The following is a 71,922-nucleotide window of genomic DNA, read 5'->3' as shown; positions in this document are numbered from 1 at the left end:
GTAAAACCGAGTTGCAGCTAGTACATCCCCTTATATATGTATGGAGTGGAGTTTGCAACTGAAAAGAAACTTTGTGTTGCCAACAATCTATGTGATGGACGGCTTTCACACACACATATCTCTCAGAACTGAGCATGTGGAGAGACTTTCGTTCATCTAGCACAAAGGGAACGGGTTGCAGGAGGAACTTTTACTCTGGTTTCTCAGTCTGTTTCCTAGTGCCGGTTTGAAGTTCCTGCAGTTTTCACTGTAAAACCGAGTTGCAGCTAGTACCTACCCATATATATGTATGGAGTGGAGTTTGCTACTGAAAAGAAACTTTGTGTTCCCAACAAGCTAGGTGAAGGACGGCTTTCACACACACATATCTCTCAGAACCGAGCATGTGGAGAGACGTTCGTTCATCTAGCACAAAGGGAACGGGTTGCAGGAGAAACTTTTACTCTGGTTTCTCAGTCTGTTTCCTAGTGCCGGTTTGAAGTTCCTGCAGTTTTCACTGTAAAATCGAGTTGCAGCTAGTACCTCCCCATATATATGTATGGAGTGGAGTTTGCAACTGAAAAGAAACTTTGTGTTCCCTACAAGCTAGGTGAAGAACGGCTTTCACACACACATATCTCTCCGAACTGAGCATGTGGAGAGACGTTCGTTCATCTAGCACAAAGGGAACGGGTTGCAGGAGAAACTTTTACTCTTGTTTCTCAGTCTTTTTCCTAGTGCCTGTTTGAAGTTCCTGCAGTTTTCACTGTAAAACCGATTTGGAGCTAGTACCTCCCCATATATAAGTATGGAGTGGAGTTTGCAACTGAAAAGAAATTTTGTGTTCCCAACAAGCTAGTTGAAGGACGGCTTTCACACACACATATCTCTCAGAACTGAGCATGTTGAGAGAAGTTCGTTCATCTAGCACAAAGGGAACGCGTTGCAGGGGAAAATTTTACTCTGGTTTCTCAGTCTGTTTCCTAGTGCCGGTTTGAAGTTCCTGCAGTTTTCACTGTAAAACCGAGTTGGAGCTAGTACCTCCCCATATATATGTATGGAGTGGATTTTGCAACTGAAAAGAAACTTTGTGTTCCCAACAAGCTAGATGAAGGACGGCTTTCACACACACTTATCTCTCAGAACTGAGCATGTGGAGAAACGTTCGTTCATCTAGCTCAAAGGGAACGGGGTGCAGGAGAAAATTTTACTCTGGTTTCTCAGTCTGTTTCATAGTGCCGGTTTGAAGTTCCTGCAGTTTTCACTGTAAAACCGAGTTGGAGCTAGTACCTCCCCATATATATGTATGGAGTGGAGTTAGCAACTGAAAAGAATCTTTGTGTTCCCAACAAGCTAGGTTAAGGACGGCTTTCACACACACTTATCTCTCAGAACTGAGCATGTGGAGAGACGTTCTTTCATCTAGCACAAATGGAACGGGTTGCAGGAAAACTTTTACTCTGGATTCCCTGTCTGTTTCCTAGTGCCGTTTTGAAGTTCCTGAAGTTTTCACTGTAAAACCGAGTTGGAGCTAGTACCTCCCCATATATATGTATGGAGTGGAGTTTGCAACTGAAAAGAAACTTTGTGTTCCCAACAATCTTGGTGAAGGACGGCTTTCACACACACATATCTCTCAGAACTGAGCATGTGGAGAGACGTTCGTTCATCTAGCACAATGGGAACGGGTTGCAGGAGAAACTTTTACTCTGGTTTCTCAGTCTGTTTCCTAGTGCCGGTTTGAAGTTCCTGCAGTTTTCACTGTAAAACCGAGTTGCAGCTAGTACCTCCCCATATATATGTATGGAGTGGAGTTTGCAACTGAAAAGAAACTTTGTGTTCCCAACAAGCTAGGTGAAGGACGGCTTTCACACACACATATCTCTCAGAACCGAGCATGTGGAGAGACGTTCGTTCATCTAGCACAAATGGAACGGGTTGCAGGAGAAACTTTTACTCTGGTTTCTCAGTCTGTTTCCTAGTGCCGGTTTGAAGTTCCTGCAGTTTTCACTGTAAAACCGAGTTGGAGCTAGTACCTCCCCATATATATGTATGGAGTGGAGTTTGCAACTGAAAAGAAACTTTGTGTTCCCAACAAGCTAGGTGAAGGACGGCTTTCACACACACTTATCTCTCAGAACTGAGCATGTGGAGAGACGTTCGTTCATCTAGCACAAAGGGAACGGGTTGCAGGAGAAACTTTTTCTCTTGTTTCTCAGTCTGTTTCCTAGTGCCTGTTTGAAGTTCCTGCAGTTTTCACTGTAAAACCGAGTTGCAGCTAGCACCTCCCCATATATATGTATGGAGTGGAGTTTGCAACTGAAAAGAAACTTTGAGTTCCCAACAAGCTACGTGAAGGACGGCTTTCACACACACTTATCTCTCAGAACTGAGCATGTGGAGAGACGTTCGTTCATCTAGCACAAAGGGAACGGGTTGCAGGAGAAACTTTTACTCTGGTTTCTCAGTCTGTTTCCTAGTGCCGGTTTGAAGTTCCTGCAGTTTTCACTGTAAAACCGAGTTGGAGCTAGTACCTCCCCATATATATGTATGGAGTGGAGTTTGCAACTGAAAAGAAACTTTGTGTTCCCAACAAGCTAGGTGAAGGAAGTCTTTCACACACACTTATCTCTCAGAAACGAGCATGTGTAGAGACGTTCGTTCATGTAGCAGAAAAGGAACGGGTTGCAGGAGAAACTTTTACTCTGGTTTCTCAGTCTGTTTCCTAGTGCCGGTTTGAAGTTCCTGCAGTTTTCACTGTAAAACATATTTGGAGCTAGTACCTCCCCATATATATGTATGGAGTGGAGTTTGCAACTGAAAAGAAACTTTGTGTTCCCAACAAGCTAGGTGAAGGACGGCTTTCACACACACACATCTCTCAGAACTGAGCATGTGGAGAGACGTTCGTTCATCTAGCACAAAGGGAACGGGTTGCAGGAGAAACTTTTACTCTGGTTTCTCAGTCTGTTTCCTAGTGCCGGTTTGAAGTTCCTGCAGTTTTCACTGTAAACCCGAGTTGGAGCTAGTACCTCCCCATATATATTTATGGAGTGGAGTTTGCAACTGAAAAGAAACTTTGTGTTCCCAACAAGCTAGGTGAAGGACGGCTTTCACACACACTTATCTCTCAGAACTGAGCATGTGGAGAGACGTTCGTTCATCTAGCACAAAGGGAACGGGTTGCAGGAGATACTTTTACTCTGGTTTCTCAGTCTGTTTCCTAGTGCCGGTTTGAAGTTCCTGCAGTTTTCACTGTAAAACCGAGTTGGAGCTAGTACCTCCCCATATATATGTATGGAGTGGAGTTTGCAACTGAAAAGAAACTTTGTGTTCCCAACCACCTAAGTGAAGTGCGGCTTTCACACACACACTTATCTCTCAGAACTGAGCATGTGGAGAGACGTTCGTTCATCTAGCACAAAGGGAACGGGTTGCAGGAGAAACTTTTACTCTGGTTTCTCAGTCTGTTTCCTAGTGCCGGTTTGAAGTTCCTGCAGTTTTCACTGTAAAACCGAGTTGCAGCTAGTACCTCCCCTTATATATGTATGGAGTGGAGTTTGCAACTGAAAAGAAACTTTGTGTTCCCAACAATCTAGGTGATGGACGGCTTTCACACACACATATCTCTCAGAACTGAGCATGTGGAAAGACTTTCGTTCATCTAGCACAAAGGGAACGGGTTGCAGGAGAAACTTTTACTCTGGTTTCTCAGTCTGTTTCCTAGTGCCGGTTTGAAGTTCCTGCAGTTTTCACTGTAAAACCGAGTTGCAGCTAGTACCTACCCATATATATGTATGGAGTGGAGTTTGCTACTGAAAAGAAACTTTGTGTTCCCAACAAGCTAGGTGAAGGACGGCTTTCACACACACATATCTCTCAGAACCGAGCATGTGGAGAGACGTTCGTTCATCTAGCACAAAGGGAACCGGTTGCAGGAGAAAGTTTTACTCTGGTTTCTCAGTCTGTTTCCTAGTGCCGGTTTAAAGTTCCTGCAGTTTTCACTGTAAAACCGAGTTGCAGCTAGTACCTCCCCTTATATATGTATGGAGTGGAGTTTGCAACTGAAAAGAAACTTTGTGTTCCCTACAAGCTAGGTGAAGGACGGCTTTCACACACACTTATCTCTCCGAACTGAGCATGTGGAGAGACGTTCGTTCATCTAGCACAAAGGGAACGGGTTGCAGGAGAAACATTTACTCTGGATTCCCTGTCTGTTTCCTAGTGCCGTTTTGAAGTTCCTGCAGTTTTCACTGTAAAACCGAGTTGGAGGTAGTACCTCCCCATATATATGTATGGAGTGGAGTTTGCAACTGAAAAGAAACTTTGTGTTCCCAACAATCTAGGTGAAGGACGGCTTTCACACACACATATCTCTCAGAACTGAGCAAGTGGAGAGACGTTCGTTCATCTAGCACAATGGGAACGGGTTGCAGGAGAAACTTTTACTCTGGTTTCTCAGTCTGTTTCCTAGTGCCGGTTTGAAGTTCCTGCAGTTTTCACTGTAAAACCGAGTTGCAGCTAGTACCTCCCCATATATATGTATGGAGTGAAGTTTGCAACTGAAAAGAAACTTTGTGTTCCCAACAAGCTAGGTGAAGGACGGCTTTCACACACACTTATCTCTCAGAACCGAGCATGTGTAGAGACGTTCGTTCATGTAGCAGAAAGGGAACGGGTTGCAGGAGAAACTTTTACTCTGGTTTCTCAGTCTGTTTCCTAGTGCCTGTTTGAAGTTCCTGCAGTTTTCACTGTAAAACATATTTGGAGCTAGTACCTCCCCATATATATGTATGGAGTGGAGTTTGCAACTGAAAAGAAACTTTGTGTTCCCAACAAGCTAGGTGAAGGACGGCTTTCACACACACACATCTCTCAGAACTGAGCATGTGGAGAGACGTTCGTTCATCTAGCACAAAGGGAACGGGTTGCAGGAGAAACTTTTACTCTGGTTTCTCAGTCTGTTTCCTAGTGCCGGTTTGAAGTTCCTGCAGTTTTCACTGTAAAACCGAGTTGCAGCTAGTACCTCCCCTTATATATGTATGGAGTGGAGTTTGCAACTGAAAAGAAACTTTGTGTTCCCAACAATCTAGGTGATGGACGGCTTTCACACACACATATCTCTCAGAACTGAGCATGTGGAAAGACTTTCGTTCATCTAGCACAAAGGGTACGGGTTGAAGGAGAAACTTTTACTCTGGTTTCTCAGTCTGTTTCCTAGTGCCGGTTTGAAGTTCCTGCAGTTTTCACTGTAAAACCGAGTTGCAGCTAGTACCTACCCATATATATGTATGGAGTGGAGTTTGCTACTGAAAAGAAACTTTGTGTTCCCAACAAGCTAGGTGAAGGACGGCTTTCACACACACATATCTCTCAGAACCGAGCATGTGGAGAGACGTTCGTTCATCTAGCACAAAGGGAAAGGGTTGCAGGAGAAAGTTTTACTCTGGTTTCTCAGTCTGTTTCCTAGTGCCGGTTTAAAGTTCCTGCAGTTTTCACTGTAAAACCGAGTTGCAGCTAGTACCTCCCCTTATATATGTATGGAGTGGAGTTTGCAACTGAAAAGAAACTTTGTGTTCCCTACAAGCTAGGTGAAGGACGGCTTTCACACACACTTATCTCTCAGAACTGAGCATGTGGAGAGACGTTCGTTCATCTAGCACAAAGGGAACGGGTTGCAGGAGAAACTTTTACTCTGGATTCCCTGTCTGTTTCCTAGTGCCGTTTTGAAGTTCCTGCAGTTTTCACTGTAAAACCGAGTTGCAGCTAGTACCTCCCCATATATATGTATGGAGTGGAGTTTGCAACTGAAAAGAAACTTTGTGTTCCCAACAAACTAGGTGAAGGACGGCTTTCACACACACTTATCTCTCAGAACCGAGCATGTGTAGAGACGTTCGTTCATGTAGCAGAAAGGGAACGGGTTGCAGGAGAAACTTTTACTCTGGTTTCTCAGTCTGTTTCCTAGTGCCGGTTTGAAGTTCCTGCAGTTTTCACTGTAAAACATATTTGGAGCTAGTACCTCACCATATATATGTATGGAGTGGAGTTTGCAACTGAAAAGAAACTTTGTGTTCCCAACAAGCTAGGTGAAGGGCGGCTTTCACACACACACATCTCTCAGAACTGAGCATGTGGAGAGACGTTCGTTCATCTAGCACAAAGGGAACGGGTTGCAGGAGAAACTTTTACTCTGGTTTCTCAGTCTGTTTCCTAGTGCCGGTTTGAAGTTCCTGCAGTTTTCACTGTAAACCCGAGTTGGAGCTAGTACCTCCCCATATATATTTATGGAGTGGAGTTTGCAACTGAAAAGAAACTTTGTGTTCCCAACAAGCTAGGTGAAGGACGGCTTTCACACACACTTATCTCTCAGAACTGAGCATGTGGAGAGACGTTCGTTCATCTAGCACAAAGGGAACGGGTTGCAGGAGAAACTTTTACTCTGGTTTCTCAGTCTGTTTCCTAGTGCCGGTTTGAAGTTCCTGCAGTTTTCACTGTAAAACCGAGTTGGAGCTAGTACCTCCCCATATATATGTATGGAGTGGAGTTTGCAACTGAAAAGAAACTTTGTGTTCCCAACCACCTAAGTGAAGTGCGGCTTTCACACACACACTTATCTCTCAGAACTGAGCATGTGGAGAGACGTTCGTTCATCTAGCACAAAGGGAACGGGTTGCAGGAGAAACTTTTACTCTGGTTTCTCAGTCTGTTTCCTAGTGCCGGTTTGAAGTTCCTGCAGTTTTCACTGTAAAACCGAGTTGCAGCTAGTACCTCCCCTTATATATGTATGGAGTGGAGTTTGCAACTGAAAAGAAACTTTGTGTTCCCAACAATCTAGGTGATGGACGGCTTTCACACACACATATCTCTCAGAACTGAGCATGTGGAGAGACGTTCGTTCATCTAGCACAAAGGGAACGGGTTGCAGCAAAAACTTTTACTCTGGTTTCTCAGTCTGTTTCCTAGTGCCTGTTTGAAGTTCCTGCAGTTTTCACTGTAAAACAGATTTGGAGCTAGTACCTCCCCATATATAAGTATGGAGTGGAGTTTGCAACTGAAAAGAAATTTTGTGTTCCCAACAAGCTAGGTGAAGGACGGCTTTCACACACACTTATCTCTCCGAACTGAGCATGTGGAGAGACGTTCGTTCATCTAGCACAAAGGGAACGGGTTGCAGGAGAAACTTTTACTCTGGTTTCTCAGTCTGTTTCCTAGTGCCTGTTTGAAGTTCCTGCAGTTTTCACTGTAAAACCGATTTGGAGCTAGTACCTCCCCATATATAAGTATGGAGTGGAGTTTGCAACTGAAAAGAAATTTTGTGTTCCCAACAAGCTAGTTGAAGGACGGCTTTCACACACACATATCTCTCAGAACTGAGCATGTGGAGAGAAGTTCGTTCATTTAGCACAAAGGGAACGGGTTGCAGGAGAAAATTTTACTCTGGTTTCTCAGTCTGTTTCCTAGTGCCGGTTTGAAGTTCCTGCAGTTTTCACTGTAAAACCGAGTTGCAGCTAGTACCTCCCCATATATATGTATGGAGTGGAGTTTACAACTGAAAAGAAACTTTGTGTTCCCAACAAGCATTGTGAAGGACGGCTTTCACACACACTTATCTCTCAGAACTGAGCATGTGGAGAGACGTTCGTTCATCTAGCACAAAGGGAACAGGTTGCAGGAGAAACTTTTACTCTGGATTCCCTGTCTGTTTCCTAGTGCCGTTTTGAAGTTCCTGCAGTTTTCACTGTAAAACCGAGTTGGAGGTAGTACCTCCCCATATATATGTATGGAGTGGATTTTGCAACTGAAAAGAAACTTTGTGTTCCCAACAATCTAGGTGAAGGACGGCTTTCACACACAAATATCTCTCAGAACTGAGCAAGTGGAGAGACATTCGTTCATCTAGCACAATGGGAACGGGTTGCAGGAGAAACTTTTACTCTGGTTTCTCAGTCTGTTTCCTAGTGCCGGTTTGAAGTTCCTGCAGTTTTCACTGTAAAACCGAGTTGCAGCTAGTACCTCCCCATATATATGTATGGAGTGGAGTTTGCAACTGAAAAGAAACTTTGTGTTCCCAACAAACTAGGTGAAGGACGGCTTTCACACACACTTATCTCTCAGAACCGAGCATGTGTAGAGACGTTCGTTCATGTAGCAGAAAGGGAACGGGTTGCAGGAGAAACTTTTACTCTGGTTTCTCAGTCTGTTTCCTAGTGCCGGTTTGAAGTTCCTGCAGTTTTCACTGTAAAACATATTTGGAGCTAGTACCTCACCATATATATGTATGGAGTGGAGTTTGCAACTGAAAAGAAACTTTGTGTTCCCAACAAGCTAGGTGAAGGACGGCTTTCACACACACACATCTCTCAGAACTGAGCATGTGGAGAGACGTTCGTTCATCTAGCACAAAGGGAACGGGTTGCAGGAGAAACTTTTACTCTGGTTTCTCAGTCTGTTTCCTAGTGCCGGTTTGAAGTTCCTGCAGTTTTCACTGTAAACCCGAGTTGGAGCTAGTACCTCCCCATATATATTTATGGAGTGGAGTTTGCAACTGAAAAGAAACTTTGTGTTCCCAACAAGCTAGGTGAAGGACGGCTTTCACACACACTTATCTCTCAGAACTGAGCATGTGGAGAGACGTTCGTTCATCTAGCACAAAGGGAACGGGTTGCAGGAGAAACTTTTACTCTGGTTTCTCAGTCTGTTTCCTAGTGCCGGTTTGAAGTTCCTGCAGTTTTCACTGTAAAACCGAGTTGGAGCTAGTACCTCCCCATATATATGTATGGAGTGGAGTTTGCAACTGAAAAGAAACTTTGTGTTCCCAACCACCTAAGTGAAGTGCGGCTTTCACACACACACTTATCTCTCAGAACTGAGCATGTGGAGAGACGTTCGTTCATCTAGCACAAAGGGAACGGGTTGCAGGAGAAACTTTTACTCTGGTTTCTCAGTCTGTTTCCTAGTGCCGGTTTGAAGTTCCTGCAGTTTTCACTGTAAAACCGAGTTGCAGCTAGTACCTCCCCTTATATATGTATGGAGTGGAGTTTGCAACTGAAAAGAAACTTTGTGTTCCCAACAATCTAGGTGATGGACGGCTTTCACACACACATATCTCTCAGAACTGAGCATGTGGAGAGACGTTCGTTCATCTAGCACAAAGGGAACGGGTTGCAGCAAAAACTTTTACTCTGGTTTCTCAGTCTGTTTCCTAGTGCCTGTTTGAAGTTCCTGCAGTTTTCACTGTAAAACCGATTTGGAGCTAGTACCTCCCCATATATAAGTATGGAGTGGAGTTTGCAACTGAAAAGAAATTTTGTGTTCCCAACAAGCTAGGTGAAGGACGGCTTTCACACACACTTATCTCTCCGAACTGAGCATGTGGAGAGACGTTCGTTCATCTAGCACAAAGGGAACGGGTTGCAGGAGAAACTTTTACTCTGGTTTCTCAGTCTGTTTCCTAGTGCCTGTTTGAAGTTCCTGCAGTTTTCACTGTAAAACCGATTTGGAGCTAGTACCTCCCCATATATAAGTATGGAGTGGAGTTTGCAACTGAAAAGAAATTTTGTGTTCCCAACAAGCTAGTTGAAGGACGGCTTTCACACACACATATCTCTCAGAACTGAGCATGTGGAGAGAAGTTCGTTCATTTAGCACAAAGGGAACGGGTTGCAGGAGAAACTTTTACTCTGGTTTCTCAGTCTGTTTCCTAGTGCCGGTTTGAAGTTCCTGCAGTTTTCACTGTAAAACCGAGTTGCAGCTAGTACCTCCCCATATATATGTATGGAGTGGAGTTTGCAACTGAAAAGAAACTTTGTGTTCCCAACAAGCATTGTGAAGGACGGCTTTCACACACACTTATCTCTCAGAACTGAGCATGTGGAGAGACGTTCGTTCATCTAGCACAAAGGGAACGGGTTGCAGGGAAACTTTTACTCTGGTTTCTCAGTCTGTTTCCTAGTGCCGGTTTGAAGTTCCTGCAGTTTTCTCTGTAAAAACGTGTTGAAGCTAGTACCTCCCCATATATATGTATGGAGTGGAGTTTGCAACTGAAAAGAAACTTTGTGTTCCCAACAAGCTAGGTGAAGGACGGCTTTCACACACACTTATCTCTCAGAACTGAGCATGTGGAGAAACGTTCGTTCATCTAGCTCAAAGGGAACGGGTTGCAGGAGAAACTTTTACTCTGGTTTCTCAGTCTGTTTCCTAGTGCAGGTTTGAAGTTCCTGCAGTTTTCACTGTAAAACCGAGTTGGAGCTAGTACCTCCCCATATATATGTATGGAGTGGAGTTTGCAACTGAAAAGAAACTTTGTGTTCCCAACAAGCTAGTTGAAGGACGGCTTTCACACACACATATCTCTCAGAACTGAGCAAGTGGAGAGACGTTCGTTCATCTAGCACAATGGGAACGGGTTGCAGGAGAAACTTTTACTGTGGTTTCTCAGTCTGTTTCCTAGTGCCGGTTTGAAGTTCCTGCAGTTTTCACTGTAAAACCGAGTTGCAGCTAGTACCTCCCCATATATATGTATGGAGTGGAGTTTGCAACTGAAAAGAAACTTTGTGTTCCCATCAAGCTAGGTGAAGGACGGCTTTCACACACACTTATCTCTCAGAACCGAGCATGTGTAGAGACGTTCGTTCATGTAGCAGAAAGGGAACGGGTTGCAGGAGAAACTTTTACTCTGGTTTCTCAGTCTGTTTCCTAGTGCCGGTTTGAAGTTCCTGCAGTTTTCACTGTAAAACATATTTGGAGCTAGTACCTCCCCTTATATATGTATGGAGTGGAGTTTGCAACTGAAAAGAAACTTTGTGTTCCCAACAAGCTAGGTGAAGGACGGCTTTCACACACACACATCTCTCAGAACTGAGCATGTGGAGAGACGTTCGTTCATCTAGCACAAAGGGAACGGGTTGCAGGAGAAACTTTTACTCTGGTTTCTCAGTCTGTTTCCTAGTGCCGGTTTGAAGTTCCTGCAGTTTTCACTGTAAAACCGAGTTGGAGCTAGTACCTCCCCATATATATTTATGGAGTGGAGTTTGCAACTGAAAAGAAACTTTGTGTTCCCAACAAGCTAGGTGAAGGACGGCTTTCACACACACTTATCTCTCAGAACTGAGCATGTGGAGAGACGTTCGTTCATCTAGCACAAAGGGAACGGGTTGCAGGAGAAACTTTTACTCTGGTTTCTCAGTCTGTTTCCTAGTGCCGGTTTGAAGTTCCTGCAGTTTTCACTGTAAAACCGAGTTGGAGCTAGTACCTCCCCATATATATGTATGGAGTGGAGTTTGCAACTGAAAAGAAACTTTGTGTTCCCAACCACTTAAGTGAAGTGCGGCTTTCACACACACACTTATCTCTCAGAACTGAGCATGTGGAGAGACGTTCGTTCATCTAGCACAAAGGGAACGGGTTGCAGGAGAAACTTTTACTCTGGTTTCTCAGTCTGTTTCCTAGTGCCGGTTTGAAGTTCCTGCAGTTTTCACTGTAAAACCGAGTTGCAGCTAGTACCTCCCCTTATATATGTATGGAGTGGAGTTTGCAACTGAAAAGAAACTTTGTGTTCCCAACAATCTAGGTGATGGACGGCTTTCACACACACATATCTCTCAGAACTGAGCATGTGGAAAGACTTTCGTTCATCTAGCAAAAAGGGTACGGGTTGAAGGAGAAACTTTTACTCTGGTTTCTCAGTCTGTTTCCTAGTGCCGGTTTGAAGTTCCTGCAGTTTTCACTGTAAAACCGTGTTGCAGCTAGTACCTACCCATATATATGTATGGAGTGGAGTTTGCTACTGAAAAGAAACTTTGTGTTCCCAACAAGCTAGGTGAAGGACGGCTTTCACACACACATATCTCTCAGAACCGAGCATGTGGAGAGACGTTCGTTCATCTAGCACAAAGGGAACGGGTTGCAGGAGAAAGTTTTACTCTGGTTTCTCAGTCTGTTTCCTAGTGCCGGTTTAAAGTTCCTGCAGTTTTCACTGTAAAACCGAGTTGCAGCTAGTACCTCCCCTTATATATGTATGGAGTGGAGTTTGCAACTGAAAAGAAACTTTGTGTTCCCTACAAGCTAGGTGAAGGACGGCTTTCACACACACTTATCTCTCAGAACTGAGCATGTGGAGAGACGTTCGTTCATCTAGCACAAAGGGAACGGGTTGCAGGAGAAACTTTTACTCTGGATTCCCTGTCTGTTTCCTAGTGCCGTTTTGAAGTTCCTGCAGTTTTCACTGTAAAACCGAGTTGGAGGTAGTACCTCCCCATATATATGTATGGAGTGGATTTTGCAACTGAAAAGAAACTTTGTGTTCCCAACAAGCTAGGTGAAGGACGGCTTTCACACACAAATATCTCTCAGAACTGAGCAAGTGGAGAGACATTCGTTCATCTAGCACAATGGGAACGGGTTGCAGGAGAAACTTTTACTCTGGTTTCTCAGTCTGTTTCCTAGTGCCGGTTTGAAGTTCCTGCAGTTTTCACTGTAAAACCGAGTTGCAGCTAGTACCTCCCCATATATATGTATGGAGTGGAGTTTGCAACTGAAAAGAAACTTTGTGTTCCCAACAAACTAGGTGAAGGACGGCTTTCACACACACTTATCTCTCAGAACCGAGCATGTGTAGAGACGTTCGTTCATGTAGCAGAAAGGGAACGGGTTGCAGGAGAAACTTTTACTCTGGTTTCTCAGTCTGTTTCCTAGTGCCGGTTTGAAGTTCCTGCAGTTTTCACTGTAAAACATATTTGGAGCTAGTACCTCCCCATATATATGTATGGAGTGGAGTTTGCAACTGAAAAGAAACTTTGTGTTCCCAACAAGCTAGGTGAAGGACGGCTTTCACACACACACATCTCTCAGAACTGAGCATGTGGAGAGACGTTCGTTCATCTAGCAGAAAGGGAACGGGTTGCAGGAGAAACTTTTACTCTGGTTTCTCAATCTGTTTCCTAGTGCCGGTTTGAAGTTCCTGCAGTTTTCACTGTAAAACCGAGTTGGAGCTAGTACCTCCCCATATATATGTATGGAGTGGAGTTTGCAACTGAAAAGAAACTTTGTGTTCCCAACCACCTAAGTGAAGTGCGGCTTTCACACACACACTTATCTCTCAGAACTGAGCATGTGGAGAGACGTTCGTTCATCTAGCACAAAGGGAACGGGTTGCAGGAGAAACTTTTACTCTGGTTTCTCAGTCTGTTTCCTAGTGCCGGTTTGAAGTTCCTGCAGTTTTCACTGTAAAACCGAGTTGCAGCTAGTACCTCCCCTTATATATGTATGGAGTGGAGTTTGCAACTGAAAAGAAACTTTGTGTTCCCAACAATCTAGGTGATGGACGGCTTTCACACACACATATCTCTCAGAACTGAGCATGTGGAGAGACGTTCGTTCATCTAGCACAAAGGGAACGGGTTGCAGCAAAAACTTTTACTCTGGTTTCTCAGTCTGTTTCCTAGTGCCTGTTTGAAGTTCCTGCAGTTTTCACTGTAAAACCGATTTGGAGCTAGTACCTCCCCACATATAAGTATGGAGTGGAGTTTGCAACTGAAAAGAAATTTTGTGTTCCCAACAAGCTAGGTGAAGGACGGCTTTCACACACACTTATCTCTCCGAACTGAGCATGTGGAGAGACGTTCGTTCATCTAGCACAAAGGGAACGGGTTGCAGGAGAAACTTTTACTCTGGTTTCTCAGTCTGTTTCCTAGTGCCTGTTTGAAGTTCCTGCAGTTTTCACTGTAAAACCGATTTGGAGCTAGTACCTCCCCATATATAAGTATGGAGTGGAGTTTGCAACTGAAAAGAAATTTTGTGTTCCCAACAAGCTAGTTGAAGGACGGCTTTCACACACACATATCTCTCAGAACTGAGCATGTGGAGAGAAGTTCGTTCATTTAGCACAAAGGGAACGGGTTGCAGGAGAAAATTTTACTCTGGTTTCTCAGTCTGTTTCGTAGTGCCGGTTTGAAGTTCCTACAGTTTTCACTGTAAAACCGAGTTGCAGCTAGTACCTCCCCATATATATGTATGGAGTGGAGTTTGCAACTGAAAAGAAACATTGTGTTCCCAACAAGCATTGTGAAGGACGGCTTTCACACACACTTATCTCTCAGAACTGAGCATGTGGAGAGACGTTCGTTCATCTAGCACAAAGGGAACGGGTTGCAGGGGAAACTTTTACTCTGGTTTCTCAGTCTGTTTCCTAGTGCCGGTTTGAAGTTCCTGCAGTTTTCTCTGTAAAAACGTGTTGAAGCTAGTACCTCCCCATATATATGTATGGAGTGGAGTTTGCAACTGAAAAGAAACTTTGTGTTCCCAACAAGCTAGGTGAAGGACGGCTTTCACACACACTTATCTCTCAGAACTGAGCATGTGGAGAAACGTTCGTTCATCTAGCTCAAAGGGAACGGGTTGCAGGGGAAACTTTTACTCTGGTTTCTCAGTCTGTTTCCTAGTGCCGGTTTGAAGTTCCTGCAGTTTTCACTGTAAAACCGAGTTGGAGCTAGTACCTCCCCATATATATGTATGGAGTGGAGTATGCAACTGAAAAGAAACTTTGTGTTCCCAACAAGCTAGGTGAAGGACGGCTTTCACACACACTTATCTCTCAGAACTGAGCATGTGGAGAGACGTTCGTTCATCTAGCACAAAGGGAACGTGTTGCAGGAGAAACTTTTACTCTGGTTTCTCAGTCTGTTCCCTAGTGCCGGTTAGAAGTTCCTGCAGTTTTCACTGTAAAACCGAGTTGGAGCTAGTACCTCCCCATATATAATTATGGAGTGGAGTTTGCAACTGAAAAGAAACTTTGTGTTCCCAACAATCTAGATGAAGGAAGGCTTTCACACACACATAACTCTCAGAACTGAGCATGTGGAGAGACGTTCGTTCATCTAGCACAAAGGGAACGGGTTGCAGGAGAAACTTTTACTCTGGTTTCTCAGTCTGTTTCCTAGTGCCGGTTTGAAGTTCCTGCAGTTTTCAGTGTAAAACCGAGTTGGAGCTAGTACCTCCCTATATATATGTATGGAATGGAGTTTGCAACTGAAAAGAAACTTTGTGTTCCCAACAAGCTAGGTGAAGGTCGGCTTTGACACACACTTATCTCTCAGAACCAAGCATGTGGAGAGACGTTTGTTCATCTAGCACAAAGGGAACGGGTTTAAGGAGAAACTTTTACTCTGGTTTCTCAGTCTGATTCCTTGTGCCTGTTTGAAGTTCCTGCAGTTTTCACTGTAAAACCGAGTTGCAGCTAGTACTTCCCCATATATATGTATGGAGTGGAGTTTGCAACTGAAAAAAAACTTTGTATTCCCAACAAGCTAGTTGAAGGACGGCATTCACACACACTTATCTCTCAGAACTGAGCATGTGGAGAGACGTTCGTTCATCTAGCACAAAGGGAACGGGTTGCAGGAGAAACTTTTACTCTGGTTTCACAGTCTGTTTCCTAGTGCCTGTTTGAAGTTCCTGCAGTTTTCTCTGTAAAAACGTGTTGAAGCTAGTACCTCCCCATATATATGTATGGAGTGGAGTTTGCAACTGAAAAGAAAGTTTGTGTTCCCAACAATCTAGGTGAAGGACGGCTTTCACACACACATATCTCTCAGAACTGAGCATGTGGAGAGACGTTCGTTCATCTAGCACAAAGGGAACGGGTTGCAGGAGAAACTTTTACTCTGGTTTCTCAGTCTGTTTCCTAGTGCCGGTTTGATGTTCCTGCAGTTTTCACTGTAAAACCGAGTTGCAGCTAGTACCTCCCCATATATATGTATGGAGTGGAGTTTGCAACTGAAAAGAAACTTTGTGTTCCCAACAAGCTAGGTGAAGGACGGCTTTCACACACACTTATCTCTCAGAACTGAGCATGTGGAGAGACGTTCGTTCATCTAGCACAAAGGGTACGGGTTGCAGGAGAAACTTTTACTCTGGTTTCTCAGTCTGTTTCCTAGTGCCGGTTTGAAGTTCCTGCAGTTTTCACTGTAAAACCGAGTTGGAGCTAGTACCTCCCCATATATATGTAAGGAGTGGAGTTTGCAACTGAAAAGAAACTTTGTGTTCCCAACAAGCTAGGTGAAGGACGGCTTTCACACACACTTATTTCTCAGAACTGAGCATGTGGAGAGACATTCGTTCATCTAGCACAAAGGGAATGGGTTGCAGGAGAAACTTTTACTCTGGTTTCTCAGTCTGTTCCCTAGTGCCGGTTAGATGTTCCTGCAGTTTACACTGTAAAACCGAGTTGGAGCTAGTACCACCCCATATATATGTATGGAGTGGAGTTTGCAACTGAAAAGAAACTTTGTGTTCCCAACAAGCTAGGTGAAGGACGGCTTTCACACACACTTATCTCTCAGACCTGAGCATGTGGAGAGACGTTCGTTCATCTAGCACAAAGGGAACGGGTTGCAGGAGAAACTTTTACTCTGGTTTCTCAGTCTGTTTCCTAGTGCCGGTTTGAAGTTCCTGCAGTTTTCACTGTAAAACCGAGTTGCAGCTAGAACCTCCCCATATATATGTATGGAGTGGTGTTTGCAACTGAAAAGAAACTTTGTGTTCCCAACAAGCTAGGTGAAGTACGGCTTTCACACACACACATCTCTCAGAACTGAGCATGTGGGGAGACGTTCGTTCATCTAGCACAAAGGGAACGGGTTGCAGGAGAAACTTTTACTCTGGTTTCTCAGTCTGATTCCTTGTGCCTGTTTGAAGTTCCTGCAGTTTTCACTGTAAAACCGAGTTGCAGCTAGTACTTCCCCATATATATGTATGGAGTGGAGTTTGCAACTGAAAAAAAACTTTGTATTCCCAACAAGCTAGTTGAAGGACGGCATTCACACACACTTATCTCTCAGAACTGAGCATGTGGAGAGACGTTCGTTCATCTAGCACAAAGGGAACGGGTTGCAGGAGAAACTTTTACTCTGGTTTCTCAGTCTGTTTCCTAGTGCCTGTTTGAAGTTCCTGCAGTTTTCTCTGTAAAAACGTGTTGAAGCTAGTACCTCCCCATATATATGTATGGAGTGGAGTTTGCAACTGAAAAGAAAGTTTGTGTTCCCAACAATCTAGGTGAAGGACGGCTTTCACACACACATATCTCTCAGAACTGAGCATGTGGAGAGACGTTCGTTCATCTAGCACAAAGGGAACGGGTTGCAGGAGAAACTTTTACTCTGGTTTCTCAGTCTGTTTCCTAGTGCCGGTTTGAAGTTCCTGCAGTTTTCACTGTAAAACCGAGTTGGAGCTAGTACCTCCCCATATATATGTATGGAGTGGAGTTTGCAACTGAAAAGAAACTTTGTGTTCCCAACAAGCTAGGTGAAGGACGGCTTTCACACACACTTATCTCTCAGAACTGAGCATGTGGAGAGACGTTCGTTCATCTAGCACAAAGGGAACGTGTTGCAGGAGAAACTTTTACTCTGGTTTCTCAGTCTGTTCCCTAGTGCCGGTTTGAAGTTCCTGCAGTTTTCACTGTAAAACCGAGTTGGAGCTAGTACCTCCCCATATATAAGTATGGAGTGGAGTTTGCAACTGAAAAGAAACTTTGTGTTCCCAACAATCTAGATGAAGAAAGGCTTTCACACACACATATCTCTCAGAACTGAGCATGTGGAGAGACGTTCGTTCATCTAGCACAAAGTGAACGGGTTGCAGGAGAAACTTTTACTCTGGATTCTCAGTCTGTTTCCTAGTGCCGGTTTGAAGTTCCTGCAGTTTTCAGTGTAAAACCGAGTTGGAGCTAGTACCTCCCTATATATATGTATGGAATGGAGTTTGCAACTGAAAAGAAACTTTGTGTTCCCAACAAGCTAGGTGAAGGTCGGCTTTGACACACACTTATCTCTCAGAACCAAGCATGTGGAGAGACGTTTGTTCATCTAGCACAAAGGGAACGGGTTTAAGGAGAAACTATTACTCTGGTTTCTCAGTCTGTTTCCTAGTGCCGGTTTGAAGTTCCTGCAGTTTTCACTGTAAAACCGAGTTGGAGCTATTACCTCCCCATATATATGTATGGAATGCAGTTTGCAACTGAAAAGAAACTTTGTGTTCCCAACAAGCTAGGTGAAGGACTGCTTTCACACACACTTATCTCTCAGAACTGAGCATGTGGAGAGACGTTCGTTCATCTAGCACTAAGGGAACGGGTTGCAGGAGAAACTTTTACTCTGGTTTCTCAGTCTGTTTCCTAGTGCCGGTTTGATGTTCCTGCAGTTTTCACTGTAAAACCGAGTTGCAGCTAGTACCTCCCCATATATATGTATGGAGTGGAGTTTGCAACTGAAAAGAAACTTTGTGTTCCCAACAAGCTAGGTGAAGGACGGCTTTCACACACACTTATCTCTCAGAACTGAGCATGTGGAGAGACGTTCGTTCATCTAGCACAAAGGGTACGGTTTGCAGGAGAAACTTTTACTCTGGTTTCTCAGTCTGTTTCCTAGTGCCGGTTTGAAGTTCCTGCAGTTTTCACTGTAAAACCGAGTTGGAGCTAGTACCTCCCCATATATATGTATGGAGTGGAGTTTGCAACTGAAAAGAAACTTTGTGTTCCCAACAAGCTAGGTGAAGGACGGCTTTCACACACACTTATCTCTCAGAACTGAGCATGTGGAGAGACTTTCGTTCATCTAGCACAAAGGGAATGGGTTGCAGGGGAAAATTTTACTCTGGTTTCTCAGTCTGTTCCCTAGTGCCGGTTAGATGTTCCTGCAGTTTTCACTGTAAAACCGAGTTGGAGCTAGTACCACCCCATATATATGTATGGAGTGGAGTTTGCAACTGAAAAGAAACTTTGTGTTCCCAACATGCTAGGTGAAGGACGGCTTTCACACACACTTATCTCTCAGAACTGAGCATGTGGAGAGACGTTCGTTCATCTAGCACAAAGGGAACGGGTTGCAGGAGAAACTTTTACTCTGGTTTCTCAGTCTGTTTCCTAGTGCCGGTTTGAAGTTCCTGCAGTATTCACTGTAAAACCGAGTTGCAGCTAGTACCTCCCCATATATATGTATGGAGTGGTGTTTGCAACTGAAAAGAAACTTTGTGTTCCCAACAAGCTAGGTGTAGGACGGCTTTCACACACACACATCTCTCAGAACTGAGCATGTGGGGAGACGTTCGTTCATCTAGCACAAAGGGAACGGGTTGCAGGAGAAACTTTTACTCTGGTTTCTCAGTCTGATTCCTTGTGCCTGTTTGAAGTTCCTGCAGTTTTCACTGTAAAACCGAGTTGCAGCTAGTACTTCCCCATATATATGTATGGAGTGGAGTTTGCAACTGAAAAAAAACTTTGTGTTCCCAACAAGCTAGGTGAAGGACGGCTTTCACACACACTTATCTCTCAGAACTGAGCATGTGGAGAGACGTTCGTTCATCTAGCACAAAGGGAACGGGTTGCAGGAGAAACTTTTATTCTGGTTTCTCAGTCTGTTTCCTAGTGCCGGTTTGAAGTTCCTGCAGTTTTCACTGTAAAACCGAGTTGCAGCTTGTACCTCCCCATATATATGTATGGAGTGGAGTTTGCAACTGAAAAGAAACTTTGTGTTCCCAACAAGCTAGGTGAAGGACGGCTTTCACACACACACATCTCTCAGAACTGAGCATGTGGAGAGACGTTCGTTCATCTAGCACAAAGGGAACGGGTTGCAGGAGAAACTTTTACTCTGGTTTCTCAGTCTGATTCCTAGTGCCTGTTTGAAGTTCCTGCAGTTTTCACTGTAAAACCGAGTTGCATCTAGTACCTTCCCGTATATATATATGGAGTGGAGTTTGCAACTGAAAAGAACTTTGTGTTCCCAACAAGCTAGGTGAAGTACGGCTTTCACACACACTTATCTCTCAGAACTGAGCATGTGGAGATACTTTCGTTCATCTAGCACAAAGGGAACGGGTTGCAGGAGAAACATTTACTCTGGTTTCTCTGTCTGTTTCCTAGGGCCGGTTTGAAGTTCCAGCAGTTTTCCCTGTAAAACCGAGTTGGAGCTAGTACCTCCCCATATATATGTATGGAGTGGAGTTTGCAACTGAAAAGAAACTTTGTGTTCCCAACAAGCTAGGTGAAGGACGGCGTTCACACACACTTATCTCTCAGAACTGAGCATGTGGAGAGACGTTCTTCATCTAGCACAAAGGGAACGGGTTGCAGGAGAAACTTTTACTCTGGTTTCTCAGTCTGTTTCCTAGTGCCGGTTTGAAGTTCCTGCAGTTTTCACTGTAAAACCGAGTTGCAGCTAGTACCTCCCCATATATATGTATGGAGTGGAGTTTGCAACTGAAAAGAAACTTTGTGTTCCCAACAAGCTAGGTGAAGGAAGGCTTTCACACACACTTACCTCTCAGAACTGAGCATGTGGAGAGACGTTCGTTCATCTAGCACAAAGGGAACGGGTTGCAGGAGAAACTTTTACTCTGGTTTCTCAGTCTGTTTCCTAGTGCCGGTTTGAAGTTCCTGCAGATTTCACTGTAAAACCGAGTTGGAGCTAGTACCTCCCCATATATATGTATGGAGTGGAGTTTGCAACTGAAAAGAAACTTTGTGTTCCCAACAAGCTAGGTGAAGGACGGCTTTCACACACACTTATCTCTGAGAACCGAGCATGTGGAGAGACGTTCGTTCATCTAGCACAAAGGGTACGGGTTGCAGGAGAAACTTTTACTCTGGTTTCTCAGTCTGTTTCCTAGTGCCGGTTTGAAGTTCCTGCAGTTTTCACTGTAAAACATATTTGGAGCTAGTACCTCCCCATATAAATGTATGGAGTGGAGTTTGCAACTGAAAAGAAACTTTGTGTTCCCAACAAGCTAAGAGAAGGACGGCTTTCACACACATTTATCTCTCAGAACTGAGCATGTGGAGAGACGTTCGTTCATCTAGCACAAATGGAACGGGTTGCAGGAGAAACTTTTACTCTGGTTTCTCAGTCTGTTTCCTAGTGCCGGTTTGAAGTTCCTGCAGTTTTCACGTAAAACCGAGTTGCAGCTAGTACCTCCCCATATATATGTATGGAGTGGAGTTTGCAACTGAAAAGAAACTTTGTGTTCCCAACAAGCTAGGTGAAGGACGGCTTTCACACACACTTAAGTCTCAGAACTGAGCATGTGGAGAGACGTTCGTTCATCTAGCACAAAGGGAACGGTTTGCATGAGAAACTTTTACTCTGGATTCCCAGTCTGTTTCCTAGTGCCGGTTTGAAGTTCCTGCAGTTTTCACTGTAAGACCGAGTTGGAGCTAGTACCTCCCCATATATATGTATGGAGTGGAGTTTGCAACTGAAAAGAAACTTTGTGTTCCCAACCAGCTATGTGAAGGACGGCTTTCACACACACTTTTCTCTCAGAACTGAGCATGTGGAGAGACGTTCATTCATCTAGCACAAAGGGAACGGGTTGCAGGAGAAACTTTTACTCTGGTTTCTCAGTCTGTTTCCTAGTGCCGGTTTGAAGTTCCTGCAGTTTTCACTGTAAAACCGAGTTGCAGCTAGTACCTCCCCATATATATGTATGGAGTGGAGTTTGCAACTGAAAAGAAACTTTGTGTTCCCAACAAGCTAGGTGAAGTACGGCTTTCACACACACTTATCTCTCAGAACTGAGCATGTGGAGAGACGTTCGTTCATCTAGCACAAAGGGAACGGGTTGCAGGGGAAACATTTACTCTGGTTTCTCTGTCTGTTTCCTAGGGCCGGTTTGAAGTTCCTGCAGTTTTCCCTGTAAAACCGAGTTGGAGCTAGTACCTCCCCATATATATGTATGGAATGGAGTTTGCAACTGAAAAGAAACTTTGTGTTCCCAACCAGCTAGGTGAAGGACGGCGTTCACACACACTTATCTCTCAGAACTGAGCATGTGGAGAGACGTTCGTTCATCTAGCACAAAGGGAACGGGTTGCAGGAGAAACTTTTACTCTGGTTTCTCAGTCTGTTTCCTAGTGCCGGTTTGAAGTTCCTGCAGTTTTCACTGTAAAACCGAGTTGCAGCTAGTACCTCCCCATATATATATGTATGGAGTGGAGTTTGAAACTGAAAAGAAACTTTGTGTTCCCAACAAGCTAGGTGAAGGACGGCTTTCACACACACTTATCTCTCAGAACTGAGCATGTGGAGAGACGTTCGTTCATCTAGCACAAAGGGAACGGGTTGCAGGAGAAACTTTTACTCTGGTTTCTCATTCTGTTTCCTAGTGCCGGTTTGAATTTCCTGCAGATTTCACTGTAAAACCGAGTTGGAGGTAGTACCACCCCATATATATGTATGGGGTGGAGTTTGCAACTGAAAAGAAACTTTGTGTTCCCAACAAGCTAGGTGAAGGACGGCTTTCACACACACTTATCTCTCAGAACCGTGCATGTGGAGAGACGTTCGTTCATCTAGCACAAAGGGTACGGGTTGCAGGAGAAACTTTTACTCTGGTTTCTCAGTCTGTTTCCTAGTGCCGGTTTGAAGTTCCTGCAGTTTTCACTGTAAAACATATTTGGAGCTAGTACCTCCCCATATATATGTATGGAGTGGAGTTTGCAACTGAAAAGAAACTTTGTGTTCCCAACAAGCTAAGAGAAGGACGGCTTTCACACACACTTATCTCTCAGAACTGAGCATGTGGAGAGACGTTCGTTCATCTAGCACAAATGGAACGGGTTGCAGGAGAAACTTTTACTCTGGTTTCTCAGTCTGTTTCCTAGTGCCGGTTTGAAGTTCCTGCAGTTTTCACTGTAAAACCGAGTTGCAGCTAGTACCTCCCCATATATATGTATGGAGTGGAGTTTGCAACTGAAAAGAAACTTTGTGTTCCCAACAAGCTAGGTGAAGGACGGCTTTCACACACACTTATCTCTCAGAACTGAGCATATGGAGAGACGTTCGTTCATGTAGAACAAAGGGAACCGGTTGCAGGAAAAACTTTTACTCTGGTTTCTCAGTCTGTTTCCTAGTGCCGGATTGAATTTCCTGCAGTTTTCACTGTAAGACCGAGTTGGAGCTAGTACCTCCCCATATATATGTATGGAGTGGAGTTTGCAACTGAAAAGAAACTTTGTGTTCCCAACCAGCTATGTGAAGGACGGCTTTCACACACACTTATCTCTCAGAACTGAGCATGTGGAGAGACGTTCATTCATCTAGCACAAAGGGAACGGGTTGCAGGAGAAACTTTTACTCTGGTTTCTCAGTCTGTTTCCTAGTGCCGGTTTGAAGTTCCTGCAGTTTTCACTGTAAAACCGAGTTGCAGCTAGTACCTCCCCATATATATGTATGGAGTGGAGTTTGAAACTGGAAAGGAACTTTGTGTTCCCAACAAGCTAGGTGAAGGACGGCTTTCACACACACTTATCTCTCAGAACTGAGCATGTGGAGAGACGTTCGTTCATCTAGCACAAAGGGAACGGTTTGCAGGAGAAACTTTTACTCTGGTTTCTCAGTCTGTTTCCTAGTGCCGGTTTGAAGTTCCTGCAGTTTTCTCTGTAAAACCGAGTGGCAGCTAGTACCTCCCCATATATATGTATGGAGTGGAGTTTGCAACTGAAAAGAATCTTTGTGTTCCCACCAAGATAGGTGAAGGACGGCTTTCACACACACTTATCTCTCAGAAATGAGCATGTGTAGAGACGTTCGTTCATCTAGCACAAAGGGAACGGGTTGTAGGAGAAACTTTTACTCTGGATTCTCAGTCTTTTTCCTAGTGCCGGTTTGAAGTTCCTGCAGTTTTCACTGTAAAACCGAGTTGCAGCTAGTACCTCCCCATATATATGTATGGAGTGGAGTTTGCAACTGAAAAGAAACTTTGTGTTCCCAACAAGCTAGGTGAAGGACGGCTTTCACACACACATATCTCTCAGAACCGAGCATGTGGAGAGACGTTCGTTCATCTAGCACAAATGGAACGGGTTGCAGGAGAAACTTTTACTCTGGTTTCTCAGTCTGTTTCCTAGTGCCGGTTTGAAGTTCCTGCAGTTTTCACTGTAAAACATATTTGGAGCTAGTACCTCCCCATATATATGTATGGAGTGGAGTTTGCAACCTAAAAGAAACTTTGTGTTCCCAACAAGCTAGGTGAAGGACGGCTTTCACACACACTTATCTCTCAGAACTGAGCATGTGGAGAGACGTTCGTTCATCTAGCACAAAGGGAACGGGTTGCAGGAGAAACTTTTACTCTGGTTTCTCAGTCTGTTTCCTAGTGCCGGTTTGAAGTTCCTGCAGTTTTCACTGTAAAACCGAGTTGCAGCTAGTACCTCCCCATATATATGTATGGAGTGGAGTTTGCAACTGGAAAGAAACTTTGTGTTCCCAACAAGCTAGGTGAAGGACGGCTTTCACACACACTTATTTCTCACAACTGAGCATGTGGAGAGACGTTCGTTCATGTAGCACAAAGGGAACCGGTTGCAGGAGAAACTTTTACTCTGGTTTCTCAGTCTGTTTCCTAGTGCCGGTTTGAAGTTCCTGCAGTTTTCACTGTAAAACCGAGTTGCAGCTAGTACCTCCCCATATATATGTATGGAGTGTAGTTTGCAACTGGAAAGAAACTTTGTGTTCCCAACAAGCTAGGTGAAGGACGGCTTTCACACACACTTATCTCTCAGAACTGAGCATGTGGAGAGACGTTCGTTCATCTAGCACAAAGGGAACGGTTTGCAGGAGAAACTTTTACTCTGGTTTCTCAGTCTGTTTCCTAGTGCCGGTTTGAAGTTCCTGCAGTTTTCTCTGTAAAACCGAGTGGCAGCTAGTACCTCCCCATATATATGTATGGAGTGGAATTTGCAACTGAAAAGAATCTTTGTGTTCCCACCAAGATAGGTGAAGGACGGCTTTCACACACACTTATCTCTCAGAAATGAGCATGTGTAGAGACGTTCGTTCATCTAGCACAAAGGGAACGGGTAGTAGGAGAAACTTTTACTCTGGTTTCTCAGTCTTTTTCCTAGTGCCGGTTTCAAGTCCCTGCAGTTTTCACTGTAAAACCGAGTTGCAGCTAGTACCTCCCCATATATATGTATGGAGTGGAGTTTGCAACTGAAAAGAAAGTTTGTGTTCCCAACAAGCTAGGTGAAGGACGGCTTTCACACACACTTATCTCTCAGAACCGAGCATGTGGAGAGACGTTCGTTCATCTAGCACAAAGGGAACGGTTTGCAGGGAAACTTTTACTCTGGTTTCTCAGTCTGTTTCCTAGTGCCGGTTTGAAGTTCCTGCAGTTTTCACTGTAAAACCGAGTTGAGGCTAGTACCTCCCCTTATATATGTATGGAGTGGAGTTTGCAACTGAAAAGAAACTTTGTGTTCCCTACAAGCTAGGTGAAGGACGGCTTTCACACACACTTATCTCTCAGAACTGAGCATGTGGAGAGACGTTCGTTCATCTAGCACAAAGGGAACGGGTTGCAGGAGAAACATTTACTCTGGTTTCTCTGTCTGTTTCCTAGGGCCGGTTTGAAGTTCCTGCAGTTTTCCCTGTAAAACCGAGTTGGAGCTAGTACCTCCCCATATATATGTATGGAGTGGAGTTTGCAACTGAAAAGAAACTTTGTGTTCCCAACCAGCTAGGTGAAGGACGGCTTTCACACACACTTATCTCTCAGATCCGAGCATGTGGAGAGACGTTCGTTCATCTAGCACAAAGGGAACGGTTTGTAGGAGAAACTTTTTCTCTGGTTTATCAGTCTGTTTCCTAGGGCCGGTTTGAAGTTCCTGCTGTTTTCACTGTAAAACATATTTGTAGCTAGTACCTCCCCATATATATGTATGGAGTGAAGATTGCAACTGAAAAGAAACTTTGTGTTCCCAACCAGCTAGGTGAAGGACGGCTTACACACACTTATCTCTCAGAACTGAGCATGTGGAGAGACGTTCGTTCATCTAGCACAAATGGAACGGGTTGCAGGAGAAACTTTTACTCTGGTTTCTCAGTCTGTTTCCTAGTGCCGGTTTGAAGTTCCTGCAGTTTTCACTGTAAAACGGAGTTGGAGCTAGTACCTCCCCATATATATGTATGGGGTGGAGTTTGCAACTGAAAAGAAACTTTGTGTTCCCAACAAGCTAGGTGAAGGACGGCTTTCACACACACTTATCTCTCAGATCCGAGCATGTGAAGAGACGTTCGTTCATCTAGCACAAAGGGAACGGGTTGTAGGAGAAACTTTTTCTCTGGTTTATCAGTCTGTTTCCTAGGGCCGGTTTGAAGTTCCTGCAGTTTTCACTGTAAAAAATATTTGGAGCTAGTACCTCCCCATATATATGTATGGATTGGAGATTGCAACTGAAAAGAAACTTTGTGTTCCCAACAAGTTAGCTGAAGGACGGCTTTCACACACACTTATCTCTCAGAAATGAGCATGTGGAGAGACGTTCGTTAATCTAGCACAAAGGGAACGGGTCGCAGGAGAAACTTTTACTCAGGTTTCTCAGTCTGTTTCCTAGTGCCGGTTTGAAATTCCTGCAGTTTTCACTGTAAAACCGAGTTGCAGCTAGTACCTCCCCATATATATGTATGGAGTGGAGTTTGCAACTGAAAAGAAACTTTGTGTTCCCAACAAGCTAGGTGAAGGACGGCTTTCACACACACATATATCTCAGAACCGAGCATGTGGAGAGACGTTCGTTCATCTAGCACAAAGGGAACGGGTTGCAGGAGAAACTTTTACTCTGGTTTCTCAGTATGTTTCCTAGTGCCGGTTTGAAGTTCCTGCAGTTTTCACTGTAAAACTGAGTTGGAGCTAGTACCTCCCCATATATATGTAAGGAGTGGAGTTTGCAACTGAAAAGAAACTTTGTGTTCCCAACAACCTAGGTGAAGGACGGCTTTCACACACACTTATCTCTCAGAACTGAGCATGTGGAGAGACGTTCGTTCATCTAGCACAAAGGGAACGGGTTGCAGGAGAAACTTTTACTCTGGTTTCTCAGTCTGTTTCCTAGTGCCGGTTTGAAGTTCCTGCAGTTTTCACTATAAAACATATTTGGAGCTAGTACCTCCCCATATATATGTATGGAGTGGAGTTTGCAACTGAAAAGAAACTTTGTGTTCCCAACAAGCTAGGTGAAGGACGGCTTTCACACACACTTATCTCTCAGAACTGAGCATGTGGAGAGACGTTCGTTCATCTAGCACAAAGGGAACGGTTTGCAGGAGAAACTTTTACTCTGGTTTCTCAGTCTGTTTCCTAGTGCCGGTTTGAAGTTCCTGCAGTTTTCACTGTAAAACCGAGTTGCAGCTAGTACCTCCCCATATATATGTATGGAGTGGAGTTTGCAACTGAAAAGAAACTTTGTGTTCCCAACAAGCTAGGTGAAGGACGGCTTTCACACACACTTAAGTCTCAGAAATGAGCTTGTGGAGAGACGTTCGTTCATCTAGCACAAACGGAACGGGTTGCAGGGGAAACTTTTACTCTGGATTCCCAGTCTGTTTCCTAGTGCCGGTTTGAAGTTCCTGCAGTTTTCACTGTAAGACCGAGTTGGAGCTAGTACCTCCCCATATATATGTATGGAGTGGAGTTTGCAACTGAAAAGAAACTTTGTGTTCCCAACCAGCTATGTGAAGGACGGCTTTCACACACACTTATCTCTCAGAACTGAGCATGTAGAGAGACGTTCGTTCATCTAGCACAAAGTGAACGGGTTGCAGGAGAAACTTTTACTCTGGTTTCTCAGTCTGTTTCCTAGTGTCGGTTTGAAGTTCCTGCAGTTTTCTCTGTAAAACCGAGTGGCAGCTAGTACCTCCCCATATATATGTATGGATTGGAGTTTGCAACTGAAAAGAAACTATGTGTTCCCACCAAGCAAGGCGAAGGACGGCTTTCACACACACTTATCTCTCAGAACTGAGCATGTGGAGAGACGTTCGTTCATCTAGCACAAAGGGAACGGGTTGCAGGAGAAACTTTTACTCTGGTTTCTCAGTCTTTTTCCTAGTGCCGGTTTGAAGTTCCTGCAGTTTTCACTGTAAAACCGAGTTGCAGCTAGTACCTCCCCATATATATGTATGGAGTGGAGTTTGCTACTGAAAAGAAACTTTGTGTTCCCAACAAGCTAGGTGAAGGACGGTTTTCACACACACATATCTCTCAGAACCGAGCATGTGGAGAGACGTTCGTTCATCTAGCACAAAGGGAACGGGTTGCAGGGGAAACTTTTACTCTGGTTTCTCAGTCTGTTTCCTAGTGCCGGTTTGAAGTTCCTGCAGTTTTCACTGTAAAACCGAGTTGGAGCTAGTTCCTCCCCATATATATGTATGGAGTGGAGTTTGCAACTGAAAAGAAACTTTGTGTTCCCAACAAGCTAGGTGAAGGACGGCTTTCACACACACTTATCTCTCAGAACCGAGCATGTGGAGAGACGTTCGTTCATCTAGCACAAAGGGAACGGTTTTAAGGAGAAACTTTTACTCTGGTTTCTCAGTCTGTTTCCTAGTGCCGGTTTGAAGTTCCTGAAGTTTTCACTGTAAAACATATTTGGAGCTAGTACATCCCCATATATATGTATGGAATGGAGTTTGCATCTGAAAAGAAACTTTGTGTTCCCAACAAGCTGGGTGAAGGACGGCTTTCACACACACTTATCTCTCAGAACTGAGCATGTGGAGAGACGTTCGTTCATCTAGCACAAAGGGAACGGGTTGCAGGAGAAACTTTTACTCTGGTTTCTCAGTCTGTTTCCTAGTGCCGGTTTGAAGTTCCTGCAGTTTTCACTGTAAAACCGAGTTGCAGCTAGTACCTACCCATATATATGTATGGAGTGCAGTTTGCAACTGGAAAGAAACTTTGTGTTCCCAACAAGCTAGGTGAAGGACGGCGTTCACACACACTTATCTCTCAGAACTGAGCATGTGGAGAGACGTTCGTTCATCTAGCACAAAGGGAACGGGTTGCAGGAGAAACTTTTACTCTGGTTTCTCAGTCTGTTTCCTAGTGCCGGTTTGAAGTTCCTGCAGTTTTCACTGTAAAACCGAGTTGCAGCTAGTACCTACCCATATATATGTATGGAGTGCAGTTTGCAACTGGAAAGAAACTTTGTGTTCCCAACAAGCTAGGTGAAGGACGGCGTTCACACACACTTATCTCTCAGAACTGAGCATGTGGAGAGACGTTCGTTCATGTAGCACAAAGGGAACGGGTTGCAGGAGAAACTTTTACTCTGGATTCCCAGTCTGTTTCCTAGTGCCGGTTTCAAGTTCCTGCAGTTTTCACTGTAAGACCGAGTTGGAGCTAGTACCTCCCCATATATATGTATGGAGTGGAGTTTGCAACTGAAAAGAAACTTTGTGTTCCCAACCAGCTATGTGAAGGACGGCTTTCACACACACATATCTCTCAGAACTGAGCATGTGGAGAGACGTTCGTTCATCTAGCACAAAGGGAACGGGTTGCAGGAGAAACTTTTACTCTGGTTTCTCAGTCTGTTTCCTAGTGCCGGTTTGAAGTTCCTGCAGTTTTCTCTGTAAAACCGAGTGGCAGCTAGTACCTCCCCATATATATGTATGGAGTGGAGTTTGCAACTGAAAAGAAACTTTGTGTTCCCAACAAGCTAGGTGAAGGACGGCTTTCACACACACTTATCTCTCAGAACTGAGCATGTGGAGAGACGTTCGTTCATCTAGCACAAAGGGAACGGGTTGCAGGAGAAACTTTTACTCTGGTTTCTCAGTCTGTTTCCTAGTGCCGATTTTAAGTTCCTGCAGTTTTCACTGTAAAACCGAGTTGCAGCTAGTACATACCCATATATATGTATGGAGTGGAGTTTGCAACTGGAAAGAAACTTTGTGTTCCCAACAAGCTATGTGAAGGACGGCGTTCACACACACTTATCTCTCAGAACTGAGCATGTGGAGAGACGTTCGTTCATGTAGCACAAAGGGAACGGGTTGCAGGAGAAACTTTTACTCTGGTTTCTCAGTCTGTTTCCTAGTGCCGGTTTGAAGTTCCTGCAGTTTTCTCTGTAAAACCGAGTGGCAGCTAGTACCTCCCCATATATATGTATGGAGTGGAGTTTGCAACTGAAAAGAAACTTTGTGTTCCCAACAAGCTAGGCGAAGTACGGCTTTCACACACACTTATCTCTCAGAACTGAGCATGTGGAGAGAAGTTCGTTCATCTAGCACAAAGGGAACGGGTTGTAGGAGAAACTTTTACTCTGGATTCCCAGTCTGTTTCCTAGTGCCGGTTTCAAGTTCCTGCAGTTTTCACTGTAAGACCGAGTTGGAGCTAGTACCTCCCCATATATATGTATGGAGTGGAGTTTGCAACTGTAAAGAAACTTTGTGTTCCCAACCAGCTATGTGAAGGACGGCTTTCACAAACACTTATCTCTCAGAACTGAGCATGTGGAGAGACGTTCGTTCATCTAGCACAAAGGGAACGGGTTGCAGGAGAAACTTTTACTCTGGTTTCTCAGTCTGTTTCCTAGTGCCGGTTTGAAGTTCCTGCAGTTTTCTCTGTAAAACCGAGTTGCAGCTAGTACCTCCCCATATATATGTATGGAGTGGAGTTTGCAACTGAAAAGAAACTTTGTGTTCCCAACAAGCTAGGCGAAGTACGGCTTTCACACACACATATCTCTCAGAACTGAGCATGTGGAGAGGAGTTCGTTCATCTAGCACAAAGGGAACGGGTTGCAGGAGAAACTTTTACTCTGGATTCCCAGTCTGTTTCCTAGTGCCGGTTTCAAGTTCTTGCAGTTTTCACTGTAAGACCGAGTTGGAGCTAGTACCTCCCCATATATATGTATGGAGTGGAGTTTGCAACTGAAAAGAAACTTTGTGTTCCCAACCAGCTATGTGAAGGACGGCTTTCACACACACTTATCTCTCAGAACTGAGCATGTGGAGAGACGTTCGTTCATCTAACACAAAGGGAACGGGTTGCAGGAGAAACTTTTACTCTGGTTTCTCAGTCTGTTTCCTAGTGCCGGTTTGAAGTTTCTGCAGTTTTCTCTGTAAAACCGAGTGGCAGCTAGTACCTCCCCATATATATATATGGAGTGGAGTTTGCAACTGAAAAGAAACTTTGTGTTCCCAACAAGCTAGGTGAAGGACGGTTTTCACACACACATATCTCTCAGAACCGAGCATGTGGAGAGACGTTCGTTCATCTAGCACAAAGGGAACGGGTTGCAGGAGAAACTTTTACTCTGGTTTCTCAGTCTGTTTCCTAGTGCCGCTTTGAAGTTCCTGCAGTTTTCACTGTAAAACCGAGATGGAGCTCGTACCTCCCCATATATATGTATGGAGTGGAGTTTGCAACTGAAAAGAAACTTTGTGTTCCCAACAATCTAGGTGAAGGACGGCTTTCACACACACTTATCTCTCAGAACCGAGCATCTGGAGAGACGTTCGTTCATCTAGCACAAAGGGAACGGGTTTCAGGAGAAACTTTTACTCTGGTTTCTCAGTCTGTTTCCTAGTGCCGGTTTGAAGTTCCTGAAGTTTTCACTGTAAAATATATTTGGAGCTAGTACCTCCCCATATATATGTATGGAGTGGAGTTAGCAACTGAAAAGAAACTTTGTGTTTCCAACAAGCTAGGTGAAGGACGGCTTTCACACACACTTATCTCTCAGAACTGAGCATGTGGAGAGACGTTCGTTCATCTAGCACAAAGGGAACGGGTTGCAGGAGAAACTTTTACTCTGGTTTCTCAGTCTGTTTCCTAGTGCCGGTTTGAAGTTCCTGCAGTTTTCACTGTAAAACCGAGTTGCAGCTAGTACCTCCCCATATAAATGTATGGAGTGGAGTTTGCTACTGGAAACAAACTTTGTGTTCCCAACAAGCTAGTTGAAGGACGGCTTTCACACACACTTATTTCTCAGAACTGAGCATGTGGAGAGACGTTCGTTCATCTAGCACAAATGGAACGGGTTGCAGGAGAAATTTTACTCTGGTTTCTCAGTCTGTTTCCTAGTGCCGGTTTGAAGTTCCTGCAGTTTTCTCTGTAAAACCGAGTGACAGCTAGTACCTCCCCATATATATGTTTGGAGTTGGGTTTGCAACTGAAAAGAAACTTTGTGTTCCCTAAAAGCTAGGCGATGGACGGCTTTCACACACAATTATCTCTCAGAACTGAGCATGTGGAGAGACGTTCGTTCATTTGGCACAAAGGGAACGGGTTGCAGGAGAAACTTTTCCTCTGGTTTCTCAGTCTGTTTCCTAGTGCCGGTTTGAAGTTCCTGCAGTTTTCCCTGTAAAACCGAGTTGGAGATAGTAAATCCCCATATTTATGTATGGAGTGGTGTTTGCAACTGAAAAGAAACTTTGTGTTCCCAACAAGCAAGGCGAAGGACGGCTTTCACACACACTTATCTCTCAGAACTGAGCATGTGTAGAGACGTTCGTTCATCTAGCACAAAGGGAACGGGTTGCAGGAGAAACTTTTACTCTGGTTTCTTAGTCTGTTTCCGAGTGCCGGTTTGAAGTTCCTGCAGTTTTCACTGTAAAACCGAGTTGCAGCTAGTACCTCCCCATATATATGTATGGAGTGGAGTTTGCAACTGAAAAGAAACTTTGTGTTCCCACCAAGCTAGGTGAAGGACGGCTTTCACACACACTTATCTCTCAGAAATGAGCATGTGTAGAGACGTTCGTTCATCTAGCACAAAGGGAACGGTTTGCAGGAGAAACTTTTACTCTGGTTTCTCAGTCTGTTTCCTAGTTCCGGTTTGAAGTTCCTGCAGTTTTCACTGTAAAACCGAGTTGCAGCTAGTACCTCCCCATATATATGTATGGAGTGGAGTTTGCAACTGAAAAGAAACTTTGGGTTCCCAACAAGCTAGGTGAAGGACGGCTTTCACACACACTTATCTCTCAGAACTGAGCATGTGGAGAGACTTTCGTTCATCTAGCACAATGGGAACGGGTTGCAGGAGAATCTTTTACTCTGGTTTCTCAGTCTGTTTCCTAGTGCCGGTTTGAAGTTCCTGCAGTTTTCACTGTAAAACCGAGTTGGAGCTAGTACCTCCCCATATATATGTATGGAGTGGAGTTTGCAACTGAAAAGAATCTTTGTGTTCCCAACAAGTTAGGTGAAGTACGGCTTTCACACACACTTATCTCTCAGAACCGAGCATGTGTAGAGACGTTCGTTCATGTAGCACAAATGGAACGGTTTGCAGGAGAAACTTTTACTCTGGTTTCTCAGTCTGTTTCCTAGGGCCGGTTTGAAGTTCCTGCAGTTTTCACTGTAAAACATATTTGTAGCTAGTACCTCCCCATATATATGTATGGAGTGAAGATTGCAACTGAAAAGAAACTTTGTGTTCCCAACCAGCTAGGTGAAGGACGGCTTACACACACTTATCTCTCAGAACTGAGCATGTGGAGAGACGTTCGTTCATTTAGCACAAATGGAACGGGTTGCAGGAGAAACTTTTACTCTGGTTTCTCAGTCTGTTTCCTAGTGCCGTTTTGAAGTTCCTGCAGTTTTTTCTGTAAAAGCGAGTGGCAGCTAGTACCTCCCCATATATATGTATGGAGTGGAGTTTGCAACTGAAAAGAAACTTTGTGTTCCCAACAATCTAGGCGAAGGACGGCTTTCACACACACTTATCTCTCAGAACTGGGCATGTGGAGAGACGTTAGTTCATCTAGCACAAAGGGAACGGGTTGCAGGAGAAACTTTTACTCTGGATTCTCAGTCTGTTTCCTAGTGCCGGTTTGAAGTTCCTGCAGATTTCTCTGTAAAACCGAGTGGCAGCTAGTACCTCCCCATATATATGTATGGAGTGGAGTTTGCAACTGAAAAGAAACTTTGTGTTCCCAACAAGCTAGGCGAAGAACGGCTTTCACACACACTTATCTCTCAGAACTGAGCATGTGGAGAGACGTTCGTTCATCTAGCACAAAGGGAACGGGTTGCAGGAGAAACTTTTACTCTGGTTTCTCAGTCTGTTTCCTAGTGCCGGTTTGAAGTTCCTGCAGTTTTCACTGTAAAACATATTTGTAGCTAGTACCTCCCCATATATATGTATGGAGTGAAGATTGCAACTGAAAAGAAACTTTGTGTTCCCAACCAGCTAGGTGAAGGACGGCTTACACACACTTATCTCTCAGAACTGAGCATGTGGAGAGACGTTCGTTCATCTAGCACAAATGGAACGGGTTGCAGGAGAAACTTTTACTCTGGTTTCTCAGTCTGTTTCCTAGTGCCGGTTTGAAGTTCCTGCAGTTTTCACTGTAAAACGGAGTTGGAGCTAGTACCTCCCCATATATATGTATGGGGTGGAGTTTGCAACTGAAAAGAAACTTTGTGTTCCCAACAAGCTAGGTGAAGTACGGCTTTCACACACACTTATCTCTCAGATCCGAGCATGTGGAGAGACGTTCGTTCATCTAGCACAAAGGGAACGGGTTGTAGGAGAAACTTTTTCTCTGGTTTATCAGTCTGTTTCCTAGGGCCGGTTTGAAGTTCCTGCAGTTTTCACTGTAAAACATATTTGTAGCTAGTACCTCCCCATATATATGTAAGGAGTGAAGATTGCAACTGAAAAGAAACTTTGTGTTCCCAACAACCTAGGTGAAGGACGGCTTTCACACACACTTATCTCTCAGAACTGAGCATGTGGAGAGACGTTCGTTCATCTAGCACAAAGGGAACGGGTTGCAGGAGAAACTTTTACTCTGGTTTCTCAGTCTGTTTCCTAGTGCCGGTTTGAAGTTCCTGCAGTTTTCACTATAAAACATATTTGGAGCTAGTACCTCCCCATATATATGTATGGAGTGGAGTTTGCAACTGAAAAGAAACTTTGTGTTCCCAACAAGCTAGGTGAAGGACGGCTTTCACACACACTTATCTCTCAGAACTGAGCATGTGGAGAGACGTTCGTTCATCTAGCACAAAGGGAACGGTTTGCAGGGGAAACTTTTACTCTGGTTTCTCAGTCTGTTTCCTAGTGCCGGTTTGAAGTTCCTGCAGTTTTCACTGTAAAACCGAGTTGCAGCTAGTACCTCCCCATATATATGTATGGAGTGGAGTTTGCAACTGAAAAGAAACTTTGTGTTCCCAACAAGCTAGGTGAAGGACGGCTTTCACACACACTTAAGTCTCAGAACTGAGCTTGTGGAGAGACGTTCGTTCATCTAGCACAAACGGAACGGGTTGCAGGGGAAACTTTTACTCTGGATTCCCAGTCTGTTTCCTAGTGCCGGTTTGAAGTTCCTGCAGTTTTCACTGTAAGACCGAGTTGGAGCTAGTACCTCCCCATATATATGTATGGAGTGGAGTTTGCAACTGAAAAGAAACTTTGTGTTCCCAACCAGCTATGTGAAGGACGGCTTTCACACACACTTATCTCTCAGAACTGAGCATGTAGAGAGACGTTCGTTCATCTAGCACAAAGGGAACGGGTTGCAGGAGAAACTTTTACTCTGGTTTCTCAGTCTGTTTCCTAGTGTCGGTTTGAAGTTCCTGCAGTTTTCTCTGTAAAACCGAGTGGCAGCTAGTACCTCCCCATATATATGTATGGAGTGGAGTTTGCAACTGAAAAGAAACTATGTGTTCCCACCAAGCAAGGCGAAGGACGGCTTTCACACACACTTATCTCTCAGAACTGAGCATGTGGAGAGACGTTCGTTCATCTAGCACAAAGGGAACGGGTTGCAGGAGAAACTTTTACTCTGGTTTCTCAGTCTTTTTCCTAGTGCCGGTTTGAAGTTCCTGCAGTTTTCACTGTAAAACCGAGTTGCAGCTAGTACCTCCCCATATATATGTATGGAGTGGAGTTTGCTACTGAAAAGAAACTTTGTGTTCCCAACAAGCTAGGTGAAGGACGGTTTTCACACACACATATCTCTCAGAACCGAGCATGTGGAGAGACGTTCGTTCATCTAGCACAAATGGAACGGGTTGCAGGAGAAACTTTTACTCTGGTTTCTCAGTCTGTTTCCTAGTGCCGGTTTGAAGTTCCTGCAGTTTTCACTGTAAAACCGAGTTGGAGCTAGTACCTCCCCATATATATGTATGGAGTGGAGTTTGCAACTGAAAAGAAACTTTGTGTTCCCAACAAGCTAGGTGAAGGACGGCTTTCACACACACTTATCTCTCAGAACCGAGCATGTGGAGAGACGTTCGTTCATCTAGCACAAAGGGAACGGTTTTAAGGAGAAACTTTTACTCTGGTTTCTCAGTCTGTTTCCTAGTGCCGGTTTGAAATTCCTGCAGTTTTCACTGTAAAACATATTTGGAGCTAGTACATCCCCATATATATGTATGGAATGGAGTTTGCATCTGAAAAGAAACTTTGTGTTCCCAACAAGCTGGGTGAAGGACGGCTTTCACACACACTTATCTCTCAGAACTGAGCATGTGGAGAGACGTTCGTTCATCTAGCACAAAGGGAACGGGTTGCAGGAGAAACTTTTACTCTGGTTTCTCAGTCTGTTTCCTAGTGCCGGTTTGAAGTTCCTGCAGTTTTCACTGTAAAACCGAGTTGCAGCTAGTACCTACCCATGTATATGTATGGAGTGCAGTTTGCAACTGGAAAGAAACTTTGTGTTCCCAACAAGCTAGGTGAAGGACGGCTTTCACACACTCTTATCTCTCAGAACTGAGCATGTGGAGAGACGTTCGTTCATCTAGCACAAAGGGAACGGGTTGCAGGAGAAACTTTTACTCTGGTTTCTCAGTCTGTTTCCTAGTGCCGATTTTAAGTTCCTGCAGTTTTCACTGTAAAACCGAGTTGCAGCTAGTACCTACCCATATATATGTATGGAGTGGAGTTTGAAACTGGAAAGAAACTTTGTGTTCCCAACAAGCTATGTGAAGGACGGCGTTCACACACACTTATCTCTCAGAACTGAGCATGTGGAGAGACGTTCGTTCATGTAGCACAAAGGGAACGGGTTGCAGGAGAAACTTTTACTCTGGTTTCTCAGTCTGTTTCCTAGTGCCGATTTGAAGTTCCTGCAGTTTTCTCTGTAAAACCGAGTGGCAGCTAGTACCTCCCCATATATATGTATGGAGTGGAGTTTGCAACTGAAAAGAAACTTTGTGTTCCCAACAAGCTAGGCGAAGTACGGCTTTCACACACACTTATCTCTCAGAACTGAGCATGTGGAGAGGAGTTCGTTCATCTAGCACAAAGGGAACGGGTTGTAGGAGAAACTTTTACTCTGGATTCCCAGTCTGTTTCCTAGTGCCGGTTTCAAGTTCCTGCAGTTTTCACTGTTAGACCGAGTTGGAGCTAGTACCTCCCCATATATATGTATGGAGTGGAGTTTGCAACTGAAAAGAAACTTTGTGTTCCCAACCAGCTATGTGAAGGACGGCTTTCACAAACACTTATCTCTCAGAACTGAGCATGTGGAGAGACGTTCGTTCATCTAGCACAAAGGGAACGGGTTGCAGGAGAAACTTTTACTCTGGTTTCTCAGTCTGTTTCCTAGTGCCGGTTTGAAGTTCCTGCAGTTTTCTCTGTAAAACCGAGTGGCAGCTAGTACCTCCCCTTATATATGTATGGAGTGGAGTTTGCAACTGAAAAGAAACTTTGTGTTCCCAACAAGCTAGGCGAAGTACGGCTTTCACACACACATATCTCTCAGAACTGAGCATGTGGAGAGGAGTTCGTTCATCTAGCACAAAGGGAACGGGTTGCAGGAGAAACTTTTACTCTGGATTCCCAGTCTGTTTCCTAGTGCCGGTTTCAAGTTCTTGCAGTTTTCACTGTAAGACCGAGTTGGAGCTAGTACCTCCCCATATATATGTATGGAGTGGAGTTTGCAACTGAAAAGAAACTTTGTGTTCCCAACCAGCTATGTGAAGGACGGCTTTCACACACACTTATCTCTCAGAACTGAGCATGTGGAGAGACGTTCGTTCATCTAACACAAAGGGAACGGGTTGCAGGAGAAACTTTTACTCTGGTTTCTCAGTCTGTTTCCTAGTGCCGGTTTGAAGTTTCTGCAGTTTTCTCTGTAAAACCGAGTGGCAGCTAGTACCTCCCCATATATATATATGGAGTGGAGTTTGCAACTTAAAAGAAACTTTGTGTTCCCAACAAGCTAGGTGAAGGACGGTTTTCACACACACATATCTCTCAGAACCGAGCATGTGGAGAGACGTTCGTTCATCTAGCACAAAGGGAACGGGTTGCAGGAGAAACTTTTACTCTGGTTTCTCAGTCTGTTTCCTAGTGCCGCTTTGAAGTTCCTGCAGTTTTCACTGTAAAACCGAGATGGAGCTCGTACCTCCCCATATATATGTATGGAGTGGAGTTTGCAACTGAAAAGAAACTTTGTGTTCCCAACAATCTAGGTGAAGGACGGCTTTCACACACACTTATCTCTCAGAACCGAGCATCTGGAGAGACGTTCGTTCATCTAGCACAAAGGGAACGGGTTTCAGGAGAAACTTTTACTCTGGTTTCTCAGTCTGTTTCCTAGTGCCGGTTTGAAGTTCCTGCAGTTTTCACTGTAAAACATATTTGGAGCTAGTACCTCCCCATATATATGTATGGAGTGGAGTTAGCAACTGAAAAGAAACTTTGTGTTTCCAACAAGCTAGGTGAAGGACGGCTTTCACACACACTTATCTCTCAGAACTGAGCATGTGGAGAGACGTTCGTTCATCTAGCACAAAGGGAACGGGTTGCAGGAGAAACTTTTACTCTGGTTTCTCAGTCTGTTTCCTAGTGCCGGTTTGAAGTTCCTGCAGTTTTCACTGTAAAACCGAGTTGCAGCTAGTACCTCCCCATATAAATGTATGGAGTGGAGTTTGCAACTGGAAAGAAACTTTGTGTTCCCAACAAGCTAGTTGAAGGACGGCTTTCACACACACTTATTTCTCAGAACTGAGCATGTGGAGAGACGTTCGTTCATCTAGCACAAATGGAACGGGTTGCAGGAGAAACTATTACTCTGGTTTCTCAGTCTGTTTCCTAGTGCCGGTTTGAAGTTCCTGCAGTTTTCTCTGTAAACCCGAGTGACAGCTAGTACCTCCCCATATATATGTTTGGAGTGGGGTTTGCAACTGAAAAGAAACTTTGTGTTCCCTAAAAGCTAGGCGATGGACGGCTTTCACACACAATTATCTCTCAGAACTGAGCATGTGGAGAGACGTTCGTTCATTTGGCACAAAGGGAACGGGTTGCAGGAGAAACTTTTCCTCTGGTTTCTCAGTCTGTTTCCTAGTGCCGGTTTGAAGTTCCTGCAGTTTTCCCTGTAAAACCGAGTTGGAGATAGTAAATTCCCATATTTATGTATGGAGTGGTGTTTGCAACTGAAAAGAAACTTTGTGTTCGCAACAAGCAAGGCGAAGGACGGCTTTCACACACACTTATCTCTCAGAACTGAGCATGTGTAGAGACGTTCGTTCATCTAGCACAAAGGGAACGGGTTGCAGGAGAAACTTTTACTCTGGTTTCTTAGTCTGTTTCCGAGTGCCGGTTTGAAGTTCCTGCAGTTTTCACTGTAAAACCGAGTTGCAGCTAGTACCTCCCCATACATATGTATGGAGTGGAGTTTGCAACTGAAAAGAAACTTTGTGTTCCCACCAAGCTAGGTGAAGGACGGCTTTCACACACACTTATCTCTCAGAAATGAGCATGTGTAGAGACGTTCGTTCATGTAGCACAAATGGAACGGGTTGCAGGAGAAACTTTTACTCTGGTTTCTCAGTCTGTTTCCTAGGGCCGGTTTGAAGTTCCTGCAGTTTTCACTGTAAAACATATTTGTAGCTAGTACCTCCCCATATATATGTATGGAGTGAAGATTGCAACTGAAAAGAAACTTTGTGTTCCCAACCAGCTAGGTGAAGGACGGCTTTCACACACACTTATCTCTCAGATCTGAGCATGTGGAGAGACGTTCGTTCATCTAGCACAAAAGGAACGGGTTGCTGGAGAAACTTTTACTCTGGTTTCTCAGTCTGTTTCCTAGTGCCGGTTTGAAGTTCCTGCAGTTTTCTCTGTAAAACCGAGTTGCAGCTAGTACCTCCCCATATATATGTATGGAGTGGAGTTTGCAACTGAAAAGAAACTTTGTGTTCCCAACAAGCTTGTTGAAGGACGGCTTTCACACACACTTATCTCTCAGAACCGAGCATGTGGAGAGACGTTCGTTCATCTAGCACAAAGGGAACGGGTTGCAGGAGAAACTTTTACTCTGGTTTCTCAGTCTGTTTCCTAGGGCCGGTTTGAAGTTCCTGGAGTTTTCACTGTAAAACCGAGTTGGAGCTAGTACCTCCCCATATATTTGTATGGAGTGGAGTTTGCAACTGAAAAGAAACTTTGTGTTCCCAACAAGCTAGGTGTAGGACGGCTTTCACACACACTTATCTCTCAGAACCGAGCATGTGGAGAGACGTTCGTTCATCTAGCACAAAGGGAATGGTTTGCAGGAGAAACTTTTACTCTGGTTTCTCAGTCTGTTTCCTAATGCCGGTTTGAAGTTCCTGCAGTTTTCACTGTAAAACCGAGTTTTAGCTAGTACCTCCCCATATATATGTATGGAGTGGAGTTTGCAACTGAAAAGAAACTTTGTGTTCCCAACAAGCTAGGTGAAGGACGGCTTTCACACACACTTATCTCTCAGAACCGAGCATGTGGAGAGACGTTCGTTCATCTAGCACAAAGGGAACGGGTTGCAGGAGAAACTATTACTCTGGTTTCTCAGTCTGTTTCCTAGTGCCGGTTTGAAGTTCCTGCAGTTTTCACTGTAAAACCGAGTTGGAGCTAGTACCTCCCCATATATATGTATGGAGTGGAGTTTGCAACTGAAAAGAAACTTTGTGTTCCCAACAAGCTAGGTGAAGGACGGCTTTCACACACACTTATCTCTCAGAACTGAGCATGTGGAGAGACGTTCGTTCATCTAGCACAAAGGGAACGGGTTGCAGGAGAAACTTTTACTCTGGTTTCTCAGTCTGTTTCCTAGTGCCGGTTTGAAGTTCCTGCAGTTTTCACTGTAAAACCGAGTTGGAGCTAGTACCTCCCCATATATATGTATGGAGTGGAGTTTGCAACTGAAAAAAAACTTTGTGTTCCCAACAAGCTAGGTGAAGGACGGCTTTCACACACACTTATCTCTCAGAACCGAGCATGTGGAGAGACGTTCGTTCATCTAGCACAAAGGGAACGGGTTGCAGGAGAAACTTTTACTGTGGTTTCTCAGTCTGTTTCCTAGTGCCGGTTTGAAGTTCCTGCAGTTTTCACTGTAAAACATATTTGGAGCTAGTACCTCCCCATATATATGTATGCAGTGGAGTTTGCAACTGAAAAGAAACTTTGTGTTCCCAACAAGCTAGGTGAAGGACGGCTTTCACACACACTTATCTCTCAGAACCGAGCATGTGGAGAGACGTTCGTTCATCTAGCACAAAGGGAACGGGTTGCAGGAGAAACTATTACTCTGGTTTCTCAGTCTGTTTCCTAGTGCCGGTTTGAAGTTCCTGCAGTTTTCACTGTAAAACCGAGTTGGAGCTAGTACCTCCCCATATATATGTATGGAGTGGAGTTTGCAACTGAAAAGAAACTTTGTGTTCCCAACAAGCTAGGTGAAGGACGGCTTTCACACACACTTATCTCTCAGAACTGAGCATGTGGAGAGACGTTCGTTCATCTAGCACAAAGGGAACGGGTTGCAGGAGAAACTTTTACTCTGGTTTCTCAGTCTGTTTCCTAGTGCCGGTTTGAAGTTCCTGCAGTTTTCACTGTAAAACCGAGTTGGAGCTAGTACCTCCCCATATATATGTATGGAGTGGAGTTTGCAACTGAAAAAAAACTTTGTGTTCCCAACAAGCTAGGTGAAGGACGGCTTTCACACACACTTATCTCTCAGAACCGAGCATGTGGAGAGACGTTCGTTCATCTAGCACAAAGGGAACGGGTTGCAGGAGAAACTTTTACTGTGGTTTCTCAGTCTGTTTCCTAGTGCCGGTTTGAAGTTCCTGCAGTTTTCACTGTAAAACATATTTGGAGCTAGTACCTCCCCATATATATGTATGCAGTGGAGTTTGCAACTGAAAAAAAACTTTGTGTTCCCAACAAGCTAGGTGAAGGACGGCTTTCACACACACTTATCTCTCAGAACTGAGCATGTGGAGAGACGTTCATTCATCTAGCACAAAGGGAACGGGTTGCAGGAGAAACTTTTACTCTGGTTTCTCAGTCTGTTTCCTAGTGCCGGTTTGAAGTTCCTGCAGTTTTCACTGTAAAACCGAGTTGGAGCTAGTACCTCCCCATATATATGTATGGAGTGGAGTTTGCAACTGAAAAAAAACTTTGTGTTCCCAACAAGCTAGGTGAAGGAAGGCTTTCACACACACTTATCTCTCAGAACCGAGCATGTGGAGAGACGTTCGTTCATCTAGCACAAAGGGAACGGGTTGCAGGAGAAACTTTTACTCTGGTTTCTCAGTCTGTTTCCTAGTGCCGGTTTGAAGTTCCTGCAGTTTTCACTGTAAACCCGAGTTGGAGCTAGTACCTCCCCATATATATGTATGGAGTGGAGTTTGCAACTGAAAAGAAACTTTGTGTTCCCAACAAGCTAGTTGAAGGACGGCTTACACACACACTTATCTCTCAGAACTGAGCATGTGGAGAGACGTTCGTTCATCTAGCACAAAGGGAACGGGTTGCAGGAGAAAATTTTACTCTGGTTTCTCAGTCTGTTTCCTAGTGCCGGTTTGAAGTTCCTGCAGTTTTCACTGTAAAACCGTGTTGGAGCTAGTACCTCCCCATATATATGTATGGAGTGGAGTTTGCAACTGAAAAGAAACTTTGTGTTCCCAACAAGCTAGGTGTAGGACGGCTTTCACACACACTTATCTCTCAGAACCGAGCATGTGGAGAGACGTTCGTTCATCTAGCACAAAGGGAACGGGTTGCAGGAGAAACTTTTACTCTGGTTTCTCAGTCTGTTTCCTAGTGCCGGTTTGAATTTCCTGCAGTTTTCACTGTAAATCCGAGTTGGAGCTAGTACCTCCCCATATATTTGTATGGAGTGGAGTTTGCAACTGAAAAGAAACTTTGTGTTCCCAACAAGCTAGGTGTAGGACGGCTTTCACACACACTTATCTCTCAGAACCGAGCATGTGGAGAGACGTTCGTTCATCTAGCACAAATGGAACGGGTTGCAGGAGAAACTTTTACTGTGATTTCTCAGTCTGTTTCCTAGTGCCGGTTTGAAGTTCCTGCAGTTTTCACTGTAAAACATATTTGGAGCTAGTACCTCCCCATATATATGTATGGAGTGGAGTTTGCAACTGAAAAGAAACTTTGTGTTCCCAACAAGCTAGGTGAAGGACGGCTTTCACACACACTTATCTCTCAGAACTGAGCATGTGGAGAGACGTTCATTCATCTAGCACAAAGGGAACGGGTTGCAGGAGAAACTTTTACTCTGGTTTCTCAGTCTGTTTCCTAGTGCCGGTTTGAAGTTCCTGCAGTTTTCACTGTAAAACCGAGTTGCAGTTAGTACCTCCCAATATATATGTATGGAGTGGAGTTTGCAACTGAAAAGAAACTTTGTGTTCCCAACAAGCTAGGTGAAGGACGGCTTTCACACACAATTATCTCTCAGAACCGAGCATGTGGAGAGACGTTCGTTCATCTAGCACAAAGGGAACGGGTTGCAGGAGAAACTTTTACTCTGGTTTCTCAGTCTGTTTCCTAGTGCCGGTTTGAAGTTCCTGCAGTTTTCACTGTAAACCCGAGTTGGAGCTAGTACCTCCCCATATATATGTATGGAGTGGAGTTTGCAACTGAAAAGAAACTTTGTGTTCCCAACAAGCTAGTTGAAGGACGGCTTACACACACACTTATCTCTCAGAACTGAGCATGTGGAGAGACGTTCGTTCATCTAGCACAAAGGGAACGGGTTGCAGGAGAAACTTTTACTCTGGTTTCTCAGTCTGTTTCCTAGTGCCGGTTTGAAGTTCCTGCAGTTTTCACTGTAAAACCGAGTTGGAGCTAGTACCTCCCCATATATATGTATGGAGAGGAGTTTGCAACTGAAAAGAAACTTTGTGTTCCCAACAAGCTAGGTGTAGGACGGCTTTCACACACACTTATCTCTCAGAACCGAGCATGTGGAGAGACGTTCGTTCATCTAGCACAAAGGGAACGGGTTGCAGGAGAAACTTTTACTCTGGTTTCTCAGTCTGTTTCCTAGTGCCGGTTTGAAGTTCCTGCAGTTTTCACTGTAAAACCGAGTTGGAGCTAGTACCTCCCCATATATTTGTATGGAGTGGAGTTTGCAACTGAAAAGAAACTTTGTGTTCCCAACAAGCTAGGTGTAGGACGGCTTTCACACACACTTATCTCTCAGAACCGAGCATGTGGAGAGACGTTCGTTCATCTAGCACAAAGGGAATGGTTTGCAGGAGAAACTTTTACTCTGGTTTCTCAGTCTGTTTCCTAATGCCGGTTTGAAGTTCCTGCAGTTTTCACTGTAAAACCGAGTTGGAGCTAGTACCTCCCCATATATATGTATGGAGTGGAGTTTGCAACTGAAAAGAAACTTTGTGTTCCCAACAAGCTAGGTGAAGGACGGCTTTCACACACACTTATCTCTCAGAACCGAGCATGTGGAGAGACGTTCGTTCATCTAGCACAAAGGGAACGGTTTGCAGGAGAAACTTTTACTCTGGTTTCTCAGTCTGTTTCCTAGTGCCGGTTTGAAGTTCCTGCAGTTTTCACTGTAAAACCGTGTTGGAGCTAGTACCTCCCCATATATATGTATGGAGTGGAGTTTGCAACTGAAAAAAAACTTTGTGTTCCCAACAAGCTAGGTGAAGGACGGCTTTCACACACACTTATCTCTCAGAACCGAGCATGTGGAGAGACGTTCGTTCATGTAGCACAAAGGGAACGGGTTGCAGGAGAAACTTTTACTGTGATTTCTCAGTCTGTTTCCTAGTGCCGGTTTGAAGTTCCTGCAGTTTTCACTGTAAAACATATTTGGAGCTAGTACCTCCCCATATATATGTATGGAGTGGAGTTTGCAACTGAAAAGAAACATTGTGTTCCCAACAAGCTAGGTGAAGGACGGCTTTCACACACACTTATCTCTCAGAACTGAGCATGTGGAGAGACGTTCATTCATCTAGCACAAAGGGAACGGGTTGCAGGAGAAACTTTTACTCTGGTTTCTCAGTCTGTTTCCTAGTGCCGGTTTGAAGTTCCTGCAGTTTTCACTGTAAAACCGAGTTGCAGTTAGTACCTCCCAATATATATGTATGGATTGGAGTTTGCAACTGAAAAGAAACTTTGTGTTCCCAACAAGCTAGGTGAAGGACGGCTTTCACACACACTTATCTCTCAGAACCGAGCATGTGGAGAGACGTTCGTTCATCTAGCACAAAGGGAACGGGTTGCAGGAGAAACTTTTACTCTGGTTTCTCAGTCTGTTTCCTAGTGCCGGTTTGAAGTTCCTGCAGTTTTCACTGTAAACCCGAGTTGGAGCTAGTACCTCCCCATATATATGTATGGAGTGGAGTTTGCAACTGAAAAGAAACTTTGTGTTCCCAACAAGCTAGTTGAAGGACGGCTTACACACACACTTATCTTTCAGAACTGAGCATGTGGAGAGACGTTCGTTCATCTAGCACAAAGGGAACGGGTTGCAGGAGAAACTTTTACTCTGGTTTCTCAGTCTGTTTCCTAGTGCCGGTTTGAACTTCCTGCAGTTTTCACTGTAAAACCGAGTTGGAGCTAGTACCTCCCCATATATATGTATGGAGTGGAGTTTGCAACTGAAAAGAAACTTTGTGTTCCCAACAAGCTAGGTGTAGGACGGCTTTCACACACACTTAAGTCTCAGAACCGAGCATGTGGAGAGACGTTCGTTCATCTAGCACAAAGGGAACGGGTTGCAGGAGAAACTTTTACTCTGGTTTCTCAGTCTGTTTCCTAGTGCCGGTTTGAAGTTCCTGCAGTTTTCACTGTAAAACCGAGTTGGAGCTAGTACCTCCCCATATATTTGTATGGAGTGGAGTTTGCAACTGAAAAGAAACTTTGTGTTCCCAACAAGCTAGGTGTAGGACGGCTTTCACACACACTTAACTCTCAGAACCGAGCATGTGGAGAGACGTTCGTTCATCTAGCACAAAGGGAATGGTTTGCAGGAGAAACTTTTACTCTGGTTTCTCAGTCTGTTTCCTAGTGCCGGTTTGAAGTTCCTGCAGTTTTCACAGTTAAACCGAGTTGGAGCTAGTACCTCCCCATATATATGTATGGAGTGGAGTTTGCAACTGAAAAGAAACATTGTGCTCCCAACAAGCTAGGTGAAGGACGGCTTTCACACACACTTATCTCTCAGAACCGAGCATGTGGAGAGACGTTCGTTCATCTAGCACAAAGGGAACGGGTTGCAGGAGAAACTTTTACTCTGGTTTCTCAGTCTGTTTCCTAGTGCCGGTTTGAAGTTCCTGCAGTTTTCACTGTAAACCCGAGTTGGAGCTAGTACCTCCCCATATATATGTATGGAGTGGAGTTTGCAACTGAAAAGAAACTTGTGTTCCCAACAAGCTAGTTGCAGGACGGCTTACACACACACTTATCTCTCAGAACTGAGCATGTGGAGAGACGTTCGTTCATCTAGCACAAAGGGAACGGGTTGCAGGAGAAACTTTTACTCTGGTTTCTCAGTCTGTTTCCTAGTGCCGGTTTGAAGTTCCTGCAGTTTTCACTGTAAAACCGAGTTGGAGCTAGTACCTCCCCATATATATGTATGGAGTGGAGTTTGCAACTGAAAAGAAACTTTGTGTTCCCAACAAGCAAGGTGTAGGACGGCTTTCACACACACTTATCTCTCAGAACCGAGCATGTGGAGAGACGTTCGTTCATCTAGCACAAAGGGAACGGGTTGCAGGAGAAACTTTTACTCTGGTTTCTCAGTCTGTTTCCTAGTGCCGGTTTGAATTTCCTGCAGTTTTCACTGTAAAACAGAGTTGGAGCTAGTACCTCCCCATATATATGTATGGAGTGGAGTTTGCAACTGAAAAGAAACTTTGTGTTCCCAACAAGCTAGGTGTAGGACGGCTTTCACACACACTTATCTCTCAGAACCGAGCATGTGGAGAGACGTTCGTTCATCTAGCACAAAGGGAATGGTTTGCAGGAGAAACTTTTACTCTGGTTTCTCAGTCTGTTTCCTAGTGCCGGTTTGAAGTTCCTGCAGTTTTCACTGTTAAACCGAGTTGGAGCTAGTACCTCCCCATATATATGTATGGAGTGGAGTTTGCAACTGAAAAGAAACATTGTGTTCCCAACAAGCTAGGTGAAGGACGGCTTTCACACACACTTATCTCTCAGAACCGAGCATGAGGAGAGACGTTCGTTCATCTAGCACAAAGGGAACGGTTTGCAGGAGAAACTTTTACTCTGGTTTCTCAGTATGTTTCCTAGTGCCGGTTTGAAGTTCCTGCAGTTTTCACTGTAAAACATATTTGGAGCTAGTACCTCCCAATATATATGTATGGAGTGGAGTTTGCAACTGAAAAGAAACTTTGTGTTCCCAACAAGCTAGGTGAAGGACGGCTTTCACACACACTTACCTCTCAGAACTGAGCATGTGGAGAGACGTTCGTTCATCTAGCACAAAGGGAACGGGTTGCAGGAGAAACTTTTACTCTGGTTTCTCAGTCTGTTTCCTAGTGCCGGTTTGAATTTCCTGCAGTTTTCACTGTAAAACCGAGTTGGAGCTAGTACCTCCCCATATATATGTATGGAGTGGAGTTTGCAACTGAAAAGAAACTTTGTGTTCCCAACAACCTAGGTGAAGGACGGCTTTCACACACACTTATCTCTCAGAACTGAGCATGTGGAGAGACGTTCGTTAATCTAGCACAAATGGAACGGGTTGCAGGAGCAACTTTTACTCTGGTTTATCAGTCTGTTTCCTAGTGCCGGTTTGAAGTTCCTGCAGTTTTCACTGTAAAACCGAGTTGCAGCTAGTACCTCCCCATATATATGTATGGAGTGGAGTTTGCAACTGAAAAGAAACTTTGTGTTCCCAACAAGCTAGGTGAAGGACGGCTTTCACACACACTTGTATCTCAGAACTGAGCATGTGGAGAGACGTTCGTTCATCTAGCACAAAGGGAACAGGATGCAGGAGAAACTTTTACTCTGGTTTCTCAGTCTGTTTCCTAGTGTCGGTTTGACGTTCCTGCAGTTTTCACTGTAAAACCGAGTTGGAGCTAGTACCTCCCCATATATATGTATGGAGTGGAGTTTGCAACTGAAAAGAAACTTTGTGTTCCCAACAAGCTAGGTGAAGGACGGCTTTCACACACACTTATCTCTCAGAACTGAGCATGGGGAGAGACGTTCGTTCATCTAGCACAAAGCGAACGGGTTGCAGGAGAAACTTTTACTCTGGTTTCTCAGTCTGTTTCCTATTGCCGGTTTGAAATTCCTGCAGTTTTCACTGTAAAACCGAGTTGCAGCTAGTACCTCCCCATATATATGTATGGAGTGGAGTTTGCAACTGAAAAGAAACTTTGTGTTCCCAACAAGCAAGGTGAAGGAAGGCTTTCACACAAACTTATCTCTCAAAATCGGGCATGTGGAGAGACGTTCGTTCATCTAGCACAAAGGGAACGGGTTGTAGGAGAAACTTTTACTCTGGTTTCTCAGTCTGTTTCCTAGTGCCGGTGGGAAGTTCCTGCAGTTTTCACTGTAAAACCGAGTTGGAGCTAGAACCTCCCCATATATATATATGGAGTGGAGTTTGCAACTGAAAAGAAACTTAGTGTTCCCAACAAGCTAGTTGAAGGACGGCTTTCACACACACTTATCTCTCAGAACTGAGCATGTGGAGAGACGTTCGTTCATCTAGCACAAAGGGAACTGGTTGCAGGGGAAACTTTTACTCTGGTTTCTCAGTCTGTTTCCTAGTGCCGGTTTGAAGTTCCTGCAGTTTTCACTGTAAAACCGAGTTGGAGCTAGTACCTCCCCATATATATGTATGGAGTGGAGTTTGCAACTGAAAAGAAACTTTGTGTTCCCAACAAGATACGTGAAGGACGGCTTTCACACACACTAATCTCTCAGAACCGAGCATGTGGAGAGACGTTCGTTCATCTAGCACAAAGGGAACGGGTTGCAGGAGAAACTTTTACTGTGGTTTCTCAGTCTGTTTCCTAGTGCCGGTTTGAAGTTCATGCAGTTTTCACTGTAAAACCGAGTTGCAGCTAGTACCTCCCAATATATATGTATGGAGTGGAGTTTGCAACTGAAAAGAAACTTTGTGTTCCCAACAAGCTAGGTGAAGAACGGCTTTCACACACACTTATCTCTCACAACTGAGCATGTGGAGAGACGTTCGTTCATCTAGCACAAAGGGAACGGGATGCAGGAGAAACTTTTACTCTGGTTTCTCAGTCTGTTTCCTAGTGCCGGTTTGAAGTTCCTGCAGTTTTCACTGTAAAACCGAGTTGCAGCTAGTACCTCCCCATATATATGTATGGATTGGAGTTGGCAACTGAAAAGAAACTTTGTGTTCCCAACAAGCAAGTTGAAGGAAGGCTTTCACACAAACTTATCTCTCAAAACCGGGCATGTGGAGAGACGTTCGTTCATCTAGCACAAAGGGAACGGGTTGCAGGAGAAACTTTTACTCTGGTTTCTCAGTCTGTTTCCTAGTGCCGGTTTGAAGTTCCTGCAGTTTTCACTGTAAAACCGAGTTGGAGCTAGTACCTCCCCATATATATATATGGAGTGGAGTTTGCAACTGAAAAGAAACTTAGTGTTCCCAACAAGCTAGTTGAAGGACGGCTTTCACACACACTTATCTCTCAGAACTGAGCATGTGGAGAGACGTTCGTTCATCTAGCACAAAGGGAACGGGTTGCAGGGGAAACTTTTACTCTGGTTTCTCAGTCTGTTTCCTAGTGCCGGTTTGAAGTTCCTGCAGTTTTCACTGTAAAACCGAGTTGCAGCTAGTACCTCCCCATATATATGTATGGAGTGGAGTTTGCAACTGAAAAGAAACTTTGTGTTCCCAACAAGCTAGGTGAAGGACGGCTTTCACACACACTTATCTCTCAGAACCGGGCATGTGGAGAGACGTTCGTTCATCTAGCAGAAAGGGAAAGGATTGCAGGAGAAACTTTTACTCTGGTTTCTCAGTCTGTTTCCTAGTGCCGGTTTGAATTTCCTGCAGTTTTCACTGTAAAACCGAGTTGGAGCTAGTACATCCCCATATATATGTATGGAGTGGAGTTTGCAACTGAAAAGAAACATTGTGTTCCCAACAAGCTAGGTGAAGGACGGCTTTCACGCACACTTATCTCTCAGAACTGAGCATGGGGAGAGACGTTCGTTCATCTAGCACAAAGGGAACGGGTTGCAGGGGAAACTTTTACTCTGGTTTCTCAGTCTGTTTCCTAGTGCCGGTTTGAAGTTCCTGCAGTTTTCACTGTAAAACAGAGTTGGAGCTAGTACCTCCCCATATATATGTATGGAGTGGAGTTTGCAACTGAAAAGAAACTTTGTGTTCCCAACAAGCTAGGTGAAGGACTGCTTTCACACACACTAATCTCTCAGAACCGAGCATGTGGAGAGACGTTCGTTCATCTAGCACAAAGGGAACGGGTTGCAGGAGAAACTTTTACTGTGGTTTCTCAGTCTGTTTCCTAGTGCCGGTTTGAAGTTCCTGCAGTTTTCACTGTAAAACTGAGTTGCAGCTAGATACCTCCCCATATGTATGTATGGAGTGGAGATTGCAACTGAAAAGAAACTTTGTGTTCCCAACAAGCTAGGTGAAGGACGGCTTTCACACAAACTTATCACTCAGAACTGAGCATGTGGAGAGACGTTCGTTCATCTAGCACAAAGGGAACGGGTTGCAGGAGAAACTTTTACTCTGGTTTCTCAGTCTGTTTCCTAGTGCCGCTTTGAATTTCCTGCAGTTTTCACTGTAAAACAGAGTTGCAGCGAGTACCTCCTCATATTTATGTATGGACTGGAGTTTGCAACTGAAAAGAAACTTTGTGTTCCCAACAAGCTAGGTGAAGGACGGCTTTCACACACACTTATCTCTCAGAACTGAGCATGTGGCGAGACGTTCGTTCATCTAGCACAAAGGGAACGGATTGCAGGAGAAATTTTTACTCTGGATTCCCAGTCTGTTTCCTAGTGCCGGTTTGAAGTTCCTGCAGTTTTCACTGTAAATCATATTTGGAGCTAGTACCTCCCCATATATATTTATGGAGTGGAGTTTGCAACTGAAAAGAACCTTTGTGTTCCCAACAAGCTAGGTGAAGTACGGCTTTCACACACAGTTATCTCTCAGAACCGAGCATGTGGAGAGACGTTCGTTCATCTAGCACAAAGGGAACGGGTTGCAGGAGAAACTTTTACTCTGGTTTCTCAGTCTTTTTCCTAGTGCCGGTTTGAAGTTCCTGCAGTTTTCACTGTAAAACATATTTGGAGCTAGTACTTCCCCACATATATGTATGGAGTGGAATTTGCAACTGAAAAGAAACTTTGTGTTCCCAACAAGCTAGGTGAAGGACGGCTTTCACACCCACTTATCTCTCAGAACAGAGAATGTGGAGAGACGTTCGTTCATCTAGCACAAAGGGAACGGTTTGCAGGAGAAACTTTTACTCTGGTTTCTCAGTCTGTTTCCTAGTGCCTGTTTGAAGTTCCTGCAGTTTTCACTGTAAAACCGAGTTGGAGCTAGTAACTCCCCTATATATGTATGGAATGGAGTTTGCAACTGAAAAGAAACTTTGTGTTTCCAACAAGCTAGGTGAAGGAGGGCTTTCACACCCACTTGTCTCTCAGAAAAGAGCATGTGGGGAGACGTTCGTTCATCTAGCACAAAGGGAACGGGTTGCAGGAGAAACTTATACTCTGGTTTCTCAGTCTGTTTCCTAGTGCCGGTTTGAAGTTCCTGCAGTTTTCACAGTAAAACCGAGTTGGAGCTAGTACCTCCCCATATATATGTATGGAGTGGAGTTTGCAACTGAAAAGAAACTTTGTGTTCCCAACAAGCTAGGTGAAGGACGGCTTTCACACACACTTATCTCTCAGAACTGAGCATGTGGAGAGACGTTCGTTCAACTAGCACAAAGGGAACGGGTTGCAGGGGAAACTTTTACTCTGGTTTCTCAGTCTGTTTCCTAGTGCCGGTTTGAAGTTCCTGCAGTTTTCACTGTAAAACATATTTGGAGCTAGTACCCCCCCATATATATGTATTGAGTGGAGTTTGCAGCTGAAAAGAAACTTTGTGTTCCCAAAAAGCTAGGTGAAGGACGGCTTTCACACACACTTATCTCTCAGAACAGAGCATTTGGAGAGACGTTCGTTCATCTAGCACAAAGGGACCGGGTTGCAGGAGAAACTTTTACTCTGGATTCTCAGTCTGTTTCCTAGTGCCGGTTTGAAGTTCCTGCAGTTTTCACTGTAAAACCGAGTTGCAGCTAGTACCTCCCCATATAAATGTATGGAGTGGAGTTTGCAACTGAAAAGAAACTTTGTGTTCCCAACAAGCTAGGTGAAGGACGGCTTTCACACACACTTATCTCTCAGAACCGAGCATGTGGAGAGACGTTCGTTCATCTAGCACAATCGGAACGGGTTGCAGGAGAAACATTTACTCTGGTTTCTCAGTCTGTTTCCTAGTGCCGGTTTGAATTTCCTGCAGTTTTCTCTGTAAAACCGAGTTGGAGCTAGTACCTCCCCATATATATATATGGATTGGAGTTTGCAACTGAAAAGAAACTTTGTGTTCCCAACAAGCTAGGTGAAGGACGGCTTTCCCACACACTTATCTCTCAGAACTGAGCATGTGGAGAGACGTTCGTTCATCTAGCACAAAGGGAACGGGTTGCAGGAGAAACTTATACTCTGGTTTCTCAGTCTGTTTCCTAGTGCCGGTTTGAATTTCCTGCAGTTTTCACTGTAAAACCGAGTTGCAGCTAGTACCTCCCCATATATATATGTATGGATTGGAGTTTGCAACTGAAAGAAACTTTGTGTTCCCAACAAGCTAGGTGAAGGACGGCTTTCACACACACTTATCTCTCAGAACAGAGCATGTGGAGAGACGTTCGTTCATCTAGCACAAAGGGAACGGGTTGCTGGAGAAACTTTTACTCTGGTTTCTCAGTCTGTTTCCTAGTGCCGGTTTGAAGTTCCTGCAGTTTTCACTGTAAAACCGAGTTGGAGCTAGTACCTCCCCATATATATGTATGAAGTGGAGTTTGCAACAGAAAAGAAACTTTGTATTCCCAACAAGCTAGGTGAAGGACGGCTTTCACACACAATTATCTCTCAGAAATGAGCATGTGGAGAGACGTTCGTTCATCTAGCACAAAGGGAACGGGTTGCAGCAGAATATTTTTCTCTGGTTTCTCAGTCTGTTTCCTAGTGCCGGTTTGAAGTTCCTGCAGTTTTCACTGTAAAACCGAGTTGCAGCTAGTACCTCACCATATATATGTATGGAGTGGAGTTTGCAACTGAAAAGAAACTTTGTGTTCCCAACAAGCTAGGTGAAGGACGGATTTCACACACTCTTATCTCTCAGAACTGAGCATGTGGAGAGACGTTCGTTCATCTAGCACAAAGGGAACGGGTTGCAGGAGAAACTTTTACTCTGGTTTCTCAGTCTGTTTCCTAGTGCCAGTTTGAAGTTCGTGCAGTTTTCACTGTAAAACCGAGTTGCAGCTAGTACCTCCCCATATATATGTATGGAGTGGAGTTTGCAACTGGAAAGAAACTTTGTGTTCCCAACAAGCTAGGTGAAGGACGGCTTTCACTCACACTTATCTCTCAGAACCGAGCATGTGGAGAGACGTTCGTTCATCTAGCACAAAGGGAACGGGTTGCAGGGGAAACTTTTACTCTGGTTTCTCAGTCTGTTTCCTAGTGCCGGTTTGAAGTTCCTGCAGTTTTCACTGTTAAACCGAGTTGGAGCTAGTACCTCCCCGTATATATGTATGGAGTGGAGTTTGCAACTGAAAAGAAACTTTGTGTTCCCAACAAGCTAGGTGAAGGACGGCTTTCACACACACTTATCTCTCAGAACTGAGCATGTGGAGAGACGTTCGTTCATCTAGCACAAAGGGAACGGGTTGCAGGAGAAACTTTTACTCTGGTTTCTCAGTCTGTTTCTTAGTGCCGGTTTGAAGTTCCTGCAGTTTTCACTGTAAAACCGAGTTGGAGCTAGTACCTCCCCGTATATATGTATGGAGTGTAGTTTGCAACTGAAAAGAAACTTTGTGTTCCCAACAAGCTAGGTGAAGGACGGCTTTCACACACACTTATCTCTCAGAACTGAGCATGTGGAGAGACGTTCGTTCATTTAGCACAAAGGGAACGGGTTGCAGGAGAAACTTTTACTCTGGTTTCTCAGTCTGTTTCCTAGTGCCGGTTTGAAGTTCCTGCAGTTTTCACTGTAAAACCGAGTTGGAGCTAGTACCTCCCCATATATATGTATGGAGTGGAGTTTGCAACTGAAAAGAAACTTTGTGTTCCCAACAAGCTAGGTGAAGGACGGCTTTCACACACACTTATCTCTCAGAATTGAGCATGTGGAGAGACGTTCGTTCATCTAGCACAAAGGGAACGGGTTGCAGCAGAAACTTTTACTCTGGCTTCTCAGTCTGTTTCCTAGTGCCGGTTTGAAGTTCCTGCAGTTTTCACTGTAAAACCGAGTTGCAGCTAGTACCTCCCCATATAAATGTATGGAGTGGAGTTTGCAACTGAAAAGAAACTTTGTGTTCCCAACAAGCTAGGTGAAGGACGGCTTTCACACACACTTATCTCTCAGAACTGAGCATGTGGAGAGACGTTCGTTCATCTAGCACAAAGGGAACGGGTTGCAGGAGAAACTTTTACTCTGGTTTCTCAGTCTGTTTCCTAGTGCCGGTTTGAAGTTCCTGCAGTTTTCACTGTAAAACCGTGTTGGAGCTAGTACCTCCCCATATATATGTATGGAGTGGAGTTAGCAACTGAAAAGAAACTTTGTGTTCCCAACAAGCTAGTTGAAGGACGGCTTTCACACACACTTATCTCTCAGAACCGAGCATGTGGAGAGACGTTCGTTCATCTAGCACAATGGGAACGGGTTGCAGGAGAAACTTTTACTGTGGTTTCTCAGTCTGTTTCCTAGTGCCGGTTTGAAATTCCTGCAGTTTACACTGTAAAATCGAGTTGGAGCTAGTACCTCCCCATATATATGTATGGATTGGAGTTTCCAACTGAAAAGAAACTTTCTGTTCCCAACAAGCTAGGTGAAGGACGGCTTTCACACACACTTATCTCTCAGAACTGAGCATGTGGAGAGTCGTTCGTTCATCTAGCATAAAGGGAACGGGTTTCAGGAGAAACTTTTACTCTTGTTTCTCAGTCTGTTTCCTAGTGCCGGTTTGAAATTCCTGCAGTTTTCACTGTAAAACCGGGTTGCAGCTAGTACCTCCCCGTATATATGTATGGAGTGGAGTTTGCAACTGAAAAGAATCTTTGTGTTCCCAACAAGCTAGGTGAAGGACGGCTTTCACACACACTTATCTCTCAGAACTGAGCATGTGGAGAGACGTTCGTTCATCTAGCACAAAGGGAACGGGTTGCAGGAGAAACTTTTACTCTGGTTTCTCAGTCTGTTTCCTAGTGCCGGTTTGAAGTTCCTGCAGTTTTCACTGTAAAACCGAGTTGCAGCTAGTACCTCCCCATATATATGTTTGGAGTGGAGTTAGCAACTGAAAAGAAACTTTGTGTTCCCAACAAGCTAGGTGAAGGACGGATTTCACACACACTTATCTCTCAGAACTGAGCATGTGAAGAGACGTTCGTTCATCTAGCACAAAGGGAACGGGTTGCAGGAGAAACTTTTACTCTGGTTTCTCAGTCTGTTTCCTAGTGCCGGTTTGAAGTTCCTGCAGTTTTCACTGTAAAACCGAGTTGCAGCTAGTACCTCCCCATATATATGTATGGAGTGGAGTTTGCAACTGAAAAGAAACTTTGTGTTCCCAACAAGCAAAGTGAAGGACGGCTTTCACACACACTTACTCTCAGAACTGTGCATGTGGAGAGACGTTCGTTCATCTAGCAAAAAGGGAACGGGTTGCAGGAGAAACTTTTACTCTGGTTTCTCAGTCTGTTTCCTAGTGCCGATTTGAAGTTCCTGCAGTTTTCACTGTAAAACATATTTGGAGCTAGTACCTACCCATATATATGTATGGAGTGGAGTTTGTAACTGAAAAGAAAATTTGTGTTCCCAACAAGCTAGGTGAAGGACGGCTTTCACACACTCTTCTCTCTCAGAACTGAGCATGTGGAGAGACGTTCGTTCATCTATCACAAAGGGAACGGGTTGCAGGAGAAACTTTTACTCTGGTTTCTCAGTCTGTTTCCTAGTGCCGGTTTGAAGTTCCTGCAGTTTTAACTGTAAAACCGAGTTGGAGCTAGTACCTCCCCATATATATGTATGGAGTGGAGTTTGCAACTGAAAAGAAACTTTGTGTTCCCAACAAGCTAGGTGAAGTAAGGCTTTCACACACACTTATCTCTCAGAACCGAGCATGTGGAGAGACGTTCGTTCATCTAGCACAAAGGGAACGGGTTGCAGGAGAAACTTTTACTCTGGTTTCTCAGTCTGTTTCCTAGTACCGGTTTGAAGTTCCTGCAGTTTTCACTGTAAAACCGAGTTGGAGCTAGTACCTCCCCATATATATGTATGGAGTGGAGTTTGCAACTGAAAAGAAACTTTGTGTTCCCAACAAGCTAGGTGAAGGACGGCTTTCACACACACTTATCTCTCAGAACCGAGCATGTGGAGACGTCCGTTCATCTAGCACAAAGGGAACGGGTTGCAGGAGAAACTTTTACTCTGGTTTCTCAGTCTGTTTCCTAGTGCCGGTTTGAAGTTCCTGCAGTTTTCACTGTAAAACATATTTGGAACTAGTACCTCCCCATATATATGTATGGAGTGGAGTTTGCAACTGAAAAGAAACTTTGTGTTCCCAACAAGCTAGGTGAAGGACGGCTTTCACACAAACTTATCTCTCAGAACTGAGCATGTGGAGAGACGTTCGTTCATCTAGCACAAAGGGAACGGGTTGCAGGAGAAACTTATACTCTGGTTTCTCAGTCTGTTTCCTAGTGCCGGTTTGAAGTTCCTGCAGTTTTCACTGTAAAACCGAGTTGCAGCTAGTACCTCCCCATATATATATGTATGGATTGGAGTTTGCAACTGAAAGAAACTTTGTGTTCCCAACAAGCTAGGTGAAGGACGGCTTTCACACACACTTATCTCTCAGAACAGAGCAAGTGGAGAGACGTTCGTTCATCTAGCACAAAGGGAACGGGTTGCTGGAGAAACTTTTACTCTGGTTTCTCAGTCTGTTTCCTAGTGCCGGTTTGAAGTTCCTGCAGTTTTCACTGTAAAACCGAGTTGGAGCTAGTACCTCCCCATATATATGTATGAAGTGGAGTTTGCAACTGAAAAGAAACTTTGTATTCCCAACAAGCTAGGTGAAGGACGGCTTTCACACACACTTATCTCTCAGAAATGAGCATGTGGAGAGACGTTCGTTCATCTAGCACAAAGGGAACGGGTTGCAGCAGAATATTTTTCTCTGGTTTCTCAGTCTGTTTCCTAGTGCCGGTTTGAAGTTCCTGCAGTTTTCACTGTAAAACCGAGTTGCAGCTAGTACCTCACCATATATATGTATGGAGTGGAGTTTGCAACTGAAAAGAAACTTTGTGTTCCCAACAAGCTAGGTGAAGGACGGATTTCACACACTCTTATCTCTCAGAACTGAGCATGTGGAGAGACGTTCGTTCATCTAGCACAAAGGGAATGGGTTGCAGGAGAAACTTTTACTCTGGTTTCTCAGTCTGTTTCCTAGTGCCAGTTTGAAGTTCCTGCAGTTTTCACTGTAAAACCGAGTTGCAGCTAGTACCTCCCCATATATATGTATGGAGTGGAGTTTGCAACTGGAAAGAAACTTTGTGTTCCCAACAAGCTAGGTGAAGGACGGCTTTCACTCACACTTATCTCTCAGAACTGAGCATGTGGAGAGACGTTCGTTCATCTAGCACAAAGGGAACGGGTTGCAGGGGAAACTTTTACTCTGGTTTCTCAGTCTGTTTCCTAGTGCCGGTTTGAAGTTCCTGCAGTTTTCACTGTTAAACCGAGTTGGAGCTAGTACCTCCCCGTATATATGTATGGAGTGGAGTTTGCAACTGAAAAGAAACTTTATGTTCCCAACAAGCTAGGTGAAGGACGGCTTTCACACACACTTATCTCTCAGAACTGAGCATGTGGAGAGACGTTCGTTCATCTAGCACAAAGGGAACGGGTTGCAGGAGAAACTTTTACTCTGGTTTCTCAGTCTGTTTCTTAGTGCCGGTTTGAAGTTCCTGCAGTTTTCACTGTAAAACCGAGTTGGAGCTAGTACCTCCCCGTATATATGTATGGAGTGTAGTTTGCAACTGAAAAGAAACTTTGTGTTCCCAACAAGCTAGGTGAAGGACGGCTTTCACACACACTTATCTCTCAGAACTGAGCATGTGGAGAGACGTTCGTTCATTTAGCACAAAGGGAACGGGTTGCAGGAGAAACTTTTACTCTGGTTTCTCAGTCTGTTTCCTAGTGCCGGTTTGAAGTTCCTGCAGTTTTCACTGTAAAACCGAGTTGGAGCTAGTACCTCCCCATATATATGTATGGAGTGGAGTTTGCATCTGAAAAGAAACTTTGTGTTCCCAACAAGCTAGGTGAAGGACGGCTTTCACACACACTTATCTCTCAGAACTGAGCATGTGGAGAGTCGTTCGTTCATCTAGCATAAAGGGAACGGGTTGCAGGAGAAACTTTTACTCTGGTTTCTCAGTCTGTTTCCTAGTGCCGGTTTGAAATTCCTGCAGTTTTCACTGTAAAACCGGGTTGCAGCTAGTACCTCCCCATATAAATGTATGGAGTGGAGTTTGCAACTGAAAAGAATCTTTGTGTTCCCAACAAGCTAGGTGAAGGACGGCTTTCACACACACTTATCTCTCAGAACTGAGCATGTGGAGAGACGTTCGTTCATCTAGCACAAAGGGAACGGGTTGCAGGAGAAACTTTTACTCTGGTTTCTCAGTCTGTTTCCTAGTGCCGGTTTGAAGTTCCTGCAGTTTTAACTGTAAAACCGAGTTGCAGCTAGACCTCCTCATATATATGTATGGAGTGGAGTTAGCAACTGAAAAGAAACTTTGTGTTCCCAACAAGCTAGGTGAAGGACGGCTTTCACACACACTTATCTCTCAGAACTGAGCATGTGAAGAGACGTTCGTTCATCTAGCACAAAGGGAACGGGTTGCAGGAGAAACTTTTACTCTGGTTTCTCAGTCTGTTTCCTAGTGCCGGTTTGAAGTTCCTGCAGTTTTCACTGTAAAACCGAGTTGCAGCTAGTACCTCCCCATATATATGTATGGAGTGGAGTTTGCAACTGAAAAGAAACTTTGTGTTCCCAACAAGCAAGGTGAAGGACGGCTTTCACACACACTTACTCTCAGAACTGTGCATGTGGAGAGACGTTCGTTCATCTAGCAAAAAGGGAACGGGTTGCAGGAGAAACTTTTACTCTGGTTTCTCAGTCTGTTTCCTAGTGCCGATTTGAAGTTCCTGCAGTTTTCACTGTAAAACATATTTGGAGCTAGTACCTACCCATATATATGTATGGAGTGGAGTTTGTAACTGAAAAGAAAATTTGTGTTCCCAACAAGCTAGGTGAAGGACGGCTTTCACACACTCTTCTCTCTCAGAACTGAGCATGTGGAGAGACGTTCGTTCATCTATCACAAAGGGAACGGGTTGCAGGAGAAACTTTTACTCTGGTTTCTCAGTCTGTTTCCTAGTGCCGGTTTGAAGTTCCTGCAGTTTTCACTGTAAAACCGAGTTGGAGCTAGTACCTCCCCATATATATGTATGGAGTGGAGTTTGCAACTGAAAAGAAACTTTGTGTTCCCAACAAGCTAGGTGAAGTAAGGCTTTCACACACACTTATCTCTCAGAACCGAGCATGTGGAGAGACGTTCGTTCATCTAGCACAAAGGGAACGGGTTGCAGGAGAAACTTTTACTCTGGTTTCTCAGTCTGTTTCCTAGTGCCGGTTTGAAGTTCCTGCAGTTTTCACTGTAAAACCGAGTTGGAGCTAGTACCTCCCCATATATATGTATGGAGTGGAGTTTGCAACTGAAAAGAAACTTTGTGTTCCCAACAAGCTAGGTGAAGGACGGCTTTCACACACACTTATCTTTCAGAACCGAGCATGTGGAGAGACGTTCGTTCATCTAGCACAAAGGGAACGGGTTGCAGGAGAAACTTTTTCTCTGGTCTCTCAGTGTGTTTCCTAGTGCCGGTTTGAAGTTCCTGCAGTTTTCACTGTAAAACCGAGTTGCAGCTAGTACCTCCCCATATATATGTATGGAGTGGAGTTGGCAACTGAAAAGAAACTTTGTGTACCCAACAAGCAAGGTGAAGGAAGGCTTTCACACAAACTTATCTCTCAAAATCGGGCATGTGGAGAGACGTTCGTTCATCTAGCACAAAGGGAACGGGTTGCAGGAGAAACTTTTACTCTGGTTTCTCAGTCTGTTTCCTAGTGCCGGTTTGAAGTTCCTGCAGTTTTCACTGTAAAACCGAGTTGGAGCTAGTACCTCCCCATATATATATATGGAGTGGAGTTTGCAACTGAAAAGAAACTTAGTGTTCCCAACAAGCTAGTTGAAGGACGGCTTTCACACACACTTATCTCTCAGAACTGAGCATGTGGAGAGACGTTCGTTCATCTAGCACAAAGGGAACGGGTTGCAGGGGAAACTTTTACTCTGGTTTCTCAGTCTGTTTCCTAGTGCCGGTTTGAAATTCCTGCAGTTTTCACTGTAAAACCGAGTTGGAGCTAGTACCTCCCCATATATATGTATGGAGTGGAGTTTGCAACTGAAAAGAAACTTTGTGTTCCCAACAAGATACGTGAAGGACGGCTTTCACACACACTAATCTCTCAGAACCGAGCATGTGGAGAGACGTTCGTTCATCTAGCACAAAGGGAACGGGTTGCAGGAGAAACTTTTACTCTGGTTTCTCAGTTTGTTTCCTAGTGCCGGTTTGAAGTTCCTGCAGTTTTCACTGTAAAACCGAGTTGCAGCTAGTACCTCCCAATATATATGTATGGAGTGGAGTTTGCAACTGAAAAGAAACTTTGTGTTCCCAACAAGCTAGGTGAAGGACGGCTTTCACACACACTTATCTCTCACAACTGAGCATGTGGAGAGACGTTCGTTCATCTAGCACAAAGGGAACGGGTTGCAGGAGAAACTTTTACTCTGGTTTCTCAGTCTGTTTCCTAGTGCCGGTTTGAAGTTCCTGCAGTTTTCACTGTAAAACCGTGTTGCAGCTAGTACCTCCCCATATATATGTATGGATTGGAGTTGGCAACTGAAAAGAAACTTTGTGTTCCCAACAAGCAAGTTGAAGGAAGGCTTTCACACAAACTTATCTCTCAAAACCGGGCATGTGGAGAGACGTTCGTTCATCTAGCACAAAGGGAACGGGTTGCAGGAGAAACTTTTACTCTGGTTTCTCAGTCTGTTTCCTAGTGCCGCTTTGAATTTCCTGCAGTTTTCACTGTAAAACCGAGTTGCAGCGAGTACCTCCTCATATTTATGTATGGATTGGAGTTTGCAACTGAAAAGAAACTTTGTGTTCCCAACAAGCTAGGTGAAGGACGGCTTTCACACACACTTATCTCTCAGAACTGAGCATGTGGCGAGACGTTCGTTCATCTAGCACAAAGGGAACGGATTGCAGGAGAAATTTTTACTCTGGATTCCCAGTCTGTTTCCTAGTGCCGGTTAGAAGTTCCTGCAGTTTTCACTGTAAATCATATTTGGAGCTAGTACCTCCCCATATATATTTATGGAGTGGAGTTTGCAACTGATAAGAACCTTTGTGTTCCCAACAAGCTAAGTGAAGTACGGCTTTCACACACAGTTATCTCTCAGAACCGAGCATGTGGAGAGACGTTCGTTCATCTAGCACAAAGGGAACGGGTTGCAGGAGAAACTTTTACTCTGGTTTCTCAGTCTGTTTCCTAGTGCCGGTTTGAAGTTCCTGCAGTTTTCACTGTAAAACATATTTGGAGCTAGTACCTCCCCACATATATGTATGGAGTGGAATTTGCAACTGAAAAGAAACTTTGTGTTCCCAACAAGCTAGGTGAAGGACGGCTTTCACACCCACTTATCTCTCAGAACAGAGAATGTGGAGAGACGTTCGTTCATCTAGCACAAAGGGAACGGTTTGCAGGAGAAACTTTTACTCTGGTTTCTCAGTCTGTTTCCTAGTGCCGGTTTGAATTTCCTGCAGTTTTCTCTGTAAAACCGAGTTGGAGCTAGTATCTCCCCATATATATGTATGGATTGGAGTTTGCAACTGAAAAGAAACTTTGTGTTCCCAACAAGCTAGGTGAAGGACGGCTTTCACACATACTTATCTCTCAGAACTGAGCATGTGGAGAGACGTTCGTTCATCTAGCACAAAGGGAACGGGTTGCAGGAGAAACTTATACTCTGGTTTCTCAGTCTGTTTCCTAGTGCCGGTTTGAAGTTCCTGCAGTTTTCACTGTAAAACCGAGTTGCAGCTAGTACCTCCCCATATATATATGTATGGATTGGAGTTTGCAACTGAAAGAAACTTTGTGTTCCCAACAAGCTAGGTGAAGGACGGCTTTCACACACACATATCTCTCAGAACAGAGCATGTGGAGAGACGTTCGTTCATCTAGCACAAAGGGAACGGGTTGCTGGAGAAACTTTTACTCTGGTTTCTCAGTCTGTTTCCTAGTGCCGGTTTGAAGTTCCTGCAGTTTTCACTGTAAAACCGAGTTGGAGCTAGTACCTCCCCATATATATGTATGAAGTGGAGTTTGCAACTGAAAAGAAACTTTGTATTCCCAACAAGCTAGGTGAAGGACGGCTTTCACACACACTTATCTCTCAGAAATGAGCATGTGGAGAGACGTTCGTTCATCTAGCACAAAGGGAACGGGTTGCAGCAGAAAATTTTTCTCTGGTTTCTCAGTCTGTTTCCTAGTGCCGGTTTGAAGTTCCTGCAGTTTTCACTGTAAAACCGAGTTGCAGCTAGTACCTCACCATATATATGTATGGAGTGGAGTTTGCAACTGAAAAGAAACTTTGTGTTCCCTACAAGCTAGGTGAAGGACGGATTTCACACACTCTTATCTCTCAGAACTGAGCATGTGGAGAGACGTTCGTTCATCTAGCACAAAGGGAACGGGTTGCAGGAGAAACTTTTACTCTGGTTTCTCAGTCTGTTTCCTAGTGCCAGTTTGAAGTTCCTGCAGTTTTCATTGTAAAACCGAGTTGCAGCTAGTACCTCCCCATATATATGTATGGAGTGGAGTTTGCAACTGGAAAGAAACTTTGTGTTCCCAACAAGCTAGGTGAAGGACGGCTTTCACTCACAATTATCTCTCAGAGCCGAGCATGTGGAGAGACGTTCGTTCATCTAGCACAAAGGGAACGGGTTGCAGGGGAAACTTTTACTCTGGTTTCTCAGTCTGTTTCCTAGTGCCGGTTTGAAGTTCCTGCAGTTTTCACTGTTAAACCGAGTTGGAGCTAGTACCTCCCCGTATATATGTATGGAGTGGAGTTTGCAACTGAAAAGAAACTTTATGTTCCCAACAAGCTAGGTGAAGGACGGCTTTCACACACACTTATCTCTCAGAACTGAGCATGTGGAGAGACGTTCGTTCATCTAGCACAAAGGGAACGGGTTGCAGGAGAAACTTTTACTCTGGTTTCTCAGTCTGTTTCTTAGTGCCGGTTTGAAGTTCCTGCAGTTTTCACTGTAAAACCGAGTTGGAGCTAGTACTTCCCCGTATATATGTATGGAGTGTAGTTTGCAACTGAAAAGAAACTTTGTGTTCCCAACAAGCTAGGTGAAGGACGGCTTTCACACACACTTATCTCTCAGAACTGAGCATGTGGAGAGACGTTCGTTCATTTAGCACAATGGGAACGGGTTGCAGGAGAAACTTTTACTCTGGTTTCTCAGTCTGTTTCCTAGTGCCGGTTTGAAGTTCCTGCAGTTTTCACTGTAAAACCGAGTTGGAGCTAGTACCTCCCCATATATATGTATGGAATGGAGTTTGCAACTGAAAAGAAACTTTGTGTTCCCAACAAGCTAGGTGAAGGACGGCTTTCACACACACTTATCTCTCAGAATTGAGCATGTGGAGAGACGTTCGTTCATCTAGCACAAAGGGAACGGGTTGCAGCAGAAACTTTTACTCTGGCTTCTCAGTCTGTTTCTTAGTGCCGGTTTGAAGTTCCTGCAGTTTTCACTGTAAAACCGAGTTGCAGCTAGTACCTCCCCATATAAATGTGTGGAGTGGAGTTTTCAACTGAAAAGAAACTTTGTGTTCCCAACAAGCTAGGTGAAGGACGGCTTTCACACACACTTATCTCTCAGAACTGAGCATGTGGAGAGACGTTCGTTCATCTAGCACAAAGGGAACGGGTTGCAGGAGAAACTTTTACTCTGGTTTCTCAGTCTGTTTCCTAGTGCCGGTTTGAAGTTCCTGCAGTTTTCACTGTAAAACCGTGTTGGAGCTAGTACCTCCCCATATATATGTATGGAGTGGAGTTAGCAACTGAAAAGAAACTTTGTGTTCCCAACAAGCTAGTTGAAGTACGGCTTTCACACACACTTATCTCTCAGAACCGAGCATGTGGAGAGACGTTCGTTCATCTAGCACAATGGGAACGGGTTGCAGGAGAAACTTTTACTGTGGTTTCTCAGTCTGTTTCCTAGTGCCGGTTTGAAATTCCTGCAGTTTACACTGTAAAATCGAGTTGGAGCTAGTACCTCCCCATATATATGTATGGATTGGAGTTTGCAACTGAAAAGAAACTTTCTGTTCCCAACAAGCTAGGTGAAGGACGGCTTTCACACACACTTCTCTCTCAGAACTGAGCATGTGGAGAGTCGTTCGTTCATCTAGCATAAAGGGAACGGGTTGCAGGAGAAACTTTTACTCTGGTTACTCAGTCTGTTTCCTAGTGCCGGTTTGAAATTCCTGCAGTTTTCACTGTAAAACCGGGTTGCAGCTAGTACCTCCCCATATAAATGTATGGAGTGGAGTTTGCAACTGAAAAGAATATTTGTGTTCCCAACAAGCTAGGTGAAGGACGGCTTTCACACACACTTATCTCTCAGAACTTAGCATGTGGAGAGACGTTCGTTCATCTAGCACAAAGGGAACGGGTTGCAGGAGAAACTTTTACTCTGGTTTCTCAGTCTGTTTCCTAGTGCCGGTTTGAAGTTCCTGCAGTTTTCACTGTAAAACCGAGTTGCAGCTAGTACCTCCCCATATATATGTATGGAGTGGAGTTAGCAACTGAAAAGAAACTTTGTGTTCCCAACAAGCTAGGTGAAGGACGGCTTTCACACACACTTATCTCTCAGAACTGAGCATGTGAAGAGACGTTCGTTCATCTAGCACAAAGGGAACGGGTTGCAGGAGAAACTTTTACTCTGGTTTCTCAGTCTGTTTCCTAGTGCCGGTTTGAAGTTCCTGCAGTTTTCACTGTAAAACCGAGTTGCAGCTAGTACCTCCCCATATATATGTATGGAGTGGAGTTTGCAACTGAAAAGAAACTTTGTGTTCCCAACAAGCAAGGTGAAGGACGGCTTTCACACACACTTACTCTCAGAACTGAGCATGTGGAGAGACGTTCGTTCATCTAGCAAAAAGGGAACGGGTTGCAGGAGAAACTTTTACTCTGGTTTCTCAGTCTGTTTCCTAGTGCCGATTTGAAGTTCCTGCAGTTTTCACTGTAAAACATATTTGGAGCTAGTACCTACCCATATATATGTATGGAGTGGAGTTTGTAACTGAAAAGAAAATTTGTGTTCCCAACAAGCTAGGTGAAGGACGGCTTTCACACACTCTTCTCTCTCAGAACTGAGCATGTGGAGAGACGTTCGTTCATCTATCACAAAGGGAACGGGTTGCAGGAGAAACTTTTACTCTGGTTTCTCAGTCTGTTTCCTAGTGCCGGTTTGAAGTTCCTGCAGTTTTCACTGTAAAACCGAGTTGGAGCTAGTACCTCCCCATATATATGTATGGAGTGGAGTTTGCAACTGAAAAGAAACTTTGTGTTCCCAACAAGCTAGGTGAAGTAAGGCTTTCACACACACTTATCTCTCAGAACCGAGCATGTGGAGAGACGTTCGTTCATCTAGCACAAAGGGAACGGGTTGCAGGAGAAACTTTTACTCTGGTTTCTCAGTCTGTTTCCTAGTGCCGGTTTGAAGTTCCTGCAGTTTTCACTGTAAAACCGAGTTGGAGCTAGTACCTCCCCATATATATGTATGGAGTGGAGTTTGCAACTGAAAAGAAACTTTGTGTTCCCAACAAGCTAGGTGAAGGACGGCTTTCACACACACTTATCTCTCAGAACCGAGCATGTGGAGACGTCCGTTCATCTAGCACAAAGGGAACGGGTTGCAGGAGAAACTTTTACTCTGGTTTCTCAGTCTGTTTCCTAGTGCCGGTTTGAAGTTCCTGCAGTTTTCACTGTAAAACCGGGTTGCAGCTAGTACCTCCCCATATAAATGTATGGAGTGGAGTTTGCAACTGAAAAGAATCTTTGTGTTCCCAACAAGCTAGGTGAAGGACGGCTTTCACACACACTTATCTCTCAGAACTGAGCATGTGGAGAGAGGTTCGTTCATCTAGCACAAAGGGAACGGGTTGCCGGAGAAACTTTTACTCTGGTTTCTCAGTCTGTTTCCTATTGCCGGTTTGAAGTTCCTGCAGTTTTCACTGTAAAACCGAGTTGCAGCTAGTACCTCCCCATATATATGTATGGAGTGGAGTTAGCAACTGAAAAGAAACTTTGTGTTCCCAACAAGCTAGGTGAAGGACGGCTTTCACACACACTTATCTCTCAGAACTGAGCATGTGAAGAGACGTTCGTTCATCTAGCACAAAGGGAACGGGTTGCAGGAGAAACTTTTACTCTGGTTTCTCAGTCTGTTTCCTAGTGCCGGTTTGAAGTTCCTGCAGTTTTCACTGTAAAACCGAGTTGCAGCTAGTACCTCCCCATATATATGTATGGAGTGGAGTTTGCAACTGAAAAGAAACTTTGTGTTCCCAACAAGCAAGGTGAAGGACGGCTTTCACACACACTTACTCTCAGAACTGAGCATGTGGAGAGACGTTCGTTCATCTAGCAAAAAGGGAACGGGTTGCAGGAGAAACTTTTACTCTGGTTTCTCAGTCTGTTTCCTAGTGCCGATTTGAAGTTCCTGCAGTTTTCACTGTAAAACATATTTGGAGCTAGTACCTACCCATATATATGTATGGAGTGGAGTTTGTAACTGAAAAGAAAATTTGTGTTCCCAACAAGCTAGGTGAAGGACGGCTTTCACACACTCTTCTCTCTCAGAACTGAGCATGTGGAGAGACGTTCGTTCATCTATCACAAAGGGAACGGGTTGCAGGAGAAACTTTTACTCTGGTTTCTCAGTCTGTTTCCTAGTGCCGGTTTGAAGTTCCTGCAGTTTTCACTGTAAAACCGAGTTGGAGCTAGTACCTCCCCATATATATGTATGGAGTGGAGTTTGCAACTGAAAAGAAACTTTGTGTTCCCAACAAGCTAGGTGAAGTAAGGCTTTCACACACACTTATCTCTCAGAACCGAGCATGTGGAGAGACGTTCGTTCATCTAGCACAAAGGGAACGGGTTGCAGGAGAAACTTTTACTCTGGTTTCTCAGTCTGTTTCCTAGTGCCGGTTTGAAGTTCCTGCAGTTTTCACTGTAAAACCGAGTTGGAGCTAGTACCTCCCCATATATATGTATGGAGTGGAGTTTGCAACTGAAAAGAAACTTTGTGTTCCCAACAAGCTAGGTGAAGGACGGCTTTCACACACACTTATCTCTCAGAACCGAGCATGTGGAGACGTCCGTTCATCTAGCACAAAGGGAACGGTTTGCAGGAGAAACTTTTACTCTGGTTTCTCAGTCTGTTTCCTAGTGCCGGTTTGAAGTTCCTGCAGTTTTCACTGTAAAACATATTTGGAACTAGTACCTCCCCATATATATGTATGGAGTGAGTTTGCAACTGAAAAGAAACTTTGTGTTCCCAACAAGCTAGGTGAAGGACGGCTTTCACACACACTTATCTTTCAGAACCGAGCATGTGGAGAGACGTTCGTTCATCTAGCACAAAGGGAATGGGTTGCAGGAGAAACTTTTACTCTGGTTTCTCAGTGTGTTTCCTAGTGCCGGTTTGAAGTTCCTGCAGTTTTCACTGTAAAACCGAGTTGCAGCTAGTACCTCCCCATATATATGTATGGAGTGGAGTTTGCAACTGAAAAGAAACTTTGTGTTCCCAACAAGCTAGGTGAAGGACGGCTTTCACACACTCTTATCTCTCAGAAATGAGCATGTGGAGAGACGTTCTTTCATCTAGCACAAAGGGAACGGTTTGCAGGAGAAACTTTTACTCTGGATTCCCAGTCTGTTTCCTAGTGCCGGTTTGAATTTCCTGCAGTATTCACTGTAAAACAGAGTTGCAGCTAGTACCTCCCCATATATATGTATGGATTGGAGTTTGCAACTGGAAAGAAACTTTGTGTTCCCAACAAGCTAGGTGAAGGACGGCTTTCACACACACTTATCTCTCAGAACTGAGCATGTGGAGAGACGATCGTTCACCTAGCACAAAGGGAACGGGTTGCAGGAGAAACTTTTACTCTGGATTCCCAGTCTGTTTCCTAGTGCCTGTTTGAAGTTCCTGCAGTTTTCACTGTAAAACCGAGTTGGAGCTAGTACCTCCCCATATATATGTATGGAGTGGAGTTTGCAACTGAAAAGAAACTTTGTGTTCCCAACAAGCTAGGTGAAGGACGGCTTTCACACACACTTATCTCTCAGAACCGAGCATGTGGAGAGACGTTCGTTCATCTAGCACAAAGGGAACGGGTTGCAGGAGAAACTTTTACTCTGGATTCCCAGTCTATTTCCTAGTGCCGGTTTGAAGTTCCTGCAGTTTTCACTGAAAAACCGAGTTGCAGCTAGAACAACCCATAAATATGTATGGAGTGGAGTTTGCAACTGGAAAGAAACTTTGTGTTCCCAACAAGCTAGGTGAAGGACGGCTTTCACACACACTTATCTGTGAGAACTGAGCATGTTTTGAGACGTTCGTTCATCTAGCACAAAGGGAACGGTTTGCAGGAGAAACTTTTACTCTGGATTCCCAGTCTGTTTCCTAGTGCCGGTTTGAAGTTCCTGCAGTTTTCACTGTAAAACCGAGTTGGAGCTAGTACCTCCCCATATATATGTATGGAGTGGAGTTTGCAACTGAAAAGAAACTTTGTGTTCCCAACAAGCTAGGTGAAGGACGGCTTTCACACACACTTGTATCTCAGAAATGAGCATGTGGAGAGACGTTCGTTCATCTAGCACAAAGGGAACAGGTTGCAGGAGAAACTTTTACTCTGGTTTCTCAGTCTGTTTCCTAGTGCCGGTTTGACGTTCCTGCAGTTTTCACTGTAAAACCGAGTTGGAGCTAGTACCTCCCCATATATATGTATGGAGTGGAGTTTGCAACTGAAAAGAAACTTTGTGTTCCCAACAAGCTAGGTGAAGGACGGCTTTCACACACACTTATCTCTCAGAACTGAGCATGGGGAGAGACGTTCGTTCATCTAGCACAAAGGGAACGGGTTGCAGGAGAAACTTTTACTCTGGTTTCTCAGTCTGTTTCCTAGTGCCGGTTTGAAGTTCCTGCAGTTTTCACTGTAAAACCGAGTTGCAGCTAGTACCTCCCCATATATATGTATGGAGTGGAGTTGGCAACTGAAAAGAAACTTTGTGTTCCCAACAAGCAAGGTGAAGGAAGGCTTTCACACAAACTTATCTCTCAAAACCGGGCATGTGGAGAGACGTTCGTTCATCTAGCACAAAGGGAACGGGTTGCAGGAGAAACTTTTACTCTGGTTTCTCAGTCTGTTTCCTAGTGCCGGTTTGATGTTCCTGCAGTTTTCACTGTAAAACCGAGTTGGAGCTAGTACCTCCCCATATATATATATGGAGTGGAGTTTGCAACTGAAAAGAAACTTAGTGTTCCCAACAAGCTAGGTGTAGGACGGCTTTCACACACACTTATCTCTCAGAACTGAGCATTTGGAGAGACGTTCGTTCATCTAGCACAAAGGGAACGGGTTGCAGGAGAAACTTTTACTCTGGTTTCTCAGTCTGTTTCCTAGTGCCGGTTTGAAGTTCCTGCAGTTTTCACTGTAAAACCGAGTTGCAGCTAGTACCTCCCCATATATATGTATGGATTGGAGTTGGCAACTGAAAAGAAACTTTGTGTTCCCAACAAGCAAGGTGAAGGAAGGCTTTCACACAAACTTATCTCTCAAAACCGGGCATGTGGAGAGACGTTCGTTCATCTAGCACAAAGGGAACGGGTTGCAGGAGAAACTTTTACTCTGGATTCCCAGTCTGTTTCCTAGTGCCGGTTTGAAGTTCCTGCAGTATTCACTGTAAAACAGAGTTGCAGCTAGTACCTCCCCATATATATGTATTGATTGGAGTTTGCAACTGGAAAGAAACTTTGTGTTCCCAACAAGCTAGGTGAAGGACGGCTTTCACACACACTTATCTCTCAGAACTGAGCATGTGGAGAGACGTTCGTTCATTTAGCACAAAGGGAACGGGTTGCAGGAGAAACTTTTACTCTGGTTTCTCAGTCTGTTTCCTAGTGCCGGTTTGAAGTTCCTGCAGTTTTCACTGTAAAACCGAGTTGGAGCTAGTACCTCCCCATATATATGTATGGAGTGGAGTTTGCAACTGAAAAGAAACTTTGTGTTCCCAACAAGCTAGGTGAAGGACGGCTTTCACACACACTTATCTCTCAGAATTGAGCATGTGGAGAGACGTTCGTTCATCTAGCACAAAGGGAACGGGTTGCAGCAGAAACTTTTACTCTGGCTTCTCAGTCTGTTTCTTAGTGCCGGTTTGAAGTTCCTGCAGTTTACACTGTAAAATCTAGTTGGAGCTAGTACCTCCCCATATATATGTATGGATTGGAGTTTGCAACTGAAAAGAAACTTTCTGTTCCCAACAAGCTAGGTGAAGGACGGCTTTCACACACACTTATCTCTCAGAACTGAGCATGTGGAGAGTCGTTCGTTCATCTAGCATAAAGGGAACGGGTTGCAGGAGAAACTTTTACTCTGGTTTCTCAGTCTGTTTCCTAGTGCCGGTTTGAAATTCCTGCAGTTTTCACTGTAAAACCGGGTTGCAGCTAGTACCTCCCCATATAAATGTATGGAGTGGAGTTTGCAACTGAAAAGAATCTTTGTGTTCCCAACAAGCTAGGTGAAGGACGGCTTTCACACACACTTATCTCTCAGAACTTAGCATGTGGAGAGACGTTCGTTCATCTAGCACAAAGGGAACGGGTTGCAGGAGAAACTTTTACTCTGGTTTCTCAGTCTGTTTCCTAGTGCCGGTTTGAAGTTCCTGCAGTTTTCACTGTAAAACCGAGTTGCAGCTAGTACCTCCCCATATATATGTATGGAGTGGAGTTAGCAACTGAAAAGAAACTTTGTGTTCCCAACAAGCTAGGTGAAGGACGGCTTTCACACACACTTATCTCTCAGTACTGAGCATGTGAAGAGACGTTCGTTCATCTAGCACAAAGGGAACGGGTTGCAGGAGAAACTTTTACTCTGGTTTCTCAGTCTGTTTCCTAGTGCCGGTTTGAAGTTCCTGCAGTTTTCACTGTAAAACCGAGTTGCAGCTAGTACCTCCCCATATATATGTATGGAGTGGAGTTTGCAACTGAAAAGAAACTTTGTGTTCCCAACAAGCAAGGTGAAGGACGGCTTTCACACACACTTATCTCTCAGAACTGAGCATGTGGAGAGACGTTCGTTCATCTAGCAAAAAGGGAACGGGTTGCAGGAGAAACTTTTACTCTGGTTTCTCAGTCTGTTTCCTAGTGC

This window comes from Camelus dromedarius, chromosome 19, assembly GCF_036321535.1.
Source record: "Camelus dromedarius isolate mCamDro1 chromosome 19, mCamDro1.pat, whole genome shotgun sequence".
Classification (NCBI taxonomy): domain Eukaryota; kingdom Metazoa; phylum Chordata; class Mammalia; order Artiodactyla; family Camelidae; genus Camelus; species Camelus dromedarius.
Note: the sequence above shows the minus strand (reverse complement) of the source record.